Below are 72,089 nucleotides of genomic sequence, written 5' to 3' on the forward strand. Positions count from 1 at the left end.
GTCCTTCTACAACCCCTGGACCGGGACCATCGCCATGTGGCCGGGCCAGGCACCGAGTACCCCCCGTCCTCCGGCACCCGCCCTCCTGACTACACCTCACTACGGCGCACCTCCTTATGGTGCTCCCGTCGTGCCCCAGGCTCCGCCCGCGCTCCTGCCCCCGGGGACCCACACCTCGACGCCTTGGTCCCCGCCGGCTGGTGGTTGGGACAGCACCTCCCTCGCTGCTGCTTTCAGCACCATGGCGATGACCCCACCCCCCTCCGACTGGGTGATCGACTCCGGTGCCTCGTACCACACCACCCCCACGGCAGGCACGCTCTCTCGCTCTCATCCCCCACTCCCCTCTCACCCATCCTCGATCGTCGTTGGAAACGGTTCCACTCTGTCAGTCACCTCAGTAGGTGCCTCGGTTCTTCCTGGGCCGTTTTACCTCAACGATGTTCTCGTAGCTCCCCACATCACCCACAATCTTCTTTCTGTTCGTCGATTCACTACTGTCAACTCCTGTTCCATTGAGTTTGACCCCTCTGGTTTTTCTGTGAAGGATCTGGCCACCAGGACCCTTCTCGCCCGCTGTGACAGCTCGGGGCCTCTCTACACGCTCCAGCCCTCCACCGCCGGCGTGTCTCCACCTCCTGCCTTGGTCTCCACCACCTCCTCCACCACATGGCATCGACGTCTCGGCCATCCTGGACCCGACGTCATGACCAAGATTACCAGTAGTCTCGATCTTTCATGTAGTAGGGGACATTTTGAGGGTCTCTGTCATGCTTGTCAGTTAGGCCGACATACTCGTCTCCCATTTACTACTTCTTCTACTCGGGCTGAGCAGGCTTTTGATCTGGTTCATTGTGACCTTTGGACCTCCCCTGTACTCAGCCTTTCTGGTTATAAATATTATCTGGTGATTTTGGATGATTTTTCCCATTTTCTCTGGACCTTCCCGCTTCGGTTGAAGTCGGACACTTTCGCCACCCTCACACACTTCTTCACCTGGGTATCCACTCAGTTTCGTCGCCCGGTCCGTGCTCTGCAATGTGACAATGGCCGCGAGTTCGATAACAACGCCTCTCGCTCCTTCTTCCTCACTCATGGCGTCCAGTTGCGTCTCTCGTGCCCCTACACTTCTGCCCAGAACGGCCGAGCCGAACGCATGATCCGCACCACCACTAATATGCTCCGCTGTCTCCTCTTCCAGGCGTCTCTCCCTGCCCGCTACTGGGCAGAGGCCCTGCATACTGCCACCCACCTCCTCAACCGTCTTCCCTCGAAGGCGGTACGCCACCCTAACCCCCACTTCGCCCTTTACGGCACAGCCCCTTCCTATGACCACCTTCGCGTGTTCGGCTGTGCCTGCTACCCTAACACTTCCGCTACCGCTCCACATAAGCTTTCTCCTCGCTCCACCCGCTGTCTATTCCTTGGCTACTCCCCTGACCACAAGGGGTACCGGTGTCTGGACCTCACATCCCACCGCATCATCATCTCTCGTCATGTCATCTTTGACGAAGATGTGTTTCCCCTTGCTGGCTCCACCCCACCCACCGATCTTGACTCCCTCCTCGAGTCCGATCCGATTCCTCCCCCACCTTCGGCTCCCCGTCTTGCGCCGTTACCTGCTCCTCGTGCGGCCCCCACTACCTCTTCCGCGCCACGCGCGGCCCCGTCGACCCCGCCTGCGCCACGCGCGGCCCCGTCGGTCCTGCCTGCACCACGCACGGCCCCGTCGACCCCGCCTGCGCCACGCGCGGCCCCGTCGACTCCGGCTCGATTCGCCAACCCCGCCCTCGTCTACCATCGCCGCGGCCACGCCACTACCTCGGCACCCCCCGACACGTGCCCATCGACGAGCGCGGCCCGCTTCGCCGACCCCGCCGTCGTCTATCACCGCCGTGAGCCGGCCCCTCCAGCCGCTCCCGACGTTCCGGTGGCTCACTCCGAGTCATCCGTATACCACCCGGTCGCCATCCATCGCGACCCCGGGCACGTCCACCCGATGGTGACTCGACGCGCTGCTGGCGTTCTCCGCCCCGTCGACCGGCTCTTCCTGGCAGCCGCTACGACCAGCACTCCACCCGACGCTTCCCCGGTACCCTCCTCCGTTCGCACTGCCCTCGCCGACCCACACTGGCGTCGCGCTATGGAGGAGGAGTACGCGGCCCTCTTGGCCAACCACACTTGGGACCTGGTGCCGCGTCCACCAGGCACCAACGTGGTCACCGGCAAGTGGCTATTTCGCCACAAGCTGACCTCAGACGGCTCCCTCGACCGCTACAAGGCCCGTTGGGTCCTTCGGGGCTTCACCCAGCGCCCCGGAGTGGACTACGACGAGACCTTCAGCCCTGTCGTCAAGTTCGCCACTGTTCGCGCCGTCCTCTCCCTCGCCCTCTCCCGCGACTGGGCGATCCATCAGCTCGATGTCAAGAATGCCTTCCTCCATGGCACTCTGACGGAGACTGTCTACTGCAGCCAGCCCACCGGCTTCGTCGACGCTGACCGTCCGGACCTGGTTTGCCGGCTGAACCGATCCCTGTACGGCCTCAAGCAGGCGCCACGGGCTTGGTACAGCCGCTTCGCCTCCTACCTGGCCTCTGTCGGCTTCGTCGAGGCCAAGTCGGACACGTCCCTGTTCATCTACCGGCGCGGCGACGACACCGTCTACCTCCTGCTCTACGTCGACGACATTGTGCTCACGGCATCCACCGCCGACCTCCTTCACCGCACGATCGTCGCCCTTCAGTGGGAGTTCGCGATGAAGGACCTGGGGCCCCTCCACCACTTCCTCAGCGTCACCGCCGAACGTCGGCCTCAGGGTCTCTTCCTCCACCAGCGCCAGTACGCCATCGACATCCTGGAGCGGGCTGGCATGTCTGACTGCAAGCCCTGCACCACGCCTGTCGACACTCAGGCGAAGCTCTCTGAGGACGACGGGCCTCCGGTCGCCGACGCGACGTCCTACCGGAGCCTCACCGGCGCGCTCCAGTACCTCACGTTCTCCAGGCCCGACATCGCTTACGCCGTCCAGCAGGTGTGCCTGCACATGCACACTCCGCGGGAGCCCCATCTCACTGCGCTCAAGCGGTTTCTACGCTACCTCCGCGGCTCCCTCGACTACGGCCTCCTACTCCGCCCATCCCCGACGTCGGAGCTCGTGGTCTACACCAACGCTGACTGGGCTGGCTGTCCTGACACGCGCCGGTCCACCTCTGGCTACGCCGTCTTCCTGGGCGCCAACCTCGTCTCTTGGGCCGCCAAGAGGCAGCCCGTCGTCTCTCGCTCCAGCGCTGAGGCCGAGTACCGTGTCGTGGCCAACGGCGTGGCCGAGGCCTCCTGGCTGCGCCAGCTCCTCCACGAGCTTCACAGTCCCCTCCAGCGCGCCACCCTCGTCTACTGCGACAACGTCAGCGCGGTATACCTCTCCACCAACCCCGTGCAGCATCAGCGCACGAAGCATGTGGAGATCGACCTGCACTTCGTCCGCGAGCGTGTCGCTGCCGGTGACGTCCACGTTCTCAGCGTCCCCACCACGCTTCAGTTCGCCGACATCTTCACCAAGGGGTTACCGTCGAGTGTCTTTTTAGACTTCTGATCCAGTCTCAACATCTGTATAGGATAGAGTTGTGACTGCGGGGGGGGTGTTAGACTACCCGTCTAGGGTTTGTGTTATTCCCTGTGTAATGACCGTTATACCCCTGTGTAATGGGCCTTGGCCCAGTTACTCTCTCTATTTAATATCACTCCCAACCCCTGATTAGGGCATGGGTTCCTATTCTAACACTTGTTCTTATGATATTTGTCTGATTTGGATCTTTGATTGAGTGTGATGAGTTGTGGAGTAATGTCCGCAATTACATCTGCATATACATATAGGCATAAATATAAATAAATAAAATTCATAAGATAACTAGACAAACTAGATTATTCCTCATTAAAGTATCTAGCCTAACAATATCCATCTCATCTAAAAAGATTCTATCCTACACTCATAGATCCATCTCATCTTAAAAAAAATTCTATCCTACACTTATAGATCTATCTTATCTCAAAAGATCCTAACTTATCCTAATATATCTAGATCCATCTTATCTTAAAAGATTCTTTCTTATCTTAATAGATTCAACTTATCTTGAAAGATTTGTCTTATCCTAACCACTTTACTTATCTCATCCTAGAGTAACAACCATGATCTAATTCAAATTAATTAGATCTTATTTAGTCAAATCTAGTTATGCTAAATTAATCTAGTTTCCATCTAATCTAAACTAACCTAATGTAACCCACTCAAAGCAGGTTAGTTAATACTGGTGAAATAAGACTAGACCCTTCCCCCATAGAATATTCTAACCTAAACTGGTGCCTTATTCTAAATATGTAATAAGATAACTAATTAGCTTAGATTATCTCCCATTAAAAATATCTAGCTTAACAGATGCATCTCATCTTAAAAGTTTCTAGCATATCCTAATAATATTTATCCTACCATAATAGATATATCTAACCAAAACTAGTCTAATCTAGTCATATCCAATCTATTCTAGATCTTATCTAATCTAATGTGGCATACTTAAAACATATTAGTGATGCTGGTAAAATAGGTTAGACCCTACTAGCCATGTGTTAACTTAAACTAGTACATTAGACCAACTCAACCATGAGCAGAAGATCTAACCTAACCAATAGAGTTATGATGAAATGCATTAGCTATCCATCCCCACCTAACATCAAACGAGATTTTGATCTGCATCATGTAGGCTATCTCACCCATATCTATTTTAACCATATTCCCAGCCCGATAATATACACTAACTCCTAATCAATGAGACAAGACCGGAGAAGATGATCAACCTCATCAAGAAAGGATGAGCATCAACTCAATTCTTCAAGGATCAAGTGAGATCACCAAGATGAGTCAGCATCCACAATCTTGGATGAAGTCTTTTCTTACCCCACTCCTTACCTAAAACTATATATGCTTTAAAGATATCTTTCATCCTGCATAATAAAGTGACTATACTTATATATACCCAGGTCTTCCTAATCACCCACTATTGTCTATAAAAAATATGAAACTCTGGATCTTGAACCTATTATAGACTAAAAGCCGAATCACAAACCAATCCTTATGTATCCCTTTTCTTACGAATCTCGAGGACGAGATTATTTTTAAGGGGGGTAGGATTTGTAACACTCAAAATTGTTTACAAGGAATAAATAGTGAATTCCCTACTGTATGTGCCTTAATTGCATCATGAAAAGAGCATGCATATAATTAAGAGTGAGACAAATGATTCAAAAATAAAATAAAGTACATCTTTTTGGAGTTTTATGTTTGTGCATTAAATAAAAATAATAACAATATAAAAATGACTAGAAATTGGATTAAACCCTAAGTTGAAAAAAATAGGGTTTTCTAAAATGAGAAGAAGAGGAATGATACAAAAATATAAATAATGTTATTATACTTTTAAAATTGGTAATTTTTCATTTCACAATATGATTTGAGAATAAATTTGCACAAGGTTTGAAACTAAATTCGAATTCAAATTGATTTTTAGAAATAAAGAAAAGAAAATGGGAGATGAAAAGAAAAGGAAAAGCAAAATCCCACTGTTGGGCCCAAAACCCTCAATTCGGCCCACCATCTCTTTTGATCCGCGCAGCCCACCACTCACTCTCGGCGCCGACATGGTGGGCCCACAGGGCAGTCGCGCCAGCGCACACAACATTTCCCCTTTCACTGCGTCGCGGGGCCCACTGGTCAGCCTCCTTGCTCGCGTGCTCCCTTTGTTAGCCGCTGCGTGTGGGGCCCCTTGCGCAGTTTGTTCTCCCACCTCGGAGTAGGAATCGGATCGTGCGCTTAACTAACGCCCGAGCTCAACGCCCTCCCTAGAATCCGCGCGGGCATTGGTTGAGGACCCCGTCCCCACACCTCGGGATCGCCCCTCGTCCACATATATACCCATGCGGACTTCGCCTCTCTGAATCCATGGTCGAGCCATCCTTAACCACCGTCGGGATCTCTCATCAGGGGAAACTCAAGCCGCCAGGTCGCCCATGCCCTTATCTAGCCACAAAACGCCCTGAAGCCATAGCTGCGATTCTACCGTCGCACCGCAATCAAACTGGCCGCGGATCGCTCAGATTCCATAATCGCCCCTCGCCATTGCCATAGGGAAGCTCGGACTGAGCTGTGTCTGCGCCGCCGTGTGTAGAGGAGTGCGAGTCGGGCGGCCGCTGCGGTGAACCGATGCAATAGGCCCTCGTGCTTCATCGGGATGCGGTGGCAGACGTTGATACCGGAGCCAATCGATGGAGGAGCCACCGACCGGCGGGAATTGCTCGCTTGAGTTACAACGCCGCCACGGATCCGCCCCACGCCGCGAGCAGGGTGCTCGCCGCCTTTAATCCCGGTAAGAAACCCATCCAAATGGCTCGCCTCGTCCTCCACTTCGTGTAGCACCAATCAATTTCAGTGTTGAGGACGCTTGGGCGGAGAATCGTGCGCTCGCCGGCGAACTTCCGCTGTGGCTTTGGTGTGCGCCGCCGTAGCGCGTGCGGCAACCTCGCTGTCGTGGCGTGTGGTTGGGGATGAGAGCCTAGCCGTCGATTGAGCAATCAAGGGTGCAGGTTAGATCGGGGGGCGGATCAGGCCAGGGTAAATGCGGATCGTCCGATCGCGATCGGGCGAGTCGGGGCGATCGCAGGGGATTTTAAATCCAAACCGTAGATTTGTAATCGAGTGGTGCCTACTGGATACCGATTCGTTTCGAAGCCAGTCTAATCGTAGCCGTAGAACTTTAATCCAACGGCCGGGATTGGCCCGTACCCCTTCGCGGGTACGTTTTACAAAAGAAACCCCGCCAAACTTTGAAACCAACCCGCCATCCATAGCTGATGTCGGCTGAGTCTTAGGAATCTTGCGGCTTAGCCCCTGAACTTCTCTGTATTTGCGCGCCCAGTCCAGAGAGTCAGAAAAATCAGAAAACAAATATAGAATTGGATTTTTAATGTAGAAATAAATGCTAGAATTGGTTTAATTCATAGAAAATTCATATGATGTCCAAATTAATCCATTTTAATTGCTATAATTTTGTAATAATGTTGTTTATCACCTAATGCCTCTGTTTTGACATGAAAACAATAATAAAATTGATCTCTTAATTAATCTCGTATCAAATACATAAACCTTAGAAAATTTGTATCTCCTCCGTTTTAAATCCGATTTGACTCGTTCCAGTTGCGTTAGTCTCGTAGCAACGCGTAGATCGTTATTATGCAGTTTGTTCTTATGTTTGGTGTGATGTTAATTTTATCTATACCATGTTTGTTTGTATTGCTACGACTAGCAGTGAGGTCACGAGTCATCTGAAGATCATCCTGGTACCTGGAATCTCAAGTCCCAGGCAAGTTGTGCCCTTGATCACTTCTTTTTACCCAGCCATGTTCTGATTAATCATAATGATCTGCATAGGTTAATTTTGATGGGACCCAATAGGTTACCCTAGTTTGATTATCTTTATACCTTGTTACCACTGAACTTTTTGGGTAGTACTTGCTAGTGCTTTATGTGGTTTTGGGTATGAAGATACATTACTCATGATTATACTTTTGTTATCCGTTGTTATTTATCGTTCATGATAAGATCATTATGTTAATTGGAACATGGAGCGACCACCCGGGAAAACAGTGCTACCACAAGGGTATAATGGGACGCCCTTGGCTGATTAATTAGGAAAGCTAGTGGAGGACTACCTTACCCGAAAGGGGCAAGGGCAGTAGGGGAGTGGTCAGTGTAGGGAGGCCCTCGGGAGGATTTTGCTGCGATGGCGGTCCTGCAAGGGATTCCTGCATTGGAGCTTCCTATAAACTGTAGCGGGTTTTCTGAAGCTAGTGGAACTTTGTAAAGGCCTCGTAGTGTTACCCTGCCTCGCCTCCTCGGTAGAGGTGTATGGGAAGTCGCGATCCCTTGGCAGATGCGTAACATGACTTGTGGGTAAAGATGCGCCACCTCTGCATAGTGTAAAACTGGTATACTAGCCGTGCTCACGGTCATGAGCAGCTCGGACCCTCACATGATTAATTTATGGAACTTAAATTCAATTTGTCATATGCATTGCATCACAGGTGATGTTGTTACTTCTGTTCTACTATTTAATTGGGTTGTTATTTACTTATACTTAGTAATTGCTAATAAAATTTTGACCAACTTTAAAAGCAATGCTCAACTCTAACCATCCTCTTTGGTAAGCCTTACACTTCACATGAACTCCCACCTTTGGCGAGTTCATTCACATTATTCCCCACAACTTGTTGAGCGATGAACGTATGTGAGCTCACTCTTGCTGTCTCACACCCCCCACAGGTCAAGAGCAGGTACCACAGGATGAGGCGCGTGGAGGATGCTGTGATGAGTTCGTGAGTGGTCTAGGCCGTCGTCTCCCAGTCAACTTTGGGTTGCTGGATCGTTCCCTCATATGATGTAATTATTTAATTATTTTGTATAGAACTCCTGTTATATAGTAAAGATGTGACATTCGATCCTGTGCCACTATGCATCATATGTGTGAGACTTGGTCCCAGCACACCTGGTGTTTATGTTCGCGCCCGGGCTTTGGATCCCTAAAATCCGGGTGTGACACACCATAAATCCAAGAATGTGATCTATGGCAAGGAAACATATGTGGGGTGAGTTGTATGGGCCTCTGGTCGATGATCAATGGCCACACAACGCCCATTTTTGTCTAAAATAGCGATCAACGACCATTTTCAATAATACAGAAGGCTAACACGTATGGATTTTTGACCAAGAAATGGTCTCCACTAGAAATCCGAGAATGTGATCTATGGCAAGGAAACATATGTGGGGTGAGGTGTACGAGCCTCTGGTCGATGATCAATGGCCACACAACCCCCATTTTTGTCGAAAATAGCCATGAACGACCATTTTCAATGACACTGAAGGCTAACACCTACGGAATTTTGACCAAGAAATGGTCTCCACCATAAATCCAAGAATGTGATCTATGGCAAGGAAACATATGTGTAGTGAGGTGTATGAGCCTCTGGCCGAAGATCAATGGCCAAACAACCCCCATTTTTCTCGAAAATAGCCATGAATGACCATTTTCAATAATACCGAAGGCTAACACATTCAGATTTTTGCCCAAGAAATGGTCTCCACCAGAAATCAAAGAATGTGATCTATGGCAAGCAAACATATGTGGGGTGAGCTTTACGAGCCTCTGGTCGATGATCAATGGCCACACACCCCCATTTTTGTCGAAAATAGCCATGAATGACCATTTTCAATAATACCGAAGGCTAACACGTACGGATTTTTGACCAAGAAATGGTCTCCACTAGAAATCCAAGAATGTGATCTATGGCAAGGAAACATATGTGGGGTGAGGTGTATGAGCCTCTGGTCGATGATAAATGGCCACACAACCCACATTTTAGACGAAAAGAGCCATGAACGATTATTTTCAATAATACCGAAGGCTAACACCAACGGATTCTTGACCAAGAAATGGTCGCCACCAGAAATCCAAGAATGTGATCAATGTTAAGAAAACATATGTGGGGTAAAGTGTAAGAGCCTCTGGTCGATGATCAATGGCCACACAACCCCCATTTTTGTCGAAAATAGCCATGAACGACCATTTTCTATGACACTGAAGGCTAACACCTATGGATTTTTGACCAAGAAATTGTCTCCACCATAAATCCAAGAATGTGATCTATGGCAAGGAAACATATGTGTAGTGAGGTGTATGAGCCTCTGGTCGAAGATCAATGGCCACACAACCCCCATTTTTGTCGAAAATAGCCATGAATGACCATTTTCAATAATACCGAAGGCTAACACATTCGGATTTTTGCCCAAGAAATGGACTCCACCAGAAATCCAAGAATGTGATCTATGGCAAGGAAACATATGTGGGGTGAGGTGTACGAGAATCTGGTCGATGATCAATGGCCACACAACCCCCATTTTTGTCAAAAATAGCCATGAACGACCATTTTCAAGGACACTGAAGGCTAACACCTACGTATATTTGACCAAGAAATGGTCACCACCATAAATCCAAGAATGTGATCTATGGCAAGGAAACATATGTGTAGTGAGGTGTATGAGCCTCTGGTCGAATATCAATGGCCACACAACCCCCATTTTTGTCGAAAATAGCCATGAACGACCATTTTCAATAATACCGAAGGCTAACACATTCGGATTTTTGACCAAGAAATGGTCTCCACCAGAAATCAAAGAATGTGATCTATGGCAAGCAAACATATGTGGGGTGAGCTTTACGAGCCTCTGGTCGATGATCAATGGCCACACAACCCCCATTTTTGTCGAAAATAGCCATGAATGACCATTTTCAATAATACCGAAGGCTAACACGTACGGATATTTGACCAAGAAATGGTCTCCACCAGAAATCCAAGAACGTGATCTATGGCAAGGAAACATATGTGGGGTGAGGTATACGAGCCTCTGGTCGATGATAAATGGCCACACAACCCCCATTTTAGACGAAAAGAGCCATGAACGATTATTTTCAATAATACCGAAGGCTAACACCAACGGATTCTTGACCAAGAAATGGTCTCCACCAGAAATCCAAAAATGTGATCTATGGCAAGGAAACATATGTGGGGTGAGGTATATGAGCCTCTGGTCGAATATTAATGGCCACACAACCCCCATTTTTGTCCAAAATAGCCATGAACGACCATTTTCAATAGTACCGAAGGCTAACACATTCGGATTTTTGACCAAGAAATGATCTCCACCAGAAATCAAAGAATATGATCTACAACAAGGAAACATATGTGGGGTGAGGTTTACGATCCTCTGGTCGATGATCAATGGCCACACAACCCCATTTTTGTCGAAAATAGCCATGAATGACCATTTTCAATAATACCAAAGGCTAACACGTACGGATTTTTGACCAAGAAATGGTCTCCACCAGAAATCCAAGAATGTGATCTATGGCAAGAAAACATATGTGGGGTGAGGTGTACGAGCCCCTGGTCGATGATAAATGGCCACACAACCCCCATTTTAGTCGAAAATAGCCATGAACGACCATTTTCAATAATACCGAAGGCTAACACCAACGGATTTTTGACCAAGAAATGGTCTCCACCAAAAATCCAAGAATGTGATCTATGGCAAGAAAACATATGTGGGGTGAAGTGTACGTGCCTCTGCTCGATGATCAATGGCCACAAAACCCCCATTTTTTGTCGAAAATAGCCATGAACGACTATTTTCAATGACACAAAAGGCTAACACCTACGAATTTTTGACCAAGAAATGGTCTCCACCATAAATCCAAGAATGTGATCTATGGGAAGGAAACATATGTGTAGTGGGGTGTATGAGCCTTTGGTCGAAGATCAATGGCCACACAACCCCCATTTTTGTCGAAAATAGCGATGAATGACCATTTTCAATAATACCGAAGGCTAACACATTCGGATTTTTGCCCTAGAAATGGTCTCCACTAGAAATCCAAGAATGTGATCTATGGCAAGGAAACATATGTGGGGTGAGGTGTATGAGCCTCTGGTCGATGATCAATTGCCACACATCCCCCATTTTGTCGAAAATAGCCATGAACAACCATTTTAAATAATACCGAAGGCTAACACGTACGAATTTTTGACCAAGAAATGGTCTCCACAAGAAATCCAAGAATGTGTTCAATGGCAAGGAAACATATGTGGGGTGAGGTGTACGAGCCGCTGGTCGATGATAAATGTCCACACAACCCCCATTTTTGATGAAAATAGCCATGAACGACCATTTTCAATAATACCGAAGGCTAACGCCTACAGATTTTTGACCAAGAAATGGTCTCCACCAGTAATCCAAGAATGTGATCTATGGCAAGGAAACATATGTGGGGTGAGGTGTACGAGCCTCTGGTTGATGATCAATGGCCACACAACCCCCATTTTTGTCGAAAATAGCCATGAACGACCATTTTCAATGACACAAAAGGCTAACACCTATGGATTTTGACCAAGAAATGGTCTCCAGCATAAATACAAGAATGTGTTCTATGGCTAGGAAACATATGTGTAGTGAGGTGTATGAGCCTCTGGTCGAATATCAATGGCCACACAACCCCCATTTTTGTCGAAAATAGCCATAAACGACCATTTTCAATAGTACCAAAGGCTAACACATTCGGATTTTTTGACCTAGAAATGGTCTCCACTAGAAATCAAAGAATGTGATCTATGGCAAGGAAACATATGTGGGGTGAGATTTACGAGCCTCTGGTCGATGATCAATGGCCACATAACCCCCATTTTTTGTCAAAAATAGCCATGAACGACCATTTTCAATAGTACCGAAGGCTAACACATTCGGATTTTTGACCAAGAAATGGTCTCCACCAGAAATCCAAGAATGTGATCTATGGCAAGGAAACATATGTGGGGTGAGGTGTATGAGCCTCTGGTCGAATATCGATGGCCACACAACCCCCATTTTTGTCAAAAATAACCATGAACGACCTTTTACAATAGTACCGAAGGCTAACACATTCGGATTTTTGACCAAGAAATGGTCTCCACCAGAAATCAAAGAATGTGATCTACGACAAGGAAACATATGTGGGGTGAGGTTTACGATCCTCTGGTCGATGATCAATGGCCACACAACCCCATTTTTGTCGAAAATAGCCATGAACGACCATTTTCAATAATACCGAAGTCTAACGCCTACGGATTTTTGACCAAGAAATGGTCTCCACCAGTAATCCAAGAATGTGATCTATGGCAAGGAAACATATGTGGGTTGAGGTGTACGAGCCTCTGGTCGATGATCAATGGCCACACAACCCCCATTTTTGTCGAAAATAGCCATGAATGACCATTTTCAATGACACAGAAGGCTAACACCTATGGATTTTTGACCAAGAAATGGTCTCCACCATAAATACAAGAATGTGATCTATGGCTAGGAAACATATGTGTAGTGAGGTGTATGAGGCTCTCGTCGAATATCAATGGCCACACATCCCCCATTTTTGTCGAAAATAGCCATAAACGACCATTTTCAATTGTACCAAAGGCTAACACATTCGGATTTTTTGACCAAGAAATGGTCTCCACCAGAAATCAAAGAATGTGATCTATGGCGAGGAAACATATGTTGGGTGAAGTTTACGAGCCTCTGGTCGATGATCAATGGCCACACAACCCCCATTTTTTGTCAAAAATAGCCATGAACGACCATTTTCAATAGTACCGAAGGCTAACACATTCGGATTTTTGACCAAGAAATGGTCTCCACCAGAAATCAAAGAATGTGATCTATGGCAAGAAAACATATGTGGGTTGAGGTTTACGATCCTCTGGTAGATGATCAATGGCCACACAACCCCCATTTTTGTCGAAAATACCATGGATGACCATTTTCAATAATACCGAAGGCTAACACGTATTGATTTTTGACCAAGAAATGGTCTCCACCAGAAATCCAAGAATGTGATCTATGGTAAGGAAACATATATGGGGTGAGGTGTACGAGCCTCTGGTCGATGATCAATAGCCACACAACCCCAATTTTAGTCGAAAATAGCCATGAACGACCATTTTCAATAATACCGAAGGCTAACACCAACGGATTTTTGACCAAGAAATGGTCTCCACCAGAAATCCAAGAATGTGATATATGGCAAGAAAACATATGTGGGGTGAGGTGTACGAGCCTCTGGTCGATGATAAATGGCCCCACAACCCCCTTTTTTGTAGAAAATAGCCATGAACGACCATTTTCAATGACACTGACGGCTAACACCTACAGATTTTTGACCAAGAAATGGTCTCCACCATAAATCCAAGAATGTGATCAATGACAAGGAAACATATGTGGGGTGAGGTGTATGAGCCTTTGGTCGATGATCAATGGCCACACAACCCCCATTTTTGTCGAAAATAGCCATAAATGACCATTTTCAATAATACCGAAGGCTAACACCTACGGATGTTTGACCAAGAAATGGTCTCCACCAAAAATCCAAGAATGTGATCTATGGCAAGGAAACATATGTGTAGTGAGGTGTATGAGCCTCTGGTCGAATATCAATGGCCACACAACCCCCATTTTTGTCGAAAATAGCCATGAACGATCATTTTCAATAGTACAGAAGGCTAACACGTACGGATTTTTGACCAAGAAATGGTCTCCACCAGAAATCAAAGATTGTGATCTATGGCAAGGAAACATATGTGGGGTGAGGTTTACGAGCCTCTGGTCGATGATCAATGTCCACACAACCCCCATTTTTGTCGAAAATAGCCATGAACGACCATTTTAAATAGTACCGAAGGCTAACACATTCGGATTTTTGACCAAGAAATGGTCTCCACCAGAAATCAAAGAATGTGATCTATGGCAAGGAATCATATGTGGGGTGAGGTTTACGTTCCTCTAGTCAATGATCAATGGCCACACAACCCCCATTTTTGTCGAAAATACCATGAATGACCATTTTCTATAATACCGAAGGCTAACACGTACGGATTTTTGACCAAGAAATGGTCTCCACCAGAAATCCAAGAATGTGATCTATGGCAAGGAAACATATGTGGGGTGAGGTGTATGAGCCTCTGGTCGATGATAAATGGCCACACAACGCCCATTTTAGTCGAAAATAGCCATGAACGACCATTTTCAATAATACCGAAGGCTAACACCAACAAATTTTTGACCAAGAAATGGTCTCCACCAGAAATCCAAGAATGTGATCTATGGCAAGAAAACATATGTGGGTTGAAGTGTACGAGCCTCTGGTCGATGATCAATGGCCACACCACCCCCATTTTTGTCGAAAATAGCCATGAACGACCATTTTCAATGACACTGAAGGCTAACACCTACGGATTTTTGACCAAAAATGGCCTCTACCGTAAATCCAGGAATGTGATCTATGGCAAGGAAACATATATGTAGTTGGGTGTATGAGCCTCTGGTCTAAGATCAATGGCCACACAACCCCCATTTTTCTCGAAAATAGCCATGAATGACCATTTTCAATAATACCGAAGGCTAACACATTCGGATTTTTGCCCAAGAAATGGTCTCCACCAGAAATCCAAGAATGTGATCTATGGCAAGGAAACATATGTGGGGTGAGGTCTACGAGCCTCTAGTCGATGATCAATGGCCACACAACCCCCATTTTATCGAAAATAGCCATGAACGACCATTTTCAATAATACTGAAGGCTAACACGTACGAATTTTTTTACCAAGACATGGTCTCCACCAAAATTCCAAGAATGTGATCTATGGCAAGGAAACATATGTGGGGTGAGGTGTATGAGCCTCTGGTCGATGATACATGGCCACACAACCCCCATTTTTGATGAAAATAGCCATGAACGACCATTTTCAATAATACCGAAGCCTAAGACCTTCGGATTTTTGACCAAGAAATGGTCTCCACCAAAAATCCAAGAATGTGATCTATGGCAAGGAAACATATATGGGGTGAGGTGTATGAGCCTCTCGTCGATGATCAATGGCCACACAACCCCCATTTTTGTCGAAAATAGCCATGAACGACCATTTTCAATAATACCGAAGGCTAACACCTACGGATTTTTGACCAAGAAATGGTCTCCACCAGAAATCCAAGAATGTGATCTATGGCAAGGAAACATATGTGGGGTGAGGTGTACCAACCTCAGGTCGATGATCAATGGCCACACAACTCCCATTTTTGTCGAAAATAGCCATGAATGACCATTTTCAATGACACTCAAGGCTAACACCTACGGATTTTTGACCAAGAAATGGTCTCCACCATAAATCCAAGAATGTGATCTATGGCAAGGAAACATATGTGTAGTGAGGTGTATGAGCCTCTAGTCGAATATCACTGGCCACACAACCCTCATTTTTGTCGAAAATAGCAATGAATGACCATTTTCAATAGTACCGAAGGCTAACACAATCGGATTTTTGACCAAGAAATGGTCTCCACCAGAAATCAAAGAATGTGATCTATGGCAAGGAAACATATGTGGGGTGAGGTTTACGAGCCTCTGGTCGATGATCAATGGCCACACAATCCCCATTTTTGTCGAAAATAGCCATGAATGAACATTTTCAATAATAGCGAAGGCTAACACGTACGGATTTTTGACCAAGAAATGGTCTCCACCAGAAATCCAAGAATGCGATCTATGGCAAGGAAACATATGTGGGGTGAGGTGTACGAGCCTCTGGTCGATGATAAATGGCCACACAACCCCCATTTTAGTCGAAAATAGCCATGAACGACCATTTTCAATAATACCGAAGGCTAACTCCAACGGATTTTTGACAAGGAAATGGTCTCCACCAGAAATCCAAGAATGTGATCCATTGCAAGGAAACATATGTGGGGTGAGGTGTAAGAGCCTCTGGCCGAAGATAAATGGCCACACAACACCCATTTTGGTCGAAAATAGCCATGAACGACCATTTTCGATAGTACCGAAGGCTAACACATTCGGATTTTTGACCAAGAAATGGTCGGGGTGAGGTTTACGAGCCTCTGGTCGATGATCAATGGCCACACAACCCCCATTTTTGTCGAAAATAGCCATGAATGATTATTTTCAATAATACCGAAGGCTAACACGTACGGATTTTGTACCATGAAATGGTGTCCACCAGAAATCCAAGAATGTGATCTATGGCAAGGAAACATATGTGGGGTGAGGTGTACGAGACTCTGGTCGATGATAAATGGCCACACAACCCCCATTTTAGTCGAAAATAGCCATGAACGACCATTTACAATAATACCGAAGGCTAACACCAACGGATTTTTGACCAAGAAATGGTCTCCACCAGAAATCCAAGAATGTGATCTATGGCAAGAAAACATATGTGGGGTGAAGTGTACGAGCCTCTGGTCGATGATCAATGGCCACACAACCCCCATTTTTGTCGAAAATAGCCATGAACGACCATTTTCAATGACACTGAAGGCTAATACCTATGGATTTTTGACCAATAAATGGTCTCCACCATAAATCCAAGAATGTGATCAATGGCAAGGAAGCATATGTGTAGTGAGGTGTATGAGCCTCTGGTCGAAGATCAATGGCCACGCAACCCCCATTTTTGTCGAAAATAGCCATGAATGATCATTTTCAATAATACCGAAGGCTAACACATCCATAGGTATTTGCCTTCGGTATTATTGAAAATGCTTGTTGATGCAATTTTTGACAAAAATTGGGGTTGTGTAGCCATTGACCATCGAACAAAGGCTCGTACACTTGACCCCACATATGTTTCCTTGCCATAGGTCACATTTTTTGATTTCTAGTGGGGACCACTTCTTGGTCGAGATCCGTAGGTGTTAGCCTTCGATATTATTGAAAATGGTCGTTGTCGGCGTTCTGAGACCGGGGGGTCCCTAAGCCGACGAGTGAATGTCGCCACGTGCCCCAACCCAGATGGGTCGACGCGAGGCCGAGCGCGAAGGGGGGGATGTGAGGTGGCCAGAGAGGGGCGTAAGAGAGGTGGAAATCCCGCGGCCTTCGTGTTCGTCCCGCGCCCAGGTCGGGTGCGCTTGCAGTAGGGGGTTACAAGCGTCCACGCGGGAGAGGGAGCGAGCGGCCTCACGCGAGCGCCTGTCTCGTCCTCGTCCTCGCGTGGCCAACCCTCTCTAAGAGGGCCCTGGTCCTTCCTTTTATAGGCGTAAGGAGAGGATCCAGGTGTACAATGGGGGGGTGTAGCAGAGTGCTACGTGTCTAGCGGAGAGATTTTGGCACCCAGCTGGTGTGATGTCGTGGCCGTCGGAGGAGTGCTGGAGCCTGGTGGAGGGACAACTGTCGGAGCTGTTGAGTCCTCGCTGACGTCCCCCTGCTTCCGTAAGGGGGCTGAGAGCCGCCGTCATCACAGAGTATGCGGGGCGCCATCATTGCCCATCTGGCGGAGCGAGCCAGATGGGACGCCGGTCTTGTTCCTCGTGGCCCGAGTCAGCTCGGGGTAGGGTGATGATGGCGCTTCCAGTTGACGTGGCTGGTCTGCGCCCTAGGTTGGGCGATGTGGAAGCTCCTCCGAAGCCGAGGTCGAGTCTGTCTTCCGTGGCCGAGGTCGAGTCCGAGCCCTTGGTTCGGCGAGGCGGAGACCGTCGGCAGAGGCCAGGGCGGAGTCCGAGCCCTAGGGTCGGGCGGAGCGGAGTTCGTCGTCTTCCGGGGCTAAGCCCAAGTCCGAGCCTTGGGTCGGGCGGAGCGGAGTTCGTCGTCTTCTGGGGCTTAGCCTTCGGTATTATTAAAAAGGTCGTCCATGCAATTTTCAAGAAAAATGTGGGTTGTGTGGCCATTGATCATCGACTAGAGGCTCGTACACTTCACCCCACATATGTTTACTTGCCATAGATCACATTCTTGGATTTCTGGTGGAGACCATTTATTGGTCAAAAATCTGTAGGTGTTAGCCTTCGGTATTATTGAAAATGGTCCTTCATGCTATTTTCGACAAAAAATAGGGGTTGTGTGGCCATTGATCATCGACCAGAGGCTTGTACAATTCCCCACACATATGTTTCCTTGCCATAGATCACATTGTTGGATTTCTGGTAGAGACCATTTTTTGGTCAAAAATTCGTAGGTGTTTGCCTTCAGTATTATTGAAAATGGTTGTTCATGGCTATTTTCGACAGAAATGGGGGTTGTGTGGCCATTGATCATCGACCAGAGTCTCGTACACCTCACCCGACATATGTTTCCTTGACATAGATCACATTCTTGGATTTCTGGTGGAGACCATTTCTTAGTCAAAAATCTGTAGGTGTTAGCCTTCGGTACTATTGAAAATGGTCGTTCATGCTATTTTCGACAAAAATAGGGGTTGTGTGGCCATTGATAATCGACCAGAGGCTCGTGCACTTCACCCCACATATGTTTCCTTGCCATAGATTACAATTTTGGATTTTTGGTGGAGACCATTTCTTGGTCAAAAATTCGTAGGTGTTGGCCTTCCGTATTATTGAAAATGGTTGTTCATGCTATTTTTGACAAAAATAGGGGTTGTGTGGTCATTGATCATCGATCAGAGGCTCGTACACCTCACCCCACACATGTTTCCTTGCCATAGATCACATTCTTGGATTTCTTGGTCAAAAATTTGTAGGTGTTAGCCTTTGGTATTTTTGAAAATGGTCGGTCATAATATTTTCGAAAAAATGGGGGTTGTGTGGCCACTCATCGTCGACCAGAGCCTCGTACACCTGACAACACATATGTTTCCTATTCATAGATCACATTCTCGGATTTCTGGTGGAGACAATTTTTTAAAAAAATTCGTAGGGGTTAGCCTTCGGCATTATTGAAATGGTCATTCATGCAATTTTTGACAGCCTTGAATTTCTAGGGGAGACCATTTCTTGGTCTAAAATCTGTAGGTGTTAGCCTTCAGTATTATTGAAAATGTTCGTTCATGCTATTGTCGACAAAAATGGGGGTTGTGTGGCCATTGATCATCAACTAGAGGCTCGTACACCTCACCCCACATATGTTTGCTTTCCACATATTGCATCCTTGGATTTCTTATGGACACCATTTCTTCATCAAAAATCCGTAGGTGTTATCCTTCGGTATTATTGAAAATGGTCGTTCAAGCAATTTTCGACAAAATGTCTGTTGTGTGGCCACTAGTCATCGACAAGAGGCTCGTTTGTATGTGTTAGCCTTCGGTATTATTGAAAATTGTTGTTCATGCTATTATCGACAAAAATGGGGGTATTGTGGCCATTGATCATCGACCAGAGGCTCGTACACCTCACCCCACATAGGTTACCTTGCCACAGATCACATTCTTGGAATCCTGGTGGAGACCATTTCTTGGTCAAAAAATTCGTAGGTGTTAGCCTTCGCTATTATTGAAAATGGTCGTTCTTGGCTATTTTCGACTAAAATGGGGGTTATGTGGCCATTGATCATCGACTAGATGCTCGTACACCTCACCCCACATATGTTTCCTTGCCATATATCACATTCTTGGATTTCTAGTGGAGGCCATTTCTTGGATCAATGGCCACATAACCCCCATTTTTGTCGAAAATAGCCAAGAATGAACATTTTCAATAATACTGAAGGCTAACACCTACGAATTTTTTGACCAAGAAATGGTCTCCACCAGAAATCCAAGAACGTGATATGTGGCAAGGAAACTTATGTGGGGTCAGGCGTACGAGCCTCTAGTCGATGATCAATGGCCACAATACCCCCATTTTTGTCGATAATAGCATGAACGACAATTTTCAATAATACCGAAGGCTAAGACCTACGAACGAGCCTCTAGTCGATGATCAATGGCCACACAACAGACATTTTTTTCAAAAATTGCATGAACGACCATTTTCAATAATACAGAAGGATAACACCTACGGATTTTTGATGAAGAAATGGTCTCAACCAGAAATCCAAGAATGCAATCTGTGGCAAGCAAACATATGTGGGGTGAGGTGTACGAGCCTCTAGTCGATGATCAATGGCCACACAACCCCCATTTTTGTCGACAATAGCATGAACAAACATTTTCAATAATACTGAAGGCTAACACCTACAGATTTTTGACCAAGAAATGGTCTCCCCTAGAAATCCAAGGCTATCGAAAATTGCATGAATGACCATTTAAATAATGCCGATGGCTAACCCCTACGGATTTTTACTAAGAAATTGTCTCCACCAGAAATCCAAGAATGTGATCTATGAACAGGAAACATATGTGTTGTCTGGTGTACGAGGCTCTAGTCGATGATTAGTGGCCACACAACCCCCATTTTTTTCGAAAACATTATGATCGACCATTTTCAAAAATACCAAAGGCTAACACCTACAGATTTTTGACCAAGAAATGGCCTCCACCAGAAATCCAAGAATGTGATATATGGCAAGGAAACATATGTGGGGTGAGGTGTACGAGCCTCTGGTCGATGATCAAGGGCCACACAACCCCTATTTTGTCGAAAATAGCATGAATGACCATTTTCAATAATATGGAAGGCCAACATCTACGGATTTTTGACCAAGAAATGGTCTCCACTAGAAATCCTAGAATGTGATCTATGGCAAGGAAACATATGTGGGGTGAAGTGTACGAGCATGTGGTCGATGATCAATGGCCACACAACCCCTATTTTTGTCGAAAATAGCTTGAATGACCATTTTCAATAGTACCGAAGGCTAACACCTACAAATTTTTGACTAAGAAATGGTCTCCACCAGAAATCAAAGAATGCGATCTATGCCAAGAAACATATGTGGGGTGAGGTGTACGGGACTCTGGTCGATGATCAATGGCCACACAACCCCCATTTCTGTCAAAAATAGCCATGAACAACCATTTTCAATAATACTGAAGTCTAACACCTACGAATTTTTGACCAAAAAATGGTCTCTACCAGAAATCCAAGAATGTGATCTATGGCAAGGAAACATATGTGTGGGAAATTGTACAAGCCTCTGGTCGATGTCAATGGCCACACAACCCCTATTTTATGTCGAAAATAGCATGAACGACCATTTTCAAAAATACCGAAGGCTAACACCTATGGATTTTTGACCAATAAATGGTCTCCACCCGAAATCGAAGAATGTGATCTATGACAAGTAAACATATGTGGGGTGTAGTGTACGAGCCTCTGGTCGATGATCAATAGCCACACAACCCACATTTTTCTCAAAAATTGCATGGACGACCATTTTAATAATACCGAAGGATAACACCTACAAATTTTTGACCAAGAAATGGATTCCACCAAAAATCCTTGAATGCAATCTATGGCAAGCAAACATATGTGGGGTGACACAACCCCCATTTTTCGAAAATAGCATGTACGACCATTTTCAATAATACCGAAGGCTAACACCTACGGATTTTTGACCAAGAAATGGTCTCCCCTAGAAATCCAAGGATGTCGAAAATAGCATGAACGACCATTTTCAATAATACCGAAGGCTAACACCTACATATTGTTGACCAAAAAATGGTCTCCAACAGGTATCCAAAATTGTGATCTATTGTAAGGAAGCACATGTGGGGTCAGGTGTACGAGCCTATGGTCGATGATCAATGGCTACACAACCCCCATTTTTGTCGAAAATAGCATGAACGACCATTTTCAATAATACTGAAGTCTGTCACCTACGGATTGTTGACCAAGAAATGGTCTCCACCAGAAATCCAAGAATGTGATCTATGTCAAGGAAACATATGTGGGGTGAGGTGTACGAGCCTCTGGTAGATGACTAATGGCCACACAACCCCCATTTTTGTTGAAAATAGCATGAACGACCATTTTCAATAATACCGAAGGCTAACACATATAGATTTTTGACCAAAAATGGTCACCACCAAAAATCCAAAAATATGATCTTTGGCAAGGAAACATATGTGTGGACATGTGTACGAGCCTCTGGTCAATGATCAATGGCCACACAACCCTCATTTTTGTAGAAAATAGCCAAGAACGACCATTTTCAATAATACCGAAGGCTAACACCTACGGATTTTTCACCAAGAAATGGTCTCCACCAGAAATCCTAGAATATGATCTGTGGTAAAGAAACATATGTGGGGTGAGGTGTACGAGCCTCGGGTCGATGATCAATGGCCACACTACCCCCATTTCTGTCGAAAATAGCCATGAACGACCATTTTTAATAAAACTGAAGGATAACACTTACATATTTTTGACCATGAAATGGTCTCTACCAAAAATCCAAGATTGTGATCTATGGCAAGAAACACACGGGGGGTCAGGTGTACGAGCCTCTGGTCGATGATCAATCGCCACACAACCCCCAATTTTGTCGAAAATAGCATGAACTACCATATTCAATAATACAGAAGGCTAACACATACGAATTTCTCACCAAGAAACGACCTCCACTAGAAATCCAAGAATGTGATCTATGGCAAAGAAAAATATGTGGGGTCAGGTGTACGAACCCCTGGTTGATGATCAATGGCCACACAACCCATATTTTTCGAAAATAGCGTGAACGACCATTTTCAATAATACCGAAGGCTAACACCTACAGATTTTTTACCAATAAATAGAGTCAAACAGAATGTGATCTTTGGCAAGGAAACATATGTGGGGTGAGGTGTACGAGCCTCTGGTCAATGACCAATGGCCACACAACCACATTTTTGTCAAAAATAGCATGAACGACCATTTTCAATAATACCGAAGGCTAACACCTACGCATTTTTACTAAGATTTGGTCTCCACCAGAAATCCAAGCATGTGATCTATGGCAATAAAACATATGTGGCATGAGGTGTACGAGCCTTTGGTCGATGATTAATAGCCACACAACCCCTATTTTTGTTGAAAATAGCATGAACGACCATTTTCAATAATACCGAAGGATAACACCTACAATTTTTGACCAAGAAATGGTATCCAATAGAAATCCAAGAATGTGATCTATGGCAAGTAAACATATGTGGGGATAGGTGTACGAGCCTCTCGTCATTGATCAATGGCCACACAACCCCCATTTTTTCGAAAATAGCATGAACGACCATTTTCAATAATACCGAAGGGTAACGCCTACGAATTTTTTACCAAGAAATGGTCTCCACCAGAAATCCAAGATTGTGACCTATGGGAAGGAAACATTTGTGGGGTGAGTTGCACGAGCTTTTGGTCGATGATAAATGGCCACACAACCCACATGTTTGTCGAAAATTGCATGGACGACCATTTTCAATAATACCGAAAGCTAACACCTACGGATTTTTTTATCAACAAATGGTCTCCACCAGAAATCCAAGAATGTGATCTATGGCAAGGAAACATATGTGGGGTGAGGTGTATGAGCCTCTGGTCGATGATCAATGGCCACACAACCCCATTTTTTTCGAAAATAGCCATGAATGACCATTTTCAATAATATAGAACGCTAACACCTACAATTTTGACCTGAAAATGGTCGGTTGGGATATAAAGAATTCAAAACAATAGATCAGCTTTTAAACCTCAAATGACGTTTCTATGATATTAACTGCATTGTATTCACATGAGTGAGTATTAGAGTACAACTAGTGGATGAAGACATCATTGGGCTAGCTAATGACCTTTTGTGGTACTAGGTTTCCTATAATTCCCACTATTCAAGGCATACATAGATGGTGTTTATGTCCACTCAAGTAAAACACTACACTTTATTATGCCACATTGTTTCTCAAAATAAAATAAAGACCATGAGAAATTTAGCCAAATTACATAAGAGATCTGTCCAAACATAGGTTAAGGTTGTAAGGCACCTTTTTCCATCATACAATTGCTAAAAAGTTGGAATATAAAGAATTAAAACGAATAGACCAACTTTGAAACTAAAAATAGTGTTTCTATGGTAATGAGGGCATTGTATTCGAATGAGAGGGTATTAGAGTACAACACACTGAATGAAGACATTAGTGGGCTAGCTAATGACCTTTTGTGATAATATGTTTCCTATAATCCCCTCTATTCAAGGCATACTTAAACGGTGTTTATGTCCACTCAAGTAAAACACCACACTTCAATTTGCAATGTCGTTTCTCAAAATAAAATAAAGACCATGAAAATTAGCCAAATTGCGTGAGAGACCTGTCCAAACATAGGTTAACGTTGTAAGGCACATTTTTTAAACCATGCAAAAAGTTGGAATATAAAGAATTCAATACAATAGATAACCTTTTAAACTACAAATGACGTTTCCCTGATGTCAAGGGTATTGTATTAGAACGAGAGGGTATTAGAGTACAACTAGTGGATGAAGACATCATTGGGGTAGCTAATGACCTTTTGTGATTCTAGGTTTCCTATAATCCCCTCTATTCAATATGCCACATCGTTTCTCAAAATAAAATAAAATAAAATAAAGACCATGGAAAATTTAGCCAAATTGCATGAGTGAATTGTCCAAACATAGGTTAAGGTTGTAAGGCACCTTTTTCCACCATACAGATGATAAAAACTTGGAATATAAATAATTCAATACAACATATCAACTTTTAAACCACAAATGATGTTTCCCTGATATCAAGGGCATTGTATTCGGACGAGAGGGCATTAGAGTACAACTAGTGGATGAAGACATTGTTGGGCTGGATAATGACCTTTTGTGATACCAGGTTTCCTATAATCCTCTCTATTTAAGGCATACCTAGATGGTGTTTATGTCCACTCAAGTAAAACACCGCACATCATTATGCCACATCATTTCTCAAAATAAAATAAAATAAAGACCATGGAAAATTTAGCCAAATTGTGTGAGTGAACTGTCCATACATAGGTTAAGGTTGTAAGGCAATTTTTTTCCACCATACATTTGCTAAAAAGTTGGAATACAAAGAATTCAAAACAATAGATTGCCTTTTAAACCTCAAATGACGTTTCTATGATATTGAGGGCATTGTAATCACACAAGAGGGTATTCGAGTACAACTAGTTGATGAAGACGTTATTGGGCTAGCTAATGACCTGTTGTGATATCAGGTTTCCTATAATCCCTTTATTCAAGGCATACCTAGATGGTGTTTATGTCCACTCAAGTAAAACATCACACATCATTATGCCACATCATTTCTCAAAATAAAATAAAGACCATGGGAAATTTAGCCAAATTGCACGAGAGAACTTTCCAAACATAGGTTAAGGTTGTAAGGCACCTTTTTCCACCAAAAAGATGCTAATAAGTAGGAATATAGAGAATTCAAACCAATAGATCACCTTTTAAACTAAAAAGGACGTTTCCCTGATGTCAAGGGCATTGTATTCGCACGAGAGGGTATTAGAGTACAACTAGTGGATGAAGACATTATTGGGCTAGCTAATGACCTTTTGTAATACCATGTTTCCTATAGTCCCCTCTATTCAAGGCATACCTAGACGGTGTTTATGTCCACTCAAGAAAAACAACACATGTCAATATGCCACATCATTTCTCAAAATAAAACAATGACCATGGAAAATTTAGCCAAATCGAGCGAGAGAACAATCCAAACATAGGTTAAGGTTGTAAGGCACATTGGGCTAGTCGATGAAGACGTCATTGGGCAAAATTTCCCATGGTCTTTATTTTATTTTGAGAAAAGATGTAGCAAATTGATGTGTGGTGTTTTACTTGAGTGGACATAAACACAATCTAGTTACGCCTTGAATAGAAGGGATTATAGGAAACCTGGTATCACAAAAAGTTATTTGCTAGCCCAATAACGTCTTCGACCTCTAGTTGTACTCTAATACCCTCTCGTGCGAATACAGTGCCCTCAATATCATAAAAACGTCATTTGTGGTTTAAAAGGTGATCTATTGTTTTGAATTCTTTATATTCCAACTTTTTAGCAACCGTATGGTGGAAAAATGTGCCTTATAACTTTAACCTATGTTTGGATAGTTCTCTCACTCAATTTGGCTAAATTTTCCATGGTCTTTATTTTATTGAGAAACAATGTGGCATATTAATATGTTGTGTTTTATTTGAGTAGACATAAACACCATCTAGGTATGCCTTGAATAGAGGGGATTATAGGAAACCTGGTATCACAAAAGGTCATTAGCTAGCCCAATAACATCTTTATCCACTAATTGTACTCTAATACCCTCTCGTGCGAATACAATGCCCTTGACATCTGGGAAACATCATTTTTAGTTTAAAAGGTGATCTATTGTTTTGAATTCTTTATATTCCTTCTTTTTAGCAACCGTATAGTGGAAAAAAGTGCCTTACAACCTTAACATATGTTTGGAAAGTTCTCACACACAATGGCTAAATTTCCCACGGTCTTTATTTTATTTTGAGAAGCGATGTGGCATATTGATGTGCGGTGTTTTACTTGAGTGGACACAAATACCATCTAGGTATGCATTAAATAGAGGAGATTATAAGAATCTCTCTATCACAAAAGGTCATTTGCTAGCCCAATAACGTCTTCATCCACTAGTTGTACTCTAATTCCGTCTCGTGTGAATACAATGCCCTCAATATTATAGAAACGTCATTTGAGGTTTAAAAGGTGATCTATTGTTTTGAATTCTTTATATTCCAACTTTTTCGCAACTGTATGGTGGAAAAAAGGTGCCTTGCAACCTTAACCTATGTTTGGACAGTTCACTCACGTAATTTGGCTAAATTTTCCATGGTCATTATTTTATTTTGAGAAACGATGTGGCATATTGATGTCTTTTGTTTTTCTTGAGTGGACATAAACATGACTAGGTATGCCTTGAATAGAGGGGATTATAGGAAACCTGGTATCACAAAAGGTCATTAGCTAGCCCAATAATGTCTTCATCCACTGGTTGTACTTTAATACCCTCTCGTGTGAATACAATTCCGTCAATATCATAGAAACGACATTTGAGGTTTAAAAGGTGATATATTGTTTTGAATTCTTTATATTCCAACCTTTTAGCATCTGTATGGTAGAAAAAAGGTGCCTTACAACCGTAACCTATGTTTGGACAGATCTCACACGCAATTTGGATAAATTTCCCATGGTCTTTATTTTATTGAGAAACAATGTGGCAAAATGATGTGTGGTGTTTTACTTGAGTGGACATAAACACCATCTAGGTATGCCTTGAATAGAGGGGATTATAGGAAACCTGGTATCACAAAAGGTCATTAGCTAGCCCAATAACGTCTTCATCCACTAGTTGTACTCTAATACCGTCTCATGTGAATACAATGCCCTCAATATCATAGAAACGTCATTTGAGGTTTAAAAGGTGATCTATTGTTTTGAATTCTTTATATTCCAACTTTTTCGCAATTGTATGGTGGAAAAAAGGTGCCTTACAACCTTAACCTTTGTTTGTATAGTTCACTCACATAATTTGGCTAAATTTTCCAAGGTCAATATTTTATTTTGAGAAACAATGTGGCATATTGATGTGTTTTGTTTTTCTTGAGTGGACATAAACACCGTCTAGGTATGCCTTGAATAGAGGGGATTATAGGAAACCTGGAATCACAAAATGTCATTTGCTAGCCTAATGACGTCTTCATCCACTAGTTGTACTCTAATACCCTCACGTGCAATTACAATGCCCTTGACATCACAGAAACGTCATTTGTGGTATAAAAGGTGATCTATTGTTTTGAATTCTATATATTCCAACTTTTTAGCAATTGTACGGTGGAAAAAGGTGCCTTACAACATTAACCTATATTTGGACAGTTCTCTCACGCAATTTGGCTAAATTTCCCATGGTCTTTTTTTTATTTTGAGAAATGGTGTGGCATAATCATGTATGGTGTTATACTTGAGTGGACATAAACACCATTTAGGTATGCCTTGAATAGAGGGGATTATTGGAAACTTGGTATCACAAAAGTCATTAGCTAGCCCAATAACGTCTTCATCCACTAGTTGCACTCTAATACCCTCTCATGCGAATATAGTGCCCTCAAAATCATAGAAACGTCATTTGCGGTTTAAAAGGTGATCTATTGTTTGAATTCTCTATATTCCAACTTTTTAGCAATGGTATGATGGAAAAAACGTGCCTTACAACCTTAACCTATGTTTGGACAGTTCTCTAACTCAATTTGGATAAATTTTCCATGGTCATTATTTTATTTTGAGAAACGATGTGGCATATTGATGTGTTTTTCTTAAGTGGACATAAACAACATCTAGGTATGCCTTGAATAGAGGGGATTATAGGAAACCTGGTATCACAAAAGGTCGTTAGCTAGCCCTATAACGTCTTCATCCACTAGTTGTACTCTAATATCCTCTCGTGCGAATACAATGCCCTTTACATCAGGGAAACATCATTTTTAGTTTAAAAATTGACCTATTGTTTTGAATTCTTTATATTCCTACTTATTAGCAACTGTTTGGTGGAAAGAAGATTCCTTACAACCTTAACCTATGTTTGGACAGTTCTCTCGTGCAATTTGGCTAAATTTTCCATGGTCTTTATTTTATTTTGAGAAACGATGTGGCATAATGATGTGCGATTTTTTACTTGAGTGGACATAAACACATCAAAATGAGTTTAAGTTTATGTGTGTTGTGTGGCCATTGATCGTCGACCAGAGGCTCGTACACCTCACCCCACAAATGTTTCCTTGCCATAGATCAGATTCTTGGATTTTTGGTGGAGACCGTTTCATGGTCAAAATCCGTAGGTGTTAGCCTTCTGTATTATTGAAAATGGTCGTTCATGGCTATTTTCGGCAAAAATAAAGGTTGTGTGGCCATAGATCATCGATTGGAGGCTCCTACACATCACCCCACATATGTTTCCTTTCCATAGACCACATTCTTGGTTTTCTGGTGGAGACCATTTTTTGGCCAAAAATCCGTTGGTGTTAACCTTCGGTATTATTGAAAATGGTCCTTCATGCTGTTTTCAACAAAAATGGGAGTTGTGTGGCCATTGATCATCGACCAAAGCCTTGTACATCTCACCCCACGTATGTTTCCTTGCCATAGATCACATTCTTGGTTTTCAGGTGGACACCATTTCTTGGTCAAAAACCAGTAGGTGTTAGCCTTCGATATTATTGAAAATGTTCGTTCATGCAATTTTTGACAAAAATGGCGGTTGTGTGGCCATTGATCATCGACCAGTTGCTCATACACCTGACCCCACATATGTTTCATTGCCATAGATCACATTCTTGGATTTCTAGTGGAGACCATTTCTTGGTAAAAATCCATAGGTGTTAGCCTTCGGTATTATTGAAAATGGTTGTTCATGCTATTTTCGACAAAAATAGTGGTTGTGTGGCCATTGATCATCGACAAGAGGCTCGTACACCTCACCCCACATATGTTTCTATGCCATAGATCACATTTTTGGATTTTTGGTGGAGACAATTTATTGGTCAAAAATCCGTAATGTTAGCCTTTAGTATTATTGAAAATGGTCGTTGATGCAATTTTCGGCAAAAATAAGGGTTGTGTGGCCATTGATCATCGACCAGAGGCTCGTAGACCTCACCCCACATATGTTTCCTTCCCATAGATCACATTCTTATATATCTGGTGGAGACAATTTCTTGGTCAAAAATCCGTAGGTGTTAGCCTTCAGTATTATTGAAAATGGTCGTTCATGCTATTTTTGACAAGAATGGGGGTTGTGTGGCCATTGACCATCTACCAGAGGCTCATACACCACACCCCACATATGTTTCCTTTCTAGAGATCACATTCTTGCATTTCTGGTGGAGTCCATATCTTGGTCAATAATCTGTAGCTGTTAGCCTTTGTTATTATTGAAAATGGTCGTTCATGCTATTTTCGAGAAAAATGGGGATTGTGGGTCCACTTATCATCGACCAGAGGCTCGTACATCTCACCCCACATATGTTTCCTTGCTATAGATTGCATTCTTGGATTTTTGGTGGAGTCCATTTCTTGGTCAAAAATCCGTAGGTGTTATCCTTTGGTATTTTTGAAAATGCTCGTTCTTGCTATTTTGGACAAAAATGGGGGTTGTGTGGCCATTGATCATTGACCAGAGGCTCATACACCTAACCCCACAAATGTTTCTTTGCCATAGATCACATTCTTGGATTTTTGGTGGAGACCATTTCTTGTTCAAAAATCCGTAGGTGTTAGCCTTCGGTATTATTGAAATGGTCGTTCATGGCTATTTTCGGCAAAAATGAAGGTTGTGTGGCAATTGATCATTGACTACAGGCTCTTACACCTCACCCCACATATGTTTCCTTGCCTAGATCACATTATTGGTTTTCTGGTGGAGACCATTTCTTGGCCGAAAATCTGTTGGTTCTTCGGTATTATTGAAAATGGCCTTCATGCTATTTTCGACAAAAATGGGAGATGTGTGGCCATTGATCATCAACCAGAGGCTCGTACACCTCACCCCACATATGTTTTCTTGCCATAGATCTGTTGGGGACTTGTTCTCAAATGCTATGAGTTAAGAACAAGGCAACATAGAAAACGTTAATCGGTAAAGTCCTTCGTCCTTCGAAGCATTATTCCCCTCAGGATATAATGGTTTTCGGACGAAGGTTATGAAGGGCATACTTTCATAAGTACACTTTACAGTGACGAAGGATGAATTATAAGGAATATAAAGGATAGCATAGACAATTGTATACTATTATTATTTAGAAACAGAAATAACGTCGAATTACAAATGTACCTTCAACTTGAAGGAGATGAAAGTACAAGCGTGACGCAAAAGTGAATGCCCAATCAGCGTGAACAGTACGGGAGTACTGTTCACCTATTTATAGGCACGGGACACAGCCCATACAAAATTACATTCATGCCCTTTACAATTGATAATAATTCTATAATAAACTGTCGAGGTCTGAATAGCCTTTTCATCTTTAAGTCGGTTTCATTTTCTGCTACCACGCCGAAGCTTTCCTGCTCACATCTTCGGCGCTGTATCAACCTTCGTATTATTCTGGTCTTCTCCTGCTGTAATACCGACTTGAGTCCGAAGATACCTGCTTACACATTATACTCCAAAAATACTGTTAAATCTTGTTTTTGAGGACCTTCGTAGGCCGAAGGCTCCCAATAGTAGCCCCTCGCAATATTAATTTGTTTAAAATAATAAATTTAAATTGTGACATGGACGAAGGCCTTACGCCGAAGGTCCAAAAAAACACCTTCCCTTTGCTAGAATAGCAACATTCACTGACAAGCAGGGTCTTTCAATTTTCAATCGCGTTGGGCGTATAAATAAGATCATATCGCAACTCATTTGGCACGCTCTCTTGCCAACTGCTCCTGCTTACTCAATTTTTAGCTCTTGCACACCAAGATTTGCTGAGCTTTTAAGTTTTGAAGCTTCGGCATTTAGAACAGTTTTTTAGTGTCTCCGAAGATGTCTGAAGATAAGAAGGCTGTTACCGAGATGAAACTGAGTCTCGATGAAGAGAAAAATCTGGGGTTTCTTATAGCAATGTCGAAGACCAACACAGAAAAAATCACCAAGGAGATTCTAGAAGGTTTGTCTGAGGATACTGGTGACAGCGATAGTTATGATGTGGACAGCGGTGGTGAAGACTCCGAAGATCGTCCCTGGCGACCAAGCCATTCAGTTTATGGTAAATCAACTATCAAAGAGAATCATCTTGTCAACATGAGAGGAAGGTATTTCCGGGATTTGTCCGTTGTGAGGGCCGACGAAGGGGAGAAGACTTGTCCACACCCTGAAGAGAATGAAGTCGTAGTGTTCCGAAGCTTTTTAAAAGCTGGGCTGCGATTTCCCTTGAGCAGCTTCGTCGTGGAGGTGCTGAAGATGTTTGAAGTCTATCTTCATCAACTTACCCCCGAAGCAATTATAAGGCTGAATATCTTCGTATGGGCCGTGAGAAGCCAAGGTCTGGAACCTGATGCGAAAAGTTTCTGCAACATACACGAATTATCATACGAGACAAAACCCTGGGGTAAGGAACAGTATCACAATAACTTTGGCTGCTACAATTTCGTTTCTCAGTCTGGGTCAAGCTGTCTCGTGCCAACCTTTCGGAAGAGATGGCCCGGCGACTGGATGACAGAATGGTTTTATGTGAAAAATGACCTGAAAGCACGAGAAGATATCAAAGGTATAGTTATGCGCCCTATTTGGCAAAGCTTCGGCCTTCGGAGGCCGAAGGTTGAAATGAATGAAGCTGCCGAAGAATGCCAGAGAGCCTTCGACGTTATCTGTTCTTTTATTGGAACGAGAGATTTGGTACAAGAGCATATTGCCTTCAGGGTATGGCCACTTGCGGAGAAATGGGAAATGCCGCAAGAAACCATAAAAGAGGCCGACGAAGGTGGACTTATCAGGTTGAAGTACACTTTTAAGTTTGGAGATAAATTCGTTGAGCCAGATGATGACTGGTTAAAAAGCATTGAAAATTTAAGTGATGAACTGCTTGGGGCTTATTCGAAGGCCGAAGATACTGCACTGTCAGCAGCCTTCAGAGGCCGAAAAAAGAAGAGGCTGAATCGGGTGTTTGATGCAATCGGGTTCGTCTACCCTGACTATCGTTATCCCATTCGAGGGCAGAAAAGAAAAAACACAACCTCTGCGAAAGAAGAAGCTGCAACTGCTCCTAGTGAGCCAGAACCGAAAAGAAAGAGGATAAAGGTCCTCACACATCGGCCGCGCTATATTGAACCAGCTTCGGTGCCTGAGTTTACCGGGGAAACCTCTTCGGCCACCGAAGCTGAAAAACCAACCGAGCCAACCTTGCTGCCAGAAGTCGCAGAAACGGCCGAAGCGCCAACAAGGATAGAATTGGAAGAACTGAAGATTTTGTTACCAGAAACGAAAGAGAAGGCCGAAGCGCCATCCACAGAAAAAATGGAAGAAGTAAAAGAAGCAACTGAGGGATAAAAAACATCAGAAGTTTTGAGTCCTGCAGCAAATATTGAGACAGTAAAAAACCAAAAGGTGCCAGCAGTGACTCCGAAAAGGAAGAGAATGGTCAATGTGCTAGATGTTCTGGAGACAATTAAATCTTCAAGCACACCTCCGAAGAAGACTGTTGTCATCCCCGAAGAAAAAACTGAAGTCTCTGATACTAAAGCTCCAGAGCAAGAAACTGAAGCCGAAGCTGGGTCCTCAGAACCTACGAAGATAAAATCCCTGGAAATCGAGGAAGAAAAAATAACAGAGCCAACTTTTGTTGAAGAAATCATTGCTGCCGCCCCCGAAGCATCCCCCAAAGTCCTTGATTATATTGTTCGCCATGCTTCGGGGAAACATTTATCAGAAAAAGAAAAACAAGAGGCCCAACTTTACGCCCAAAAACTGAAGTATCCAAAGGGGGCATTAATATTCAATGGTAGTGGAGAAGAAGACTTTTTGTATTGTCTCCCTGACAGCAAAGAGATTTCTGTCTGTCGGGAGATGAGCAAGAGCTTCGGATTCCCAACACTGGAAGACGGGCTCTCAGTGCTATCGAAAAATGATTTGGCCGACAGCCTGGCATATAATAGCTTAAAGGTACAACAAATGGGATCTTTGTAATTTTTGTTGAGACTAAAATTTTCGTTTGCTTAAATCTATTGACATTTTTCTTTGCAGGGTCTGATACTTAGCAATGCCCTCAGGGCCCAAAAAGATGCTGAAGATGAAGGGTGTGCTATAGCTTTGAGCAACCTTCGTTCCGAAGTAATTGAACTGAGGAACGAAGGTCTCAAAAAAGATAAAATATTACATTCATTGATAAATAGAATAAAAGAAAACGAAGCTACTTTTAAAAGCCAAGCTGAGGCTCAGAAGCATGAAATTGAAGATCTGCGGAAACAACTGGCCAGAGCCAAAGAAGAACGCATACTTGAAGAAACGAAGCGAGAACTCAGCGACCAATGGGCAAATCATTTAGAGGGAACTGTTGAAGAGCTTCGCTCGTCCAAGAAAAGATGCTATATCAAATCTATAGAATGTGTTAAGAAGTTAAAAGCTAGCTTCGCCAGCGTCGGCGCATTCTCGAGCGAGGAAAACTTTACAAGAGGCAACCCCGAAGGTCCCATCGAATGGATCAATCACGAAGCTGAGGCCTTCGAAGAAATTTTAAATAGCCGCGGAGACATATGTGCTTTCTCGGGTGCTAGGGGGATTGCCACCATTTTAGAGAAAAAGGGCTGTGAGCATATAAAGATTTTAGCGCAATCCGAAGCTGCCTTATCCTTCGAAGATGCAAGCGATCCTTCGGCCGAAGCTAGCATGGTTGGTGGAAAATTTTTCACCGATATCTGGGATAATGGTGGCCGAGAAATGGCCCGAGAAATTATTCGAAGAAGCAAAAAGGGCATTCACGATGCTAGAGAAGTAGCTGAGGCTGCTGAGAAGAGCGCAGAGCCCGAAGGTCAATTAGGTATTAACTAATAGTTTTTATTGTTGTAATTTTAGGTTTTAAGATTCGTTTGCAATTTGTAATAGCAATGTAGCCGTATCCTGTCCTACTTCAGATCCTGCTAAAGCGTCTTCGGGCCCTCAGCCGAAAGGAGACGACGAAATTAAAAAGATGGCTGAAGCTATTATGGACGAAGTCGTCAATCGGCTCCTGAACGAGGCTGCAGAAGTCGTTTTGAGAGAAGATTAAGTATTATTGTAAAAACTTCTGAAATGTAATATATTGTAACATTTTGTAACCCTGAATGTAATATACCTGTTTTTATTGCTCAATTCTTTACGATGCATGAAACTTTACACGTACCGCTTTTGAGTCTTTGACGAAAAAACACCTTCCCTTCTTTTCATGCTTCGTGAAGAAGAATTTTTCTTTGTCACAACAATATCCAGTGTTCTGATGAATAATATCCAGGCTTTGTGAAGATATTTTCCGAAGCTACACTTCCGAAGATCAATAATGTATCTCTTTGTGACATTATGATTTTTCCCTTTTTTCAAAACGTTCTTCTGTAGATTGATATCGTGTCCACCTCTTGTGCCATATGCAACATGATGTATGATGCTTATGTTATGCGAAATGATGCGATGATGTTATGTTATGTGAGGTGATGTTTATTCCGAAGATGCACACGCATCCCTGCAATAAAACACATAATCTTTTATAAGCCTCCCTTAGGAGCTTCTTCGCCTTTTACTTCAGCGGAATCAGCGTTTATTTTTTGCTGTAAGCCTCCCTTAGGAGCTTCTTCGCCTTTTACTTTCAGCGGTATTCGCGTTGACTTTTCGCGCTTCGCCTTTTACTTAGGCGGTATCAGCGTTGACTTTTCGCTGTATGCTCTGCATTCCCTTTGGAACGACTTTGGAGCAGAAAACTTACACTGCGCTCCCTCTGGAGCGGCTTTTTATGACTTCGGCAAACTTACTCTGCGTTCCTTAGAACGACTTTTTGTTGCTTCGAAGAATTTTTGATAATCCGAAGGTCCTCTTTGTTATCACAAGTTTTTAAACTTCAACAACTTAGGCCTGTGAAGAAAATATATTTTCCTTGTGGCAAACAACGAAACTATTTATATGAAATCTAAACAATGTCCTTTATTACACAGAAAAGAAGACTGAATAAGAAAGACTGCTATTAAGGTAGGATATTTGTCAATAGATGTGCTTTGACTCTGGCACAGTGCTGTTGACTGTACGAGCTTCGGACTGCTCTCTGAAGTCCCTTTGGTGTGAAGCATACTGGCTCCCTTCTGGCTGCTGGCCTTGTTGCAGTGGAGGTGGAGGCGGAGGCTGTTGCCAGGAAGCTTGAGGTTGACTCGCCGAAGCAACAGAAACTGCAGGGTGGTTGCCCACATATTCTGGGATGTAAGGTGAATGATACGAAGCAGTATGCATGACCTGCTTCGGCTGAGCTTGCTGTGCTGCGGCTTCGGCTATTTCCTTTTGCTTCTGGATGGTAACATGGCACATCCTGGTAGTATGGCCTTTGTTCTCACCACAAAACAAGCAAAAGATTCTTCTTGGTTGATCTCCGAATCTTCCGCCGAAGCCCCTGGCGCCTCTGCCTCTTGGGGCTGGTGGTCGGAAGGGGCCTTGCTGTTGCCCCGAAGCCTGTGAGGAACACTGTGGCCTTTGCTGTTGGCTCCCTCGATCATCATTTTGGGTAGAGTTGTGAATTGATCTAACGTGCCTCGGATAGAACCTTCCTCCGAAGCCCCTGGTCATTTCAGAAAACCTGAAAGCCTCCTCCCTTCTTTGGCGAAAATCATTATCGGCCCGAATGTACTCGTCCATCTTCTGGAGCAGCTTCTCCAAAGTTTGAGGGGGCTTCCTAGCGAAGTACTGAGCTGACGGTCCTGGCCGAAGCCCCTTGATCATGGCCTCAATGACAATTTCATTGGGCACCGTTGGTGCCTGTCCCCTCAAACGCAAGAACCTCCGAACGTACGCCTGTAGGTATTCTTCGTGATCCTAGGTGCACTGGAATAGAGCTTGAGCAGTGACCGGCTTCGTCTGAAACCCTTGGAAGCTAGTTAACAACAAGTCCTTCAGCTTCTGCCATGAAATGATCGTTCCAGGTCGAAGGGAGGAATACCAGGTTTGAGCAACACTCCTGACAGCCATAACAAAAGATTTGGCCATGACTGCAGCATTGCCACCATACGAAGACACTGTTGCTTCGTAGCTCATCAAAAACTGCTTCGGGTCTGAGTGGCCATCGAATACGGGAAGCTGAGGCGGTTTGTAGGACGGGGGCCAAGGTGTAGCCTGCAGCTCAGCGGACAGAGGGGAAGCATCATCGAAAACAAAATTCCCATGATGGAAATTATCATACCAGTCATCTTCGTTGAGGAAACCCTCCTGATGAAGGTCTTGGTGGTGAGGCCTTCGGTGCTGCTCATCCTGAGCAAGATGACGAACTTCTTCAGAGGCTTCGTCTATCTGCCTTTGCAGTTCAGCTAGCCTGGCCATCTTTTCTTTCTTCCTCTGCACCTGTTGATGAAGCATCTCCATGTCTCTAATTTCTTGATCTATCTCGTCCTCTGGTGGTGTCGGGCTGACAGCCTTCCTTTTCTAGCTTCGGGCCTCCCGAAGAGAGACAGTCTCCTGATTGTGGTCCAGCGGTTGAAGAGCTGCAGTGCCAGTTGCTGAAGCTTTCTTCGGCGCCATAACGAAGGTTTATGATCGCCGAAGGTGTTCAGAAAACTCAGAGTGTGGAAGTGAGTTCACCGGAGGTGGGCGCCAATGTTGGGGACTTGTTCTCAAATGCTATGAGTTAAGAACAAGGCAACATAGAAAACGTTAATCGGTAAAGTCCTTCGTCCTTCGAAGCATTATTCCCCTCAGGATATAATGGTTTTCGGACGAAGGTTATGAAGGGCATACTTTCATAAGTACACTTTACAGTGACGAAGGATGAATTATAAGGAATATAAAGGATAGCATAGACAATTGTATACTATTATTATTTAGAAACAGAAATAACATCGAATTACAAATGTACCTTCAACTTGAAGGAGATGAAAGTACAAGCGTGACGCAAAAGCGAATGCCCAATCAGCGTGAACAGTACGGGAGTACTGTTCACCTATTTATAGGCACGGGACACAGCCCATACAAAATTACATTCATGCCCTTTACAATTGATAATAATTCTATAATAAACTGTCGAGGTCTGAATAGCCTTTTCATCTTTAAGTCGGTTTCATTTTCTGCTACCACGCCGAAGCTTTCCTGCTCACATCTTCGGCGCTGTATCAACCTTCGTATTATTCTGGTCTTCTCCTGCTGTAATACCGACTTGAGTCCGAAGATACCTGCTTACACATTATACTCCAAAAATACTGTTAAATCTTGTTTTTGAGGACCTTCGTAGGCCGAAGGCTCCCAACAGATCACATTCTTGGATTTCTGGTGGATACCATTTCTTGGTCAAAAGTTTGTAGGTGTTAGCCTTCGGTATTATTGAAATTGTTCGTTAATGCTATTTTCGACAAAAATGGGGGTTGTGTGGCCATTGATCATTGACCAGACGCTCATACACCCCACCCCACATATGTTTCCTTTCCATAGATCACATTCTTGCATTTCTAGTGGAGACCATATCTTGGTCAAAAATATGTAGGTGTTATCCTTTAGTATTATTGAAAATGGTCGTTCATGCTGTTTTCGAGAAAAATGGGGATTGTGAGGCCACTTATCATCGACCAAAGGCTCGTACATCTAACGCCACATATGTTTCCTTGCCATAAATAAAATTCTTCGATTTTTGGTGGAGACCATTTCTTGGTCAAATATCCGTAGGTATTAGCTTTCGGTATTATTGAAAATGGTTGTTCATGGCTGTTTTCGACCAAAATGGGGGTTGTGTGGCCATTGATCATTGACCAGAGGCTTGTACACCTCACCCCACATATGTTTCCTTGCCAATGTTCACATTCTTGGATTTCTGGTGGAGGCCATTACTTGGTCAAAAATCCGTTGGTGTTAGCCTTCGGTATTATTGAAAATGGTCGTTCATGCTATTTTGGACACAAATGGGGTTGTGTGATCATTGATCATCGACCAGAGGCCCATAAACCTGACCCCACATATGTTTCTTGGCTATAGATCACATTCTTGTATTTTTGGTGGAGACCATTTCTTGGTCAAAAATCCGTAGGTGTTAGCCTTCGGTATTACTGAAATGGTTGCTCATGGCTATTTTCGGCAAAAATGAAGGTTGTGTGGCCATTGATCATCGATTAGAGGCTCGTACACCTCACCCCACATATGTTTCCTTGTGATAGATCACATTCTTGGTTTTCAGGTGGAGACCATTTCTTGCCCAAAAATCTGTAGGTATTATTGAAAATGGTCGTGCATGCTATTTTCGTCAAAAATGGGGGTTGTGTGGCCATTGATCATCGACCAGTTTCTCGTACACCTCATCCCACATATGTTTCCTTGTCATAGTTCACATTCTTGGATTTTTGGCGGAAACCATTTCTTGGTCAAAAATCGGTAGGTGTTAGCCTTTGGTATTATTGAAAATGCTCGTTCAAGGCAATTTCTGACAAAAATGAGGTTGTGTGGCCATTCATCATCGACTAGAGGCTCGTACACCTCACCCCACTTATGTTTCCTTGCCATAGGCTACATTCTTCGATTTCCATGGAGACCATTTCTTGGTAAAAAATCTGAAGATGTTAGCCTTAGGTATTATTGAAAATGGTCGTTCATGGCTATTTTCGACAAAAATGGGGGTTGTGTGGCCATTCATCATTGACCAGAGGCTCGTTCACCTCACCTCACATATGTTTTCTTGCCATATATCACATTCTTGGATTTTTGGTGGAGACCATTTCTTGGTCAAAAATCCGTAGGTGTTAGCCTTCAATATTATTGAAAATGGTCGTTCATGCTATTTTTGAAAAATAGGGGTTGTGTGACCTTTGATCATCAACCAGAGGCTCGTACACCTCACCCACATATGTTTCCTTGTCGTGGATCACATTCTTGGATTTCTGGCGGAGACCATTTCTTGGTAAAAATCCTAGGTGTTAGCCTTCAGTATTATTGAAAATGGTTCTTCATGGCCATTTTCGACAAAATGGGGGTTGTGATCATCGACCAGAGGCTTGTACACCTAACCCCACATATGTTTCCTTGTCATAGGTCACATTCTTAGATTTCTGGTGTAGACCATTTCTTAGTCAAAAATCCGAAGGTGTTAGCCTTCGGTATTATTGAAAACTCTCGTTCATTCTATTTTCGACAAAAATGGGGGTTGTGTAGCCATTGACCATCGAACAGAGGCTCGTACACCTGACCCCATATATGTTTCCTTGCCACAGGTCACATTCTTGGACTTCTGGTGGGGTCCATTTGTTGGTCAAAAATCCGTAGGTGTTAGCCTTCGGTTTTATTGAAAATTCTCATTCTTGCTATTTTGGACAAAAATGGGGGTTGTGTAGCCATTGATCGTCGACCAGAGGCTCATACACCTGACCCCACATATGTTTCCTTGCCATAGATCAAATTCTTGGATTTTTGGTGGAGATCATTTCTTGGTAAAAAACCCATAGGTGTTAGCCTTTGGTATTATTGAAAATGGTCGTTTAATGGCTATTTTCGGCAAAGATGAAGGTTGTGTGGCCTTTGGTCATCGACTAGAGGCTCCTACACCTCACCCCACATATGTTTCCTTGCCATAGATCACATTCTTGGTTTTCTGGTGGAGACCATTTCTTGGCCAAAAATCCATTGGTGTTAGCCTTCGGTATTATTGAAAATGGTCCTTCATGCTATTTTTGACAAAAATGGGAGTTGTGTGGCCATTAATCATCGATCAGAGGCTCGTACACCTCACCCCACGAATGTTTTCTTTCCATAGATCACATTCTTGGCCAAAAATTCGTAGGTGTTAGCCATGGGTTTTATTGAAAATGGTCGTTCATGCCATTTTCGACAAAAATAGGTGTTGTGTGTCCATTAATCATCGACCAGAGGCTCATACACTTTACCCCACATATGTTTCTATGCCATAGATCACATTTTGGATTTTTGGTCGAGACAATTTATTGGTCAAAAATCCGTAGGTGTTTGCCTTCGGTATTATTGAAAATGGTCGTTGATGCTATTTTCGACAAAAATAGGGGTTGTGTAGCCATTGACCATCGAACACTGGCTCGTACACCAGACCCCACATAAGTTTCCTTGCCATAGGTCACATTCTTGGATTTTTGGTGGAGGCCATTTCTTGGATTTCTTGGCCACCCAACACCTATTTTTGTTGAAAATAGCATGAACGACCATTTTCAATAATACCGAAGGCAAACACCTACAGAATTTTGACCAAGAACTGGTCTCCACCAGAAATCCAAGAATATGATATATGGCAAGGAACCATATGTGGGGTGAGGTGAACGAGCCTTTGGTCAATGATCAATGGCCACACAGCCCTCATTTTTGTCGAAAATAGCCATCAATGACCATTTTCAATAATACTGAAGGCTAGCACCTACGGATTTTTGACGAAGAAATGGTCTCCACCAGAAAACCAAGAATGTGATCTCTGGCAAGGAAACATATGTGGGGTGAGGTGAACGAGCCTCTGGTCAATGATCAATGGCCACATGACCCCCATTTTTGTCGAAAATAGCCATGAACAACCATTTTCAATAATACCAAAGGCTACAGATTTTTGACCAAGAAATGGTCTCCACCAGAAATCAAAAAATGTGACCCATGGCAAGGAAACATATGTGGGGTGAGGTGTACGAGTAACTGGTCGATGATCAATGGCTACAGAACCCCCATTTTTGTCCAAAATAGCATGAACGACCATTTTCAATAATAACGAAGGCTAACACCTATGGATTTTTGACCAAGAAATGGTTTCCATAAAAAAATCCAAGAATGTAATCTATGGCAAGAAAACATACGTTGGGTGAAGTGTACGTGCCTCTGGTCGATGATCAATGGCCACACAACCCCCATTTTTGTCCAAAATAGCTTACACGACCATTTTCAATAATACCGAAGGCAAACAACTACAAATTTTTGACCTAGTAATGGTCTCCACCAAAAATCCAAGAATGTGACCATTTTCAATAATACTGAAGGCTAACACCTACGGATTTTTGACCAAGAAATGGTCTCCACCAGAAATCCAATAATGTGATCTATGGAAAGTAAACATAAGTGAGGTGAGGTGAACGAGCCTCTGGTCAATGATCAATGGCCACACAACCCCTAGTTTTGTCGAAAATAGCCATGAACGACCATTTTCAATAATACCGAAGGCTAACACCTAAGGATTTTTGACCAAGAAGTGGTCTCCACCAGAAATCCAAGAATGTGACCTATGGCAAGGAAACTTATGTGGGGTGAGCTGTACGAGCCTCTGGTCGATGATCAATGGCCACACAACCCCCATTTTTGTCGGAAATAACCACGAACTTCCATTTTCAATAATATCGAAGTCTAACACATATGTATTTTTGACCATGAAATGGTCTCCACCAGAAATCCAAGAATGTGATCTATGGCAAGGAAACATAAGTGGGAATAGGTGTACGAGCCTCTGGTTGATGATCAAAGGACACACAACCCCTATTTTTGTCGCAAATAGCAGGAACGACCATTTTCAATAATACCGAAGGCTAACACCTAAGGATTTTTGACCAAGTAATGGTCTCCACTAGAAATCCAAGAATGTGATCTATGGCAAGGAAACATAAGTGGGGTGAGGTGAACGAGCCTTTGGTAAATGATCAATGGCCACACAACACCCATTTTTGTCGAAAATAGCCATGAACGAACATTTTCAATAATACCGAAGGCTAACACCTACGGATTTTTGACCAAGAAATGGTCTCCACCAAAAATCCTAGAATGTGACCTATGGCAAGGAAACATATGTGGGGTGAGGTGTACGAGCCTCAGGTCGATGATCAATGGCCACACACCCCCATTTTTTGTCGGAAATAGCCACGAACGACCAATTTCAATAATACCGAAGCCTAACACATATGGATTTTTGACCATGAAATGGTCTCCACTAGAAATCCAAGAATGTGATCTATGGGAAGGAAACATAAGTGGGGTGAGGTGTACGAGCCTCTAGTTGATGATCAAAGGCCACACAACCCCTATTTTTGTCGAAAATAGCATGAACGACCATTTTCAATAATACCGAAGGCTAACACCTAAGGATTTGTTACCAAGAAATGGTCTCCACCAGAAATCCAATAATGTGATCTATGGCAAGGAAACATATGTGGGGTGAGGTGAACGAGCCTCTGGTCAATGATCAATGGCCACAAAACCCCCATTTTTGTCGAACATAGCCATGAATGATCATTTTCAAAAATACCGATGGCTAACACCTACGGATTTTTGACCAAGAAATGGTCTCCACCAGAAATCCAAGAACGTGACCTATGGCAAGGAAACATATGTGGGGTGAGGTGTACAAGCCTCTGGTAGATGATCAATGGCCACACAACTCCCATTTTTGTCGGAGATAGCCACGAACGACCATTTTCAATAATACTGAAGGCTAACACATATGGATTTTTGACCAAGAAATGGTCTTCACCAGAAATCCAAGAATGTTATCTATGGCAAGGAAACATAAGTAGGGTGAGGTGTACGAGCCTCTGGTTGATGACCAAAGGCCACACAACCCCTATTTTTGTCAAAAATAGCATGAACGACCATTTTCAATAATACCTAAGGCTAACACCTAAGTATTTTTGACCAAGAAATGGTCTCCACCAGAAATCCAAGAATGTGATCTATGGCAAGTAAACATATGTGGGATGAAGTGAATGAGCCTCTGGTCAATGATCAATGGCCACACAACCCCCATTTTTATCGAAAATAGCCATGAATGACCATTTTCAATAATACTGAAGGCCAACACCTACGGATTTTTGACTAAAAATGGTCTCCACTAAAAATCCAGGAATGTGACCTATGGCAAGGAAACATATGTGGGTGAGTTGAACGAGCCTTGGGTCAATGATCAATGGCCACACAACCCACATTATTGTTGAAAATAGCCATGAACGACCATTTTCAATAATATCGAAGGCTAACACCTACGGATTTTTGATCAAGAAATGGTCTCCACCAAAAATCCAAGAATGTGACTTATGGCAAGAAAAAATATGTGGGGTGAGGTGTACGAGCCTTTGATTGATGATCAAAGGCCATACAACCCCCATTTTTGTCGAAAATAGCCATGAACGATCATTTTCAATAATACTGAAGGCTAACACCTACGGATTTTTGACGAAAAAATGGTCTCCACCAGAAATCCAATAATTTGATCTATGGCAAGGAAATATATGTGGGTTGAGGTGAACAAGCCTGTGGTCAACGATCTATGGCCATACAACCCCCATTTTTGTCGAAAATAGCATGAACGACCATTTTCAATAATACCGAAGGCTAACACCTACGGATTTTTGACCAAGAAATGGTCTCCACCAGAAATCCAAGAATGTGATCTATGGCAAAGAAAAATATGTGGGGTGAGGTGAATGAGCCTCTGGTCAATGATCAATCGCCACACAACCCCCATTTTTGCCGAAAATAGCCATGAATGACCATTTTCAAATATACCCAAGGCTAACACCTACGGATTTTTGACCAAGTAATGGTCTCCACCAGAAATCCGACAATGTGATCTATGGGAAGGAAACATATGTGGGGTGAGGTGAACGAGCCTCTGGTTAATGATCAATGGCCACACAACCCCCATTTTTGTCGAAACTAGCCATGAACGACCATTATCAATAATTCTGAAGGCTAACTCCTATGGATTTTTGACCAAGAAATGGTCTCCACCAGATATCTAAGAATGTGACCTACGTTAAGGAAACATATGTGTGGTGAGGTGTACGAGCCTCTGGTCGATGATCAATGGCCACACAACCTCCATTTTTGTCAGAAGTAGCCATCAACGACCATTTTCAATAATACCAAAGGCTAGCACCTAAAGATTTTTGACCAAGAAATGGTCTCCACCAGAAATCCAAGAATGTGATCAATGGCAAGGAAACATACGTGGGGTCAAGTGTACGACCATACGGTCGATGATCAATGGCCAAACAACCCTCATTTTTGTCGAAAATAGAATAAACGCCCATTTTCAATAATAACAAAGGCTAACGACTACGGATTTTCGACCAAGAAATGGTCTCAACTAGAAATCCAAGAATGTGATCTATGGTAATGAAACATATGTGGGATGAGGTTTATGATCCTCTGGTCGACGATCAATGGCCACACAACACCCATTTTTGTCGAAAATAGCTATGAATGACCATTTTAAATAATACCAAAGGCTAACACCTACAAATTTTTGACCAGGAAATGGTCTCCACCAGAAATCCAAGAATGTGATCTATGGCAAGGAAACAAATGTAGGGAGATGTGTATGAGCCTCTGGTCGATGATCAATGGCCAAACAAACCCTATTTTTGTCGAAAATAGCATGAACGACCATTTTCAATAATACCAAAGGCTAACACATAGAGATTTTTGACCAAGAAATGGTCCCCACCAGAAATCCAAGAATGTGACCTACGTCAAGGAAACATATGTGGGGTCAGGTGTATGAGCCTCTGTTTGATGGTCAATGGCTACACAAAGCCCATTTTTTGTCGAAAATCGAATGAACGACCATTTTCAATAATACCGAAGGCTAACACCTACGGATTTTTGACCAAGAAATGGTCTCCACCAGAAATCCAAGAATGTGATCTATGGTAAGGAAACATATGTGGGGTTAGGTGTTCGACCCTCTGGTCGATGATCAATGGCCACACAAACCCCATTTTGTTGAAAATAGCCATGAACGACCATTTTCAATAATACCAAAGGCTAACACCTACGGATTTTTGACCAAAAAATGGTCTGCACAAGAAATCCAATAATTTGATCTATGGCAAGGAAATATATGTGGGGTGAGGTGAACGAGCCTGTGGTCAACGATCTATGGCCACACAACCCCCATTTTTGTCGAAAATAGCATAAACGACCATTTTCAATAATACTAGAGGCTAACACCTACGGAATTTTGACCAAGAAATGGTCTGCACCAGAAATCCAAGAATGTGATCTATGGCAAGGAAACATATGTGGGGTGAGGTGAACGAGCCTCTGGTCCATGATCAATCGCCACACAACCCCCATTTTTGCCGAAAATAGCCATTAATGACCATTTTCAATTATACCCAAGGCTAACACCTACAGATTTTTGACCAAGAAATGGTCTCCACCAGAAATCCGAGAATGTGATCTATGGGAAGGAAACATATGTGGGGTGAGGTGAATGAGCCTCTGGTTAATGATCAATGGCCACACAACCCTCATTTTTGTCGAAAATAGCCATGAACGACCATTTTCAATAATATCGAAGGCTAACACCTACGAAATTTTGACCAAGAAATGGTCTCCACCAAATATCCAAGAATGTGACCTACGTCAAGGAAACATATGTGAGGTGAGGTGTACAAGCCTCTGGTCGATGATCAATGGCCACACAACCCCCATTTTTGTCGGAAATAGCCATCAACGACCATTTTCAATAATACCGAAGGCTAACACCTACGGATTTTTGACCAAGAAATGGTCTCCACCAGAAATCCAAGAATGTGATCTATGGCAAGGAAACATATGTGGGTTCAGGTGTACGACCATACAGTCGATGATCAATGGCCAAACAACCCTCATTTTTGTCAAAAATGGCATAAACGCCCATTTTCAATAATAACAAAGGCTAACGACTACGGATTTTCGACCAAGAAATGGTCTCAACTAGAACTCCAAGAATGTGATCTATGGTAAGGAAACATATGTGGGATGAGGTTTATGATCCTCTAGTCGACGATCAATGGCCACACAACACCCATTTTTGTCGAAAATAGCCATGAACGACCATTTTAAATAATACAGAAGGCTCACACCTACGGATTGTGTGGTCGCTTATGCTATTTTCGACAAAAATGGGTGTTGTGTGGCCATAGATCATTGACCACAGGCTCGTTCACCTCACCCCACATATGTTTCCTTGCCATATATCAAATTATTGGATTTCTAGTGGAGACCATTTTTTGGTCAAAAATCCGTAGGTGTTAGCCTTTGGTATTATTGAAAATGGTCGTTCATTGCTATTTTCGACAAAATGGGGTTTGTGTGGCCATTGATCATCAACGAGAGGCTCGAACACCTAACCCCACATATGTTTCCTTGCCATAGATCACATTCTTGGATTTCTGGTGGAGACCATTTCTTGGTCAAAAATCCGTAGGTGTTAGCCTTCGGTATTATTGAAAATGGTCGTTCATTCGATTTTCGACAAAAAGATGGGCGTTTTGTAGCCATTGACCATCAAACAAAGGCTCATACACCTGACCCCACATATGTTTCCTTGTCGTAGGTCACATTCTTGGATTTTTGGTGGGGACCATTTCTTAGTCAAAAATCTCTACGTGTTAGCCTTTGGTATTATTGAAAATGGTCGTTCATGCTATTTTCATCAAAAATAGGGGTTGTTTGGCCATTGATCATCGACCAGAGGCTCATACACATCTCCCTACATTTGTTTCCTTGCCACAGATCACATTCTTGGATTTCTGGTGGAGACCATTTCCTGGTCAAAAATTTGTAGGTGTTAGCCTTTGGTATTATTTAAAATGGTCGTTCATCGCTATTTTCGACAAAAATGGGTGTTGTGTGGCCATTGATCGTCGACCAGAGGATCATAAACCTCATCCCACATATGTTTCATTACCATAGATCACATTCTTGGATTTCTAGTTGAGACCATTTCTTGGTCGAAAATCCGTAGTCGTTAGCCTTTGTTATTATTGAAAATGGGCGTTTATTCTATTTTCGACAAAAATGAGGGTTGTTTGGCCATTGATCATCGACCGTATGGTCGTACACTTGACCCCACATATGTTTCCTTGCCATTGATCACATTCTTGGTGTTGGGACCTTTTGGGGACTTGTTCTCAAATGCTATAAGTTAAGAACAAGGCAACACAAAAAATGTTAAACATTAAAGTCCTTCGTCCTTCGGAGCATTATTTCCCTTGGGATATAATGATTTTCGGACGAAGGTTATGAAGGACATACCTTCATCAACACAACATATAATAATGAAGAAGGAATCATATGGAATATAATGTAAACAATTATGTATAATTATCAACTCATTTCTATATTATTATTATGGAAAAATAGAAATGATATCAAATTACAAATGTACCTTCGGCTTGAAAGAAGGTAAAAATACAAGCGTGACGCAAAAGTAAATGCCAAGTCAGCGTGAACAGTACGGGGGCACTGTTCACCTATTTATAGGCACGGGACATAGCTCATGTAAAATTACATCCATGCCCTTTACATTTGGTAGTAATTTTATAGTAATCCACCGAGGTCTGAATAGCCTTTTCATCTTTAAGTCGGTTTCCTTTTCTGCTATCACGCCGAAGCTTTCCTGCTCACAGCTTCGGCGCTGTGTCAACCTTCGTATTCTTTGGGCTTCTCCCACTGTGGTACCGATTCGAGTTCGAAGATACCTGTTCACACATTATACTTCAGAAACATTGTTAAATCATGTTTTTGAGGACCTTCGGAAGCCGAAGGCCCCCAACAGTAGCCCCTCGCAATATTAATTTGTTAGAATAATAAATTTAGATTGCGACATGGACGAAGGCCTTAAGCCGAAGGTCCGAAAAAAACACCTTTCCTTTGCTAGAATAGCAACATTCACTGACAAGCGGGGTTTTCCAATTTTCAATGCACTGGGCGTATAAATAAGAGCATACCACGAGCTCACTTGGTACGCTTTCTTGCCATCTGCTCTTGCTTGCTCAATTTTTAGCTCTTGCGCACCAACACTTGCTTGGCTTTTTAAGTTTTTAAGCTTCGGCTTTGAAAACAGTTTTTTAGCATTTTCGAAGATGTCTGAAGACAAAAAGGCTGCTATCAAGATGAAGCTGAGCCTCTCTGAAGAGAAAAACCTGGGGTTTCTTGAAGCAATGTCGAAAACCAATACAGAAAAGATCACCAAAGAGATTTTAGAAGGTTTATCTGAAGATACTGATGACAGCGACAGTTATGATGCGGATAGCGGTGATGAAGACTCCGAAGATCGCCCTTGGCGACCAAGCCATGCGGTTTTCGGCAAATCAAGTATCAAAGAAAATCATCTTGTCAACAAGAGGGGAAGATATTTCCGGGACTTGTCCGTTGTGAGGGCCGACGAAGGAGAGAAAACTTGTCCGACCCCTGAGGAAAATGAAGTCGTAGTGTTCTGAAGCTTTTTGAAAGCTGGATTACGATTTCCCCTGAGCAGCTTTGTCGTAGAGGTGCTGAAAATATTTGAAATCTATCTTCACCAACTTACCCCCGAAGCAATCATAAGGATGAATATCTTCGTGTGGGCCGTGAGAAGCCAAGGTCTGGAACCTGATGCGAAAAGTTTCTGCAACATACACGAATTGTTATACGAGACAAAACCCTGGGGTAAGGAGCAATATCACAATAATTTCGGCTGCTACAGTTTCGTCTCTCGGTCTGGGTCAAGCTGTCCTGTGCCAACCTTTCGGAAGAGATGGCCCGGCGACTGGATGACAGAATGGTTTTATGTGAAGAATGACCTGAAAACACGGGAAGATATTAAAGGTATAATTATGCGTCCTATTTGGCAACGCTTCGGCCTACGGAGGCCGAAGGTTGAAATGAATGAAGCTGCCGAAGAATGCCAGAGAGCCTTCGGAGTTATTTGCTCTTTTATTGGAACGAGGGATCTGGTCCAAGAGCATATTGCCTTCAGAGTATGGCCGCTCGCGGAAAAATGGGAAATGCCGCAAGAGACCATGAAAGAGGCTGACGAAGGTGGACTTATCAGGCTGAAGTATACTTTCAAATTCGGAGATAAATTCGTTGAGCCAGATGATGACTGGCTAAAAAGTATTGAAAATTTAAGTGATGAACTACTTGGGGTTTATTCAAGGGCCGAAGATACTGCATTGTCAGCAGCCTTCGGAGGCCGGAAAAAGAAAAGACTGAACCGAGTGTTTGACGCAATTGGGTTCGTGTACCCCGACTACCACTCTCCAGCGCGGGGCCAAAAAAGAAAAAGCGCATCTTCTGCACAGGAAACTGCTTCAGCCGCTCCCAGCGAGCCAGCGCCGAAGAGACAAAGGGTAAAGGTTCTCACACACCGGCCACGCTACATTGAACCAGCTACAGTGCCTGAGTTCGCCGGTGAAACCTCTTCGGCCACCGATATTAAAGAACCAACTTCAGTGTCGAAGATCGAAGAAAAAGCTGAAGCACCCTCAGCAGAGAAAACAGAAAACCGAGAACTGAAGGAACGAAAATATTGGAAATTTTAAGTCCTTCAGCAAGTGTTGAGACAATAAAAAACCAAAAGGGCCCAGCAGTGACCCCGAAAAGAAAAAGAATGGTCAATGTGCTAGATGTACTGGAGACAATTAAGTCCTCAAGCACGACTCCGAAGAAGACTGTTGAAACTTCCGAAGTGGAAACTGAAATCTTTGATACTAAAGCTCCAAAGCAACAAGCTGAGACTGAAGCTGGGCCTTCAGAGCCCACGAAGGTAAAATCCTTGGAAACCGAGGAAGAAAAAATGACGGAGCCAATTCTTGTTGAAGAAATCAGTGCTGTTGCCCCCGAAGCATCCCCCAAAGTCCTTGATTATATTGTTCGACATGCTTCGGGGAAAAAGTTATCAGAAGAAGTTTTTGAAGCTAATCACTATGCCAAAGAATTGAAATATCCGAAGGGGGCACTAGTGTTCAATGGTACAAATGAAGAAGATTTCCTATACTGCCTCCCGGATAACAAAGAATTACTCGTCTGCCGGGAAATGGCCCGAAGCATGGGGTTTCCGAAACTGGAGGCTGGCCTCTGCGCGATGACAAAGGACGATCTTGCGGACAGCCTTGCGTATAATAGCCTGAAGGTACGAGATCTGCGCATTTGAAAACTTTATGATTTGAAATCTATTCTTTTATTCTTATACTAACTCTTTTATATATAGGGTTTAATACTAAGCAACGCGCTGAGAGCGCAAAAGAATGCCAAAGACGAGAGCTATGAAATTGCTTTCAATAACCTTCAAACAGAGGTTATCAAACTAAGAAACGAAGCCTTGGAAAAGGACAAAATTCTAGTTACATTGGTGGATAAAATAAAGGAGGACGAAGCTGCCTCTAAAGCACAAGCTGCAGCTCAAAAGCACGAGATTGACGATCTTCGGAAGCAATTAGCCCGAGCTAAAGAAGAACGCATACTTGAAGAAACGAAGCGAGAACTTAGCGACCAATGGGCAAATCATTTAGAAGGAACTGTTGAAGAGCTTCGTTCGTCCAAGAAAAGATGCTATGACAAATCTATGGAGTGTGTTAAGAAAATGAAAGCTAGCTTCGCCAGTGTTGGAGCATTCTCGAGCGAAGAAAACTTTACAAGAGGCAACCCCGAAGGTCCCATCGAATGGATTAATCACGAAGCTGAGGCCTTTGAGGAAATTTTAAATAGCCGCGGAGACATATGCGCTTTTTCGGGTGCCAGGGGGATTGCCACCATTTTGGAGAGAAAGGGCTGTGAGCATATAAAGAATTTAGCGCAATCCGAAGCTACTTTGTCCTTCGAAGATGCAAAAGATCCTTCAGCCGAAGCTAGCATGGTTGGTGGAAAATTTTTCACCGATATCTGGGACAATGGTGGTCGAGAAATGGCCCGAGAAATTATCCAAAAAAGCGAAAAAGGCATCCATGACGCTAGAAAAGTAGCAGAGGCTGTTGAGAAAAGCGCAGAGCCCGAAGGGCAAATAGGTATTAACTAATGGTTTTTATTGTGTTATAATTTTTGATTTTAAACTTCGTTCGCAATTTGTAATAGCAATGTAGCTGTATCCTGTCCTCCCTCAGATCCTACTAAAGCGCCTCCGGGCCCTCACCCGAAAGATGACGATGAAATTAAAAAGATGGCTGAAGCTATCATGGATCAAGTTGTCAATCAACTCCTGAACGAAGCTGCAGAAGTAGTACTTAGGGAAGACTAGGTGCTATTGTAAAAACATCTGAAATGTAATATGTGTAATATCTTGTAACCCTGAATGTAATATACTTGTTTTTTATGGTTCAATTCTTTACGATGCATGAAATTTGCATACGTACCGTTTTTGAGTCTTTGAAGAAAAAACACCTTCCCTTCTTTTCATGCTTCGTGAAGAAGAATTTTCATTTATCACAACGATATCCATAGTGTTCTGATGAAGAATAACCAAGCTTCGTGAAAATATTTTCCGAAGCTACACTCCGAAGATCAATATTGTATCTCCTTGTGACTTAGCATGATTTTCCCTTTTTCAAAGCATTCTTCCGAAGATCAATATTGTGTCCCCTTCTTGTGCCATATGCAGCATGATGTATGATGCTTATGCTATGCGAAATGATATGATGATGTTATGCTATGTAAAATGGTATTTATTCCGAAGATACACGCACATCCCTGCAATAAAACACATAATCTTTTTAAATCAGCGTTGACTTTTCACTGTAAGCCTCCCTTAGGAGCTTCTTCGCCTTTTACTTCAGCGGAATCAGCGTTTATTTTTCGCTGTAAGCCTCCCTTAGGAGCTTCTTCGCCTTTTACTTTCGGCGGTATTCGCGTTGACTTTTCGCGCTTCGCCTTTTACTTAGGCGGTATCAGCGTTTATTTTTCGCTGTAAGCTCTGCATTCCTTTTGGAACGACTTTTGAGTAGAAAACTTACACTGCGCTCCCTTTGGAACGGCTTTTTGTAACTTTAGCAAACTTACTCTGCGTTCCTTGGAACGACTTTTTGTTGCTTCGAAGAATTCATGCCGTGCCTTTTAAAATAAACTCTTGATAATTCGAAGGTCCTTCTTGATATCGCAAATCTTTAAGCTTCAACAACTTAAGCCTATAGAGGAGATATATTTTCCTTGTGGCAGACAACGAAACCATTACATGAGATTTAAAAAGTGTCCTTTATTACACAGAAAATAAAACTGAATGGAAAAGACTACTATCAAGGTAGGATATTTGTCAATAAATGTGCTTCGACTCTGGCACAGTGCTATTGACTGTGCGAGCTTCGGACTGTTCTCTGAAGTCCCTTTGGTGTTGAGCATATTGGCCCCCTTCTGGCTGCTGGCCTTGTTGCAGCGGTGGTGGAGGCGGAGGCTGTTGCTAGGAAGCTTGAGGTTGACTCACCGAAGCTACAGAAACTGCAGGGTGGTTGCCTACATATTCTGGGATATAAGGCGAATGATACGAAGCAGTGTGCATGATCTGCTTCGGCTGACCCTGTTGTGCTGCAGCTTCGGCTATCTCCTTTTGCTTCTGGATGGTAACATGGCACATCCTGGTGGTATGGCCCTTGTTTTCACCACAGAACAAGCAAAATGTTCTCCTTGGTTGATCTCCAAATCTTCCGCCGAAGCCCCTGGTGCCTCTGCCTCTTGGAGCTGGCGGCCGGAAGGAGCTTTGATGTTGCCCCGAAGCCTGTGAAGAGCACTTTGGCCTTTGCTGCTGACTCCCCTTATCATCATTTTGAGTAGAGTTGTGAATTGACCTGACGTGCCTCGGATAAAATCTTCCTCCGAAGCCCCTGGTCATTTCGGAAAACCTGAAAGCCTCTTCCCTTCTTTGACGAAAATCATTGTCGGCCCGAATATACTCGTCCATCTTTTGGAGCAGCTTCTCCAAAGTTTGAGGAGGCTTCCTAGCAAAGTACTGAGCTGAAGGTCCTGGCCGAAGTCCCTTGATCATGGCCTCAATGACAATTTCGTTGGGCACTGTTGGCGCTTGTGCCCTCAAACGCAAGAATCTCTGGACATACGCCTTAAGGTATTCTTCGTGATCCTGGGTGCACTGGAATAGAGCTTGAGCAGTGACCGGCTTCGTCTGAAACCCTTGGAAGCTGGTTAACAACATGTCCTTCAGCTTTTGCCATGAAGTGATCGTTCCTGGTCGAAGGGAGGAATACCAGGTTTGAGCAACACTCCTGACAGCCATAACAAAAGATTTTGCCATGACTGCAGTATTGCCACCATACGAAGATACTGTTGCTTCGTAGCTCATCAAAAACTGCTTCGGGTCTGAATGGCCGTCAAATATAGGAAGCTGGGGCGGCTTGTAGGACGGAGGCCAAGGTGTAGCCTGCAGCTCAGCGGACAGAGGAGAAGCATCATCAAAAGCAAAATTTCCATGGTGGAAATTCTCATACCAGTCATCTTCGTTGAAGAAATCCTCTTGATGAGGGTCTTTGTGCTGAGGTCTTCGGTTCTGCTCATCCTGAGTAAGATGACGAACTTCTTCAGAGGCTTCGTCTATCTGCCTTTGCAGTTCAGCTAGCCTGGCCATCTTTTCCTTCTTTCTCTGCACCTGTTGATGAAGAATCTCCATGTCTCTGATTTCTTGGTCTAGCTCATCCTCTTGCAGTGTCAGGCTGACAGCCTTCCTCTTCTGGCTTCGGGCCTCCCGAAGGGAGAGAGTCTCCTGATTGGGGTCCAGCGGTTGCAGAGATGCAGCCCCAGTTGCTGAAGCTTTCTTTGGCGCCATAGCGAAGGTTTATGATTGCCAAAGGTGTTCAAAACTCAAAGAGTGGAAGTGAGTTCACCGGAGGTGGGCGCCAATGTTGGGGACTTGTTCTCAAATGCTATAAGTTAAGAACAAGGCAACACAAAAAATGTTAAACATTAAAGTCCTTCGTCCTTCGGAGCATTATTTCCCTTGGGATATAATGATTTTCGGACGAAGGTTATGAAGGACATACCTTCATCAACACAACATATAATAATGAAGAAGGAATCATATGGAATATAATGTAAACAATTATGTATAATTATCAACTCATTTCTTTATTATTATTATGGAAAAATAGAAATGATATCAAATTACAAATGTACCTTCGGCTTGAAAGAAGGTAAAAATACAAGCGTGACACAAAAGTAAATGCCAAGTCAGCGTGAACAGTACGGGGGCACTGTTCACCTATTTATAGGCACGGGACATAGCTCATGTAAAATTACATCCATGCCCTTTACATTTGGTAGTAATTTTATAGTAATCCACCGAGGTCTGAATAGCCTTTTCATCTTTAAGTCGGTTTCCTTTTCTGCTATCACGCCGAAGCTTTCCTGCTCACAGCTTTGGCGCTGTGTCAACCTTCGTATTCTTTGGGCTTCTCCCACTGTGGTACCGATTCGAGTTCGAAGATACCTGTTCACACATTATACTCCAGAAACATTGTTAAATCATGTTTTTGAGGACCTTCGGAAGCCGAAGGCCCCCAACAGGACCATGCTTCGTCGCCGAAGGTCCTGCGGAAAGAAAACAGCTTCGGCTGAAGCTGCTTCAACATAATGCCGAAGGCACCATTCATGAAGCTTCATTATTACAACATGTCCGAAGATGAGGGATCGAACCGACTTAAAGATAGAATGACCTTTTAGCCCACAAAGGTCTGAGTCAATGTTGTAAACTTTTATGGGGGGCATGATTGTAATTCCTCATAGGCTATGTCCTGTGCCTATAAATAGTGAACAGTATTCCTTTACTGTTCACGCATTCCTGTAATTGCAAACGCATCACTCGGGAATTATTGTTTGTCAAGGCAAAGGTATAAATGTACCTAAATGTTATATTCAAACATCTTAAATTCATATAATAAGATATGTGAATGATGTCATTTATTTCCAATATAATTATCTTTAATGTTTCACGTTTTACATTACTCTATATTATCTTTATAAGTTTAATTACGAAGGTGAAACCTTCGTAATATTATGCTCGTGACCTTCGTCCGAAGTTCATTAAATCCTTGTGGAGATAATGTTTCGGCGGACGAAGGGTATTGGTATTTAACATTTTATGTTGCCTTGTTCTTAATTGATAGCATTTGAGAACAAGTCCCCAACATTGGCGCCCACCTCCGGTGAACTCACTTCCACTTTTTTGAGTTGATGGCTTCGTTCAACAATCAAGCTGGAGCTGCTTCGGCTCCGAAGCTGGTACTCCCGATAACAGGCGGTTCATGCTCAGAGCCAGCCAACAAGAAGCAGAAGAAGGAGGCACAGAGAAGGGTACAGCATGTCGGGGTGCAAGGACCCTTCATCAAGTCAAGATGGTCTCACATTCCAATTACCTTCTCTCAAGAGGATCTTCAACTCAAGGATTACCCACACAACGATGCTATGGTTATCTCTTGTGTGATCAAAGGATTTCTGGTCCATAATGTTTTGGTTGATACAGGCAGCGCAGCTGATATCATATTTGCTAAGGCCTTCAGACAGATGCAAGAGCCCGAGGACAAAATCCATGATGCCACACATCCCCTTTGTGGCTTCGGAGGAAGGCAGATTGTAGCACTTGGAAAAATCACAATGCCAGTAACCTTCGGATTCATTAACAACACAAGGACTGAACAAGTTGTATTTGATATTGTTGACATGAAATACCCTTACAATGCAATCATTGGTCGTGGTACTCTCAATGCCTTCGAAGCAATTCTTTATCCAGCTTATCTTTGCATGAAGATACCTTCGGACCAAGGGCCCATTGCTATTCATGGAAGTCAGGAAGCTGCTAGAAGGGCCGAAGGAAATTGGACAGACTCAAAAGCAATCCATAATATAGATGGAGCTGAAGCTTGTGAGCAATACAAGTTTAGAAGGGAAAAAGCTGCTTCGGCTGATCAGCCGAAGCCCATGCTCTTGTGTGAGGACATAACAGAGCAGAAGGTGCTGTTGGGATCTCAACTGTCCGAAGAACAGGAGAAAACCTTGATAATGTTTTTGTTCAACAATAAATATGTTTTTGCTTGGTCAGCTAATGATCTTTGCGGAGTTAACAGGGATGTTATTGAGCACTCGCTCAATGTTGATCCATCCTTTAGACCCAGAAAGCAGAGGCTTCGAAAGATGTCTGATGACAAGGCCGAAGGTGCTCGGAATGAAGTGAAAAGACTCCTCAGTGCCGGAGTTATCAGAGAGGTAAAATACCCAGAATGGCTGGCTAACACTATTATGGTAAAGAAGGCCAATGGTAAATGGAGGATGTGTATTGATTTTACTGATCTCAATAAGGCCTGTCCGAAGGACGAGTTTCCATTGCCAAGGATAGATTCCCTAGTTGATGCAGTAGCTTCATCAGAGCTTATGAGTCTGCTGGATTGTTATTCAGGCTATCACCAAATTTGGATGAAGAAGGAGGATGAACCGAAAACCAGCTTCATAACCCCTAGTGGAACATATTGTTACCTTCGGATGCCTGAGGGGCTTATGAATGCTGGAGGAAGCTTTAGCAGAATGACAGCGAAGGTTCTTTATTCCCAGATAGGCAGAAATGTGCTAACTTATGTTGATGATATCATTGTAAAAAGCACGAAGCAAGATAATCACATTGCTGATCTGCAGGAGACCTTCGCTAATTTTAGACAGGCTGGTTTAAAGTTGAACCCAGAAAAATGTGTCTTCGGAGTAAAGAAAGGGAAATTTCTTGGCTGTCTAGTCTCAACAAAAGGAATTGAGGCTAATCCAAACAAAATCGAAGCTATCCTTTGAATGGAACCACCAAGTGCAAAGAAGGGGGCTTAAAGATTGACAGGAAGACTGGCATCTCTCAACAGATTCATATCTAGATCAGCAGAGAGAAATTTACCATTTTTCGAAGTGCCGAAGTCAGCCAAAGTTTTTCAATGGGGACCAGTCCAGCAGAGAGCCTTCGAAGAGCTCAAGCAATATTTGATAGATCTAACAACCCTAACTCCACCAACGCCAGGGGCTCCTTTGTTGTTATATGTGGCAGCTTCGCACTCAGCGGTAAGTGCAGCACTTGTCCAGGAGAAGCTTGAAGGCCAAATCAAAAAGCAGGCCCCAATATACTTTGTATCCGAAGTTCTTAGTTTATCAAAGAAAAATTATACAGAACTGGAGAAGGTACTGTATGCTGTTTTGATGGCCTCCAGGAAACTTCGGCATTATTTTCAAGCTTACAATATAATTGTTCCTTCTTCACAACCGTTGAAGGATATTATGAGAAATCGAGAAGCTACTGGAAGGATTAGAAAATGGGCTGCAGAGCTCAATGAATTTTGTATTGATTATGTGCATAGGTCTTCGATTCAATCCCAAGCGTTGGCAGACTTCATTGCTGACTGGACGCCAGGGGCTCAAGAGGAAGAAACGAATAAAGATGTCAAAGTATGGACAGTGTTTTGTGATGGGTCTTGGGGAACCTTCGGAGCAGGAGCAGCTGCTGTGTTGGTTTCACCTTCCAAAGTTAAAACTTCTTATGCGACAAGACTTGATTTCAGTTGCACAAACAATATTGCTGAGTACGAAGCTCTGCCTTGGGTCTTCGGAAGTTAAAGGCAATGGGAATCAGAAGGGCCATTCTTAAAACTGATTCCCAAGTTATTTCTGGTCATATTGACAAGAGCTACAAAGCAAGAGATCCAAAGCTTGAAAAATATTTAGATACAGTCCGAAGGATTGAAGCTTCCTTCGAAGGATTCTCTGTTAAAAATATTCCTCGTGGAGAAAATGAGTATGCTGATCTATTAGCCAAGTCAGCAGCACAGGGGCTGCCCTTACCTTCGGAAGTATTTTTCGAAACAATAAAAGCACCTTCGGTCGAGCTTCTTGAAAGAGCAGTCCTCAACATATCCCCTGTCTATAGTGAAGATTGGAGAACTGAGATCATCTCTTTCCTTCAAGGTAATTTTCTTTCAGATGACGAAGCTTATAACAGGAGGATAGAAGCAAGAGCTCGACCATATGTCATAATAGAAGGGGAATTATACAAGCGGGGGGTCTGTTCCCCGTTACTCAAGTGTTTATCCAGAGCCGAAGGCATAGAATTGATGAAGAAAATACACGCAGGCCTGTGTGGATCTCACATTGGATCTAGGCCTTTGCTCGGAAAAGTTTTTCGTCAAGGATTTTATTGGCCAAAAGCAGCTTCGGATGCAGCGGATTTAGTTCAAAAGTGCGAAGGTTGTCAGAAATGTGCTAGAGATCAAAAACAACCTTCGTCTTTAACTCAATTAATACAACTCACTTGGCCGTTGCAAAGGTGGGGCCTTGATTTGCTAGGTCCATTACCACCAGCACAGGGGAACTTAAGATATGTTGTAGTGGCAGTGGAATATTTTTCTAAGTGGATTGAGGCAAAGCCTTTAGCCACAATAACTTCGGTTACTATTCAAAAGTTTTTTTGGCAAAATATTGTTTGTCTCTTCGGAGTGCCGAAGGCTATTACTATGGATAATGGGACACAGTTTGATTCTGAAGCTTTCAGAGAATTTTGCGATCAAATCGGCACGAAGATCTATTTCGCATCAGTTCGACATCCGGAGTCAAATGGACTTGTTGAAAGAGCTAATGGGATCATAATGACAGGAATAATGAAGTTAATCGTCAATCAGCCCAGGGGAAAGTGGCTGAGACGAATTAACCTAAGTGGTGTGGAGCCATAATACAACAGTGTCAAGATCAACATGCTTTACGCCATTTAAACTATTATTTGGTGACGAAGCAATTACCCCGGAAGAAGCCAAAACGGGATCAATAAGAACAATAGCTTCGGCAGAAGGCGAAGATGAAGCTGATTATTCTGTGGAAAAAGATGCTATAGAAGGGATCAGGCTTCAAGTTGTGGAAAACATCAACAAATATCAAGCTGAAACAATAAAATGGTGTGACAGAAAGGTTAGGCTGAAGAACATTGAACCAGGACACTTGGTGCTTCGAAGAGTGGCCAACCCTGACACAGTAGGCAAATTACAGCTGAAGTGGGAAGGACCTTTTTTGGTAGTATCTTCGTCAAGACCCGGTTCCTACAGATTGAAGGATATGGACGGCAACGACATTCCTAGATCATGGAATGAGGATGAGCTTCGGCGATATTATGTTTAGCTTGATGTATTTTTTTCTATTCTTTTTTGTGGCACCCTTTTCCTTTCCAAAGGGGGAGAAAGGTTTTTAATGGGGCCACAACATGTAATTTTTCTTTTCCTTATTTCAATTCTATAAGAGTGACATCCCCCAAAAAATGTAAATGTAAGTGCAAAGGAAAAAGAAAAGAAATCAGGGAGAAGCTCAAAAGTCGTTCCTAAGGGAATGCAGAGCTCACAGCGAAAAATAAACGCTGATTCCACCGAAAGTAAAAGGCGAAGAAGCTCCTAAGGGAGGCTTACAGCGAAAAATAAACACTGATTCCGCTGAAAGTAAAAGGCGAAGAAGCTCCTAAGGGAGGCTTACAGCGAAAAGTCAGCGCTGATACACCGAAAAGTAAACGGTGGAGCCGAAAAGTAAATGGCAAAAAGATTCGAATCATTCCCAAGGGGATGAAGGGCTATGATTATGGTTTTTGAATATGTGTTTCGATATTCATTTGCACGATACATTACATCATGTCATTTGCATTCATAAACATTCATTTAGATATATATAGAATCATCATCATCATACCACACAAAAAAGATAGATGCTTCGGCAATGAGGAAAAACTTTGAAGAAAGAGGAAAATTTTCATGCTTCGTTGTGTACGAAAAGAAGTGAAGGTTTTTTTCGCCTTTGGCTCAAAAGTGCAGTTTCGTTCACAGCAAAGCAGATTGTACACGGATAAAGGAGACAAGATATATTACAAGGTATGTACAAATTTACATAAGTTTTTCTTCCATAATTATATTACAGGGATCTCTCCAGAATTTTTTGCAGGCAAATCTATTATAGCAACTATTAAGCTTCAGGCCGTCATACTTCAGCTTCGTCATACTTCAGCTTCGTCATCCTGCACATATTAAAGAACAGAATGAGAAAGGTGCAAATTTCAAGGAGAAGGTAAAAGTACCAAATATAAGTTTCTCACTGGCTTAAGGTGGCTTCGAGCTTCGTCAGCAGCCATTTTCGCCCGCCATTTACCCAAATTTGGGTCATAAATCTATTTCCGATGCTTCGGGCTAGGCTTGGGATATCAACCAAATCTGCTGCTGACAAGCTGAAGTTTGGCCTATTCACAATTTTTCCGTGTGTACAGCCAGCCTTTAGAAAAGCGGTAGCTATGCCTCGAGAAGCTACCAGGGCGCAGAAGTCAGCATGCCCAGCAATAACTTCGTCAAGAGCATCAACCTCGCCTTCAATATATTCCAAGGTGCTGGGCAGGTTTTCAGCTGAAGGTGAAAATTTTTCAGAACTGGCTCCGATAGAGTGAAACACGTCCTTCATCCGCTGCACGCATCGGCTGCCGAAATTTAGGCATTTCTCTTGGAGATCCTTCAATGATTTTTGCAAATTTGAATTTTTCTCGATCTCAGTCTTGAGACTTGCTTCAATGTTCTTCTTTTCTTGCTCATATTTTTCTGACTTTTTGAGTAATTCATTCTTTAAACTGTCATTTTCGGTTTGGACCTCAGCCAAGGAGCCTTCCATAGACTGAATAACAAAGTCTTTCTTTTCTAGGGCACCTTCGTGTTCTTTAGCTATGATTTCAAGGTCTTGAATAGTGAAGTCCTTCTTGAGAACAGCTTCGTAATTTTCAACTTTTTCTTCTAAATCTTTGATGATAGCTTTATTCTTCTCTTCTTCAAGATCTTGTTGCATTTTTAGCACTTTACTTAATAGTATACTCTGCCAAAACAACCTTCGTCAAAAAACGACATAAAAATAATAATACTAATAAAATAATAATAATATTTTTTACCTTAAAATTAGCATAGAGCAGACTACCGGCGATATGTTGTCACTGATACCTGCAAAGGTCCGCTTCTATCTTCGGCAGGCCAACGCTTTTGGAGAAGGTCCTAACAACTTTGGCTTCGGTGCGATTCCGAAGGCATCTTAGCTTCCCTTCGTTGACCCCACCAAATAGCATAGACTCTGGTTTATATCCGCAGGATATGGCATATTTCTTCAGCTCTTCTTTTTCAGCACTTGTTAATTCTTGTCCAAGTAAATCTTGAAAGTTAAAATTTTCTTCCTCCAAAATGTCCTTAACCTGCTCCTTTCCCTTTTCAGTAGCCGTGTTCACCGCAGCCACATCAGCTTCTTCTTCAGCCATTTTTAGAAGAATATTGTCAATAACTTCCAGTGTGGTTTCCAGGTTTGAATCTTCAGTGGTCCCGGCTTCGTCTCCGGTAGCTTCGGCTCCGGTAGTTTCGGCGGCTTCGACTCCGGTAGCTTCGGCTCCGGCAGTTGCAATTTCAGTGGTTTCAGCCCCGGTAGCTTCGGCTGCGGCGGTTTCGGCTTCGGCGGTCTCGGCAATAACAATTTTTGACGCCGATACAGGTGGCGGCGTCTGATGAATCACATCTGTCACTTGAATGATTCTCCGTTTTTTCGGCTTCGCAGGGCTTTCTGCTGCCGAAGCTTCTTTGTCCTTCTGAAAAAACTTCGTCAGTTCCGGCGCCAGCGGACTTAGCTTGACAGGCAAAGATTCAGTCATTACCTTCAGAATTTCTTCTACTTCGGCAGCAGAAGGTGTCGCAGGAATTTCCTCATCTCAGACCAATCTCTTTGGTTCTGGAGATACAGGTTTTGGAGATGCAGCTTTTCTTTTTCTTGGAGCAACTACCTTCGGTTCAAACTTTTCTTTCTTCTTTGGTTGATCTTCGTCGTCTTTAATCAAAGTGCTAGCTACTCTTTTCCTTTTTTGCCCTTCGGCACCCTTGTCTAGCCGCTCGTAGTCAGGGTATTCAAAGCCTATAGCATCAAGCATTCTGTTTAGTCTTTGTTTCGGCCGGGTGCCGAAGGCTGCTGTCATCAATTGATCCTCCTTTTTAGAATAATTCCCAAGAATTTCAGTACTCATTACTTCGATTGTTTCGAGCCATTCTTGGCAGGGTGCTTTAAAATATTTCTTGAACTTATAGTGGTAAGGCAGGCGGACAAGCTCCCCCTCCTTCTTCTCTCTTTCGAGCTTCGGCATAGCCCATTCCTTCATAGTTGGAAATATTTTGAACGCCAAAAATTCCTGCACTAGATCTCTAGTGCCAATGTGCTCTGCAATAATCCTGAATTCGGCCAACGCCGTTTGGGTTGGACCTTCTGGTGTCATACTGCATTGGGGTCTGGTCTCTCCGAAGATCAGTTCAAGCGGACTCTGTACCAGCTTTTCCTTGTCATCGTCAACTTTGACGTAGAACCATTCCGATTTCCAGCCTGCCGGCCACTTGCTTCGGTAGCTGATCACAGGAAATTTTGTACTTTTTCGATAGGCAAAATTATAACAACCAAAATTTTCATGTAACCCATCCTTTCTGGCCTTGGTTTGGTAATGTAGCTCGTGCACTCGGCAGAAACCTTCGGCAAACGGTTCCACCCCCTGGCTTCGGAGAGACCAAATATAAATACTAAGCCTAACAATAGCGTTAGGAGTTAGTTGATGAAGGTAGATCCCAAATTTCTTTAGCACATCAGCAATCATCCTATTCAAAGGAAATCTCAAACCAGCTTTGAGGAAACTCTTGAAAATCACTATTTCATCTTTATGTGGCTTCGGGGTAGTTTCTTCTCCACTGAAGCGAATCAGCTTTTTCTCTTCTTCGCTAAAGTAGCCCAACTTCACCATCTTAGGAAAATCAGCCTTGGAGATGGTTGACTTTCCGAAGTCTAGGTGGCTGGGCTTGCTCGGTACTGTGATACTGTGATCACCTTCAGAATCAGTCTCTTCAATATCTGCTTGTTCTGCTTCAGCAGCAGGGATGTCTTCCGATGTCATCAACCCAGATCGCTTCATTGCTTCCGAGATAGGAACAATTTCCATAGCTTCGACTTCATCTCCTTCGCGCTCAACTCTAGCAGTAGAGCGCACTCTGGCCATTTGATTTTAAATTTCTTGAAAATTTCTTGGAAATTAATAACCTTTCTTCCGAAGCTCTTCTTCTGACGAAGCAGACACCAAACTGGAGCTTCGTTTGAATGCGAAAGTCAAGCTTCGACTATGGTTAAATTTTTGGCAGCAGAACAGTGCAATAGCAATGAATGCTGTGGTAACTTCACACCTATCTGTCTGTTTATATAGTGCTGCAGGTAAGAAGGTGAATCGTCAGGATTTTCACACCAGGCAAACAGTTGCTCGCACCCGCTGCGCGGTGGGCCGCAAAAACCAAAATAGTGAACCTGCATGGTGGGACTGCTACGCGCTCGAAAACTGTATCGTTTCTCGACAACGAGCTCAGGGAAGGTGTTTTTCGGACCTTCGGCTTCCTGAAGCCTAAGAGACTTTTTTCATGGATCAAGCTCGTTACGAAAAACGATCTAGCACCGCGAAGGGGCTACTGTTGGGACCATGCTTCGTCGCCGAAGGTCCTGCGGAAAGAAAACAGCTTCGGCTGAAGCTGCTTCAATGTAATGCCGAAGGCACCATTCATGAAGCTTCGGTATTACAGCATGTCCGAAGATGAGGGATCGAACCGACTTAAAGATAGAATGACCTTTTAGCCCACAAAGGTCTGAGTCAATGTTGTAAACTTTTATGAGGGGTATGATTGTAATTCCTCATAGGCTGTGTCCTGTGCCTATAAATAGTGAACAGTATTCCTTTACTGTTCACGCATTCCTGTAATTGCAAACGCATCACTCGGGAATTATTGTTTGTCAAGGCAAAGGTATAAATGTACCTAAACGTTATATTCAAACATCTTAAATTCATATAATAAGATATGTGAATGATGTCATTTATTTCCAATATAATTATCTTTAATGTTTCATGTTTTACATTACTCTATATTATCTTTATAAGTTTAATTACGAAGGTGAAACCTTCGTAATATTATGCTCGTGACCTTCGTCCGAAGTTCATTAAATCCTTGTGGAGATAATGCTTCGGCGGACGAAGGGTATTGGTATTTAACATTTTATGTTGCCTTGTTCTTAATTCATAGCATTTGAGAACAAGTCCCTAACACTTGGATTTCTGGTGGAGACCATTTCTTGGTCAAAAATCTTTAGGTGCTAGCCTTCGGTATTATTGAAAATGGTCGTTGATGGCTATTTCTGACAAAAATGGAGGTTGTGTGGCCATTGATCATCGACCAGAGGCTCGTACACCTCACCACAATATATTTCCTTGACGTAGGTCACATTCTTGGATATCTGGTGGAGACCATTTCTTGGCCAAAAATCCGTAGGTGTTAGCCTTCGGTATTATTGAAAATGGTCGTTCATGGCTAGTTTCGACAAAAATGGGGGTTGTGTGGCCATTGATCATTAACTAGAGGCTCGTTCACCTCACCTCACATATGTTTCCTTCCCATAGATCACATTCTTGGATTTCTGGTGGGGACCATTACTTGGTCAAAAATCCGTAGGTGTTAGCCTTGGGTATATTTGAAAATGGTCATTCATGGCTATTTTTGGCAAAAATGGGGGTTGTGTGGCAATTGATCATTGACCAGAGGCTCATTCACATCACCCCACATATGTTTCCTTGCCATAGATCACATTCTTGGATTTCTGGTGGAGACCATTTCTTGGTAAAAAATCCGTAGGTGTTAGCCTTCGGTATTATTGCAAATGGTCGTTCATGCTATTTTCGTCAAAAAATGGCGGTTGTGTGGCCATAGATCGTTGACCATAGGCTTGTTCACCTCAACCCACATATATTTCCTTACCATAGATCAAATTATTGGATTTCTGGTGGAGACCATTTTTTCGTCAAAAATCCGTAGGTGTTAGCCTTCGGTATTATTGAAAATGATCGTTCATGGCTATTTTCGACAAAAATGGGGGTTGTGTGGCCTTTGATCATCAATCAAAGGCTCGTACACCTCACCCCACATATGTTTTCTTGCCATAGGTCACATTCTTGGATTTCTGGTGGAGACCATTTCTTGATCAAAAATCCGTAGGTGTTAGCCTTCGATATTATTGAAAATGGTCGTTCATGGCTATTTTCAACAAAAATGGGGGTTGTGTGGCCATTGATCATTGACCCAAGGCTTGTTCAACTCACCCCACATATGTTTCCTTGCCATAGATCACATTCCTGGATTTCTAGTGGAGACCATTTTTTAGTCAAAAATCCGTAGGTGTTGGCCTTCAGTATTATTGAAAATGGTCATTCATGGCTATTTTCGATAAAAATGGGGGTTGTGTGGCCATTGATCATTGACCAGAGGCTCATTCACTTCATCCCACATATGTTTACTTGCCATAGATCACATTCTTGGATTTCTAGTGGAGACCATTTCTTGGTAAAAAATCCTTAGGTGTTAGCCTTAGGTATTATTGAAAATGGTCGTTCATGCTAATTTCGACAAAAATAGGGGTTGTGTGGCCTTTGGTCATCAACCAGAGGCTCGTACACCTCACCCCACTTATGTTTCCTTGCCATAGATCACATTCTTGGATTTCTGGTGGAGACCATTTCTTGGTCAAAAATCCATATGTGTTAGCCTTGGGTATTATTGAAAATGGTCGTTCGTGGCTATCTCCGACAAAAATGGGGGTTGTGTGGCCATTGATCATCGACCAGAGGCTTGTACACCTCACCCCACATATGTTTCCTTGCCATAGGTCACGTTCTTGGATTTCTGGTGGAGACCATTTCTTGGTCAAAAATCCGTAGGTGTTAGCCATCGGTATTTTTGGAAATGATCGTTCATGGCTATGTTCGACAAAAATGGGGGTTGTGTGGCCATTGATCATTGACCAGAGGCTCGTTCACCTCACCCCACATATGTTTCCTTGCCATAGATCACATTATTGGATTTCTGGTGGAGACCATTTCTTGGTAACAAATCCTTAGGTGTTAGCCTTCGGTATTATTGAAAATGGTCGTTCATGCTATTTTCGACAAAAATAGGGGTTGTGTGGCCTTTGATCATCAACTAGAGGCTCGTACACCTCACCCCACTTATGTTTCCTTGCCATAGATCACATTCTTGGATTTCTAGTGGAGACCATTTCATGGTCAAAAATCCATGTGTGTTAGCCTTCGGTATTATTGAAATTGGTCGTTCGTGGCTATTTCCGACAAAAATGGGGGTTGGGTGGCCATTGATCATCGACCAGAGGCTCGTACACCTCACCCCACATATGTTTCCTTGCCATAGGTCACATTCTAGGATTTTTGGTGGAGACCATTTCTTGGTCAAAAGTCCGTAGGTGTTAGCCTTCGGTATTATTGAAAATGGTCGTTCATGGCTATTTTCGACAAAAATGGGTGTTGTGTGGCCATTGATCATTGACCAGAGGCTCGTTCACCTCACCCCACTTATGTTTCCTTGCCATAGATCACATTCTTGGATTTCTAGTGGAGACCATTACTTGGTCAAAAGTCCTTAGGTGTTAGCCTTCGGTATTATTGAAAATGGTCGTTCCTGCTATTTGCGACAAAAATAGGGGTTGTGTGTCTTTTGATCATCAACCAGAGGCTTGTACACCTCACCCCACTTATGTTTCCTTGCCATAGATCACATTCTTGGATTTCTGGTGGAGACCATTTCATGGTCAAAAATCCATATGTGTTAGACTTCGATATTATTGAAAATGGTCGTTCGTGGTTATTTCCGCAAAAATGGGGGTTGTGTGGCCATTGATCATCGACCAGAGGCTCGCACACCTCACCCCACATATGTTTCCTTGCCATAGGTCACATTCTTGGATTTCTGGTGGAGACCACTTCTTGGTCAAAAATCCGTAGGTGTTAGCCTTCGGTATTATTGAAAATGGTCGTTCATGGCTATTTTCGACAAAACTGGGGGTTGTGTGGCCATTGATCATTGACTAGAGGCTCGTTCACCTCACCTCACTTATGTTTACTTTCCATAGATCACATTATTGGATTTCTGGTGGAGACCATTTCTTGGTCAAAAATCCGTAGGTGTTAGCCTTCAGTATTATTGAAAATGGTCACATTCTTGGATTTTTGGTGGAGACCATTACTAGGTAAAAAATCTGTAGTTCTTTGCCTTCGGTATTATTGAAAATGGTCGTGCAAGCTATTTTGGACAAAAATGGGGGTTGTGCGGCCATTGATCATCGACCAGAGGCACGTACACTTCACCCAACGTATGTTTTCTTGCCATAGATCACATTCTTGGATTTTTGATGGAAACCATTTCTTGGTCAAAAATCCATAGGTGTTAGCCTTCGTTATTATTGAAAATGGTCGTTCATGCTATTTTCGACAAAAATGGGGGTTCTGTAGCCATTGATCATCGACCAGTTACTCGTACACCTCAACCCACATATGTTTCCTTGCCATAGGTCACATTCTTTGATTTCTGGTGGAGACCATTTCTTGGTCAAAAACTTGTAGCCTTTGGTATTATTGAAAATGGTCATTCATGGCTATTTTCGACAAAAATGGGGGTCGTGTGGCCATTGATCATTGACCAGAGGCTCGTTCACCTCACCCCACATATGTTTCCTTGCCATAGATCACATTCTTGGTTTTCTGGTGGAGACCAGTTCTTGGTCAAAAATCTGTAGGTGCTAGCCTTCAGTATTATTGAAAATGGTCGTTCATGGCTATTTTCGACAAAAATGGGGGTTGTATGGCCATTGATCATTGACCAAAGGCTCGTTCACCTCACCCCACATATGGTTCCTTGCCATATATCATATTCTTGGATTTCTGGTGGAGACCAGTTCTTGATCAAAAATCCGTAGGTGTTTGCCTTCGGTATTATTGAAAATGGTCGTTCATGCTATTTTCAACAAAAACAGGTGTTGGGTGGCCAAGAAATCCAAGAAATGGCCTCTACCAAAAATCCAAGAATGTGACCTATGGCAAGGAAACTTATGTGGGGTCTGGTGTACGAGACTGTGTTCGATGGTCAATGGCTACACAACCCCTATTTTTGTCGAAAATAGCATCAACGACCATTTTCAATAATACCGAAGGCAAACACCTACGGATTTTTGACCAATAAATTGTCTCGACCAAAAATCCAAAATGTGATCTATGGCATAGAAACATATGTGGGGTGAGGTGTACGAGCCTCTGGTCGATGATTAATGATCACACAACACCTATTTTTGTCGAAAATGGCATGAACGACCATTTTCAATAATACCCATGGCTAACAACTATGAAATTTTGGCCAAGAATGTGATCTATGGAAAGAAAACATACGTGGGGTGAGGTGTACGAGCCTCTGATCGATGATGAATGGCCACACAACTCCCATTTTTGTCGAAAATAGCATGAAGGACCATTTTCAATAATACCGAAGGCTAACACCAATGGATTTTTGGCCAAGAAATGGTCTCCACCAGAAAACCAAGAATGTGATCTATGGCAAGGAAACCTATGTGGGGTGAGGTGTAGGAGCCTCTAGTCGATGATCAAAGGCCACACAACCTTCATCTTTGCCGAAAATAGCCATTAAACGACCATTTTCAATAATACCTACGGGTTTTTTACCAAGAAATGATCTCCACCAAAAATCCAAGAATTTGATCTATGGCAAGGAAACATATGTGGGGTCAGGTGTATGAGCCTCTGGTCGATGATCAATGGCTACACAACCCCCATTTTTGTCCAAAATAGCAAGAAAGAGAATTTTCAATAAAACCGAAGGCTAACACCTACGAATTTTTGACCAACAAATGGACCCCACCAGAAGTCCAAGAATGTGACCTATGGCAAGGAAACATATATGGGGTCAGGTGTACGAGCTTCTATTCGATGGTCAATGGCTACACAACCCCCATTTTTGTCAAAAATAGAATGAACGACCATTTTCAATAATACCGTAGGCTAACACCTTCAGATTTTTGACTAAGAAATGGTCTCCACCAGAAATCTAAGAATGTGACCTATGACAAGGAAACATATGTGGGGTTAGGTGTACAAGCCTCTGGTCGATGATCAATGGCCCCACAACCCCCATTTTGTCGAAAATGGCCATGAAGAACCATTTTCAATAATACTGAAGGCTAACACCTAGGATTTTTACCAAGAAATGGTCGCCACCAGAAATCCAAGAATGTGATCCACAGCAAGGAAACATATGTGGGTGAGGTGTACGAGCCTCTGGTTGATGATCAAAGGCCACACAACCCTTATTTTTTTCAAAAATAGCATTAACGACCATTTTCAATAATATTGATGGTTAACACCTACGGATTTTTGACCAAGAAATGGTCTCCACCAAAAATCCAAGAATGTGATCTATGGCAAGGAAACATATGTGGGGTGAGGTGAACGAGCCTCTGGTCAATGATCAATGGCAACACAACCCCCATTTTTGTCGAAAATAGCCATGAACGACCATTTTCAATAATACCGAAGGCTATCACCTTCAGATTTTTTACCAAGAAATGGTCTTCATAGAAATCGAAGAATGTGACCTATGGCAAGGAAACATAAGTGGGGTGAGGTATACGAGCCTCTAGTCGATGATGAATGGCCACACAACCCCATTTTTGTCAGAAATTGCTTTGAACGAGCATTTTCAATAATACCAAAGGCTAACACCTACCGATTTTTGACCAAGAAATGGTTTCCGCCAGAAATCCAAGAATGTGAACTATGACAAGGAAACATATGTGGGATGAGGTGTACGAGAAACTGGTCGATGATCAATGGCCACACAACCCCCATTTTTGTCGAAAATAGCATGCACGACCATTTTCAATAATACCTACAGATTTTTGGCCAAGAAATGGTCTCCACCCGAAAACCAAGAATGTGATCTATCACAAGGAAACATATCTGGGGTGAGGTGTACGAGCCTCTAATCGATGATCAATGGCCACACAACCTTCATTTTTGCCGAAAATAACCATGAGCAACCATTTCAATAATACCGAAGGCTAACACCTACGGATTTTTACCAAGAAATGGTCTCCACCAAAAATACAAGAATGTGATCTATGGCCAGGATACATATGTGGGGTCAGGTTTATGGGCCTCTGGTCGATGATCAATGATCACACAACCCCCATTTGTGTCCAAAATAGCATGAACGACCATTTTCAATAATACCGAAGGCTAACACCAACGGATTTTTGACCAAGTAATGGCCTTCACCAGAAATCCAAGAATGTGAACTTTGGCAAGGAAACATATGTGGGGAGAGGTGTACAAGCCTCTATTCAATGATCAATGGCCACACAACCCCCATTTTGGTCGAAAACAGCCATGAACAACCATTTTCATTAATACCGAAGGCTAATACTTACGGATTTTTGACCAAGAAATGGTCTCCACCAAAAATCGAAGAATTTTATTTATGGCAAGGAAACATATGTGGTGTTAGATGTGCGAGCCTTTGGTCGATGATAAGTGGCCTCACAATCCCCATTTTTCTCGAAAATAGCATGAACGACCATTTTCAATAATACCAAAGATAACACCTACATATTTTTGACCAAGATATGGTCTCCACTAGAAATGCAAGAATGTGATCTATGGAAAGGAAACATATGTGGGGTGGGGTGTATGAGCGTCTGGTCAATCATCAATGGCCACACAACCCCCATTTTTGTCGAAAATAGCATTAACGAACAATTTCAATAATACCGAAGGCTAACACCTACAAACTTTTGACCAAGAAATGGTATCCACCAGAAATCCAAGAATGTGATCTATGGCAAGAAAACATATGTGGGGTGAGGTGTAAGAGCCTCTGGCTGATGATCAATAGCCACACATCTCCCATTTTTGTCGAAAATAGCATGAAGGCCATTTTCAATAATATCGAAGACTAACACCAACGGATTTTCAGCCAAGAAATGGTCTCCACCCGAAAACCAAAAATGTGATCTATCACAAGAAAACATATGTGGGCTGAGGTGTACGAGCCTCTAATCGATGATCAATGGCCACACAACCTTCATTTTTTGCCGAAAATAGCCATGAGCAACCATTTCAATAATACCGAAGGCAAACACCTACGGATTTTTGACCAAGAAATGGTCTCCACCAAAAATACAAGAATGTGATCTATGGCCAAGAAACATATGTGGGGTCAGGTTTATGGGCCTCTGGTCGATGATCAATGATCACACAACCCCCATTTGTGTCCAAAATAGCATGAACGACCATTTTCAATACTACCGAAGGCTAATACCAACGGATTTTTGACCAAGTAATGGCCTCCACCAGAAATCCAAGAATGTGAACTTTGGTAAGGAAACATATGTGGGGTGAGGTGTACAAGCCTCTGGTCAATGATCA

This window comes from Zea mays, chromosome 9 (assembly GCF_902167145.1).
Source record: "Zea mays cultivar B73 chromosome 9, Zm-B73-REFERENCE-NAM-5.0, whole genome shotgun sequence".
NCBI classification, from domain to species: Eukaryota; Viridiplantae; Streptophyta; class Magnoliopsida; order Poales; family Poaceae; genus Zea; species Zea mays.